This window comes from Ursus maritimus, unplaced genomic scaffold (genome assembly GCF_017311325.1).
Source record: "Ursus maritimus isolate PB19 unplaced genomic scaffold, ASM1731132v1 scaffold_20, whole genome shotgun sequence".
In the NCBI taxonomy this organism is placed as follows: domain Eukaryota; kingdom Metazoa; phylum Chordata; class Mammalia; order Carnivora; family Ursidae; genus Ursus; species Ursus maritimus.
Genome location: NW_024424453.1, coordinates 49,003,705 through 49,075,793, shown reverse-complemented (window position 1 = coordinate 49,075,793; position 72,089 = coordinate 49,003,705). Strand labels below are relative to the sequence as shown.

The following is a 72,089-nucleotide window of genomic DNA, read 5'->3' as shown; positions in this document are numbered from 1 at the left end:
GATCTACTGAAATGGGGGCTACATGTACCGGGCTCCACTGATTTATCTTATTTAGAGAAAAAGAAGTTCACTGAAGCTTCAGAATGAAAACATTTGTATGGCCAAATCTACTGACCAGTTCTAAGTGTTGTTGTTAAAGACTGAACATCAGCATCAACCATCAACATCTTGATCTATTGAACAATTCAAAACAAATCTATCCAAACACTATGACTCTTACTTCTTCTCAAAGTAAACACTTGAAACTTGCTTCAACATTCTGTTCGGTATTTTCCGGTCTCAGAGGTCAAATGGAATACAAGTTTTCCCTCACTATCTGAAAACAGAGCGTTCCTATGAAACCTTGCATAAATTGAAATGGTGTGAATGGAAAAAGGATTACCATTCTGTAGAAGCCAAAATCCTCTTCAAATTTCTTTCAGTTAGCAAAAAAACAGGTACTGATGTAGGTCTCTTGTAAAAGCAAACTAGCATAAAGCAAACTTTCAGATAGCAGGGAAAACCTGTGTTTTGATCTGGGTGAGGGTGTTCTGGTGAAGGATACAGTGTTCAGCAGATGAGATGCCTGAGGATATATACCTCCCCTGGAGGAGCATCTGTCAAGTAGCATTGAAAGTCAGAAGGTTTCACGGGAAAGCTGTCTTCTCTCATCCTCTGCTACTTAGGATGTAGGCTGCTAATGGGAATGGGGATAGGTTGAGAGGGAAGATATTTTGCAAGATAAGTAGAAGCATATATTATTAGTCCAGACTGTTTGGATCACCTGTGCCAGAAACATAGCACAAATTAACTTAAGCATAAAAAAAGCAATTTATTGATTAACCAATGTTCGTTCAGTCATGGCTGACTCTAGGAGTCAAACTACATCATCCATTCTGCTGAACCAAAAGATGGAGAGGGTTAGTCCCCCAGAATAAAAGCCAGAATTTCAGGGTAGATAACGGCAAGAAATTCTACCACAAGAGACCATAAAACTGACCTCCATAAATGTTGCCCTTAGAGACCACAATGCCTGATCTCATGGTGCCTTTTCAGCATAAGTACGAGAAATACACTGAGAAGCAAAACAGATACTCCCTCTGCCTTCATGGAATTTGCATTTTAAGGTCAATATACTTTATTATAACTCCATCCAGACTAGCCCCTGTCTTCATTAATTGCCACACAATAGCTTATGGGAGGAGTATCAAAGGCCAGAGCCTGAGACAAGTACTGGGTACATACGATTTACAGAGGGAATGTTCTTAGGAGAGAGGGGAGGGATAGAAACAGGGGGGCAGGGGGAGAAGCTAAGCAAGAAAGTGGTTTTAGGTGGAGTCAGCTTTAGCCTTGATCCTATGGGAAGCTCTGGAGCATGAATTGTACCACAGAGTTGGTCTCAGCTTGAGGCAAGAGGCCTGGCCTTATGTACATCCACTGGTATACTCATTGGCTGTGGGCTGCCCTGGGTGGGCTGGCAGTGTAATCTTCCAGGCCAGAGGGCTCCTAGTCTGGCAGAACAACCCTCTGGAGGGGATAGCTGTGAGCCATTAACCATCACACTCCCAGCTGCCTGGCGTGGATCCACTGGCCTGGTGAAGGCATCTGCATGATATCAACAGTGCTCACACAGGAAGGACGATCTAGCTATGTACTGGATAGCAGCTTTTATTTGATTAGTTAATTAATTATCCAATTAGTTAAATGATATGACCAAAGAGCAAAATAGTAGCAGTAGTAATAATAATAATCATGGGAGATGAATTAAACTTTCTCTACATCTTTCCTAGGACCTTGGTGATTCTTTTAGGGAAAATAATAATAAAAAATGAAGGCCACATGGTAAGCTGAGTCTTTCTCAACAATGCCCAGCGTAGTGGGGGAATTTAATGGAATGAGGTTGAATACTGTAAATTGTGTTTGGAAGCTGGAGAATGCATATCTACCAGGAAACCTATGCTTCCTAAAAATGAAAGCACTCATATGGTCAGGACTATTACAGTCTTTAATCATTTGTAACTGAAAGCTTGTAACAGAACAAAGTGGGAGTTGAAACCTCAGAACCTAATTTCTCGCTAATGGACAAAAAATTATGTCTATTGGAACATCCATTGCAGATGAACAATGAGCAGTTGATAAAAATTTTATTCTTCCTTCAATTTAAAATGATTCTGTTCATTAGGAGTTGTATCTTTACTAATTGCAAAAACTTTACAAGGCATTAGGAAGATGTCAAAAGTTCAACCATGTCCTAGAAAGGGAACTGAAAGCCCTGGGGGCCCAAAGTCAGCAGGTGTACTGCAGTCAGGGCTGAGGACTGGGAACCTGCACCCACTGTGAGAAATGACCAGTGAGGATTTTCTGTTGAGGAACAGAAGTGAACACACACCAGGCTCCCCACTACACAGACAAAGCTTCCTGTCAACAGTAACATGACTTTACTATTTCTATCATATTCATGAGCATAACTTTGCCATGCCAGGAGACTCCTGCCCAGGAAAGTAACTTGAAAGTTCATTATATGAACCTCCCAAAAGTCACATCAATGCTTCTACAGGAAGCATCAATAGACAGCTTACTTTCTAAAACTCTTTGAATCCCTCACCACAAAATTCCCACCTTGCTGTTTCCAGCAATTCTAAACCATTATATCATGATCTTTATCAAATCCTAATCAAGCATCTCACTGAGAGATTCACTTTAAATAAAATGAAGGGGAGGTAAACAGTAGGGGGAATGAACCACGAGAGACTATGGACTCTGGGAAACAAACTGAGGGCTTCGGAGGGGAGGAGGGTGGGGGATTGGGATAGGCCAGTGATGGGTACTAAGGAGGGTATGTATTTCATGGAGCACTGGGTGTTATATGCAAACAATGAATCACGGGATACTACATCAAAAACTAAGGATGTACTATATGGTGACTAACATAACATAATAACAAATTTTTTAAAAAATAAAAATAAAAAAAATAAAAAATAAATAAATAAAACGTCTATTCCTCAATAAGATCCAGCTTTGCCTTTGCCCCTTGAAGATACAGTCAAAGTTCTGTTGTGGTGGTGTTCTCGCTTATCACAGTGAGCAATTAATTCAGCATTGTCTTATCAATCTGTTGTGTTGGTGATATTTGGGGAGCTTATATTTGACAGAGTTTAATAGCTGTAGCTTTTCTCAGACATAAAACTTAGTGCTTGCTTCTCTCCCATCCTTAAACTCTTACTCTAGGGCCACTTCTTGAATCCCTGCTCTTAACATTGCGATGTTTTCCATCTTACTCTAAACCCCCTCAAGAAAACAACAGGAATAGAAATAAATTTTAAGGGGCGCCTGGGTGGCTTAGTTGTTAAGTGTCTGCCTTCGGCTCAGGGCGTGATCCCAGCGTTCTGGGATCGAGCCCCACATCAGGCTCCTCCTCTGGGAGCCTGCTTCTTCCTCTCCCGCTCCCCCTGCTTGTGTTCCCTCTCTCGCTGGCTGTCTCTCTCTCTCTGTCAAATAAATAAATAAAATCTTTAAAAAAATAAAATAAAGAAATAAAATTTAAGGATAGGTAGAAAAATTATATAAGTGAAACTTTATACATCTAGCATTAAAGCTTTAAAATCTGTAAGACAAAAATGATAGCTATACAAGGACAAATGGACAAATCCACAATCCTTATGACAAAATTAAAAATACCAGAAATTGACAGAGTAGACACAGGTAAGAATATAGAATATTTGAATAACAATTAACAATGTACATTAAATGTTCTAGCTTCAAAACAAATAATATATTCTCTCCCTTTGATTCATTTTCTATACTGAGCCTCCATGATCCATCTTTCCTGTTTTCCTCCCATTTTATTGCTGCCTCTTTCTCAGATCTTTGCTCATTCCTCTCATTCTCTCAGACTTAATGTGTGTGTCCCACAGCTTGGTGCTGGGCTCTTCTCCTCTCTACTTACACCCACTCCCTTGGAGAACTCATCTGGTCTCTTGGCTATAGATACCAACTTCCTATTTGCAGCTCCTAAATTTATATCCCCATTCCAACCTCTCTTCTGAGCCCTATATTCATGGATCCAATTATGTACTCAACACAACTCAACTTTAGCATTTTGGAAATTGAATTCCAGAATCTTCACCTCCCAATCTGACTCATCAACAGTCTTCCCCATCTCAGTGGATGGCAACTGCAGAAAGTCACAGAAACCAAAACCTTGGCATAATCCTAGACTCCAATCTTGATTCCCCATCACTAATCTGTCAGGAAATCCAGTTGGCTCTGCCTTCAAAATATATCCCAAATCCAATCACTTCTCCCCGCCTCTTCTGCTGGTATTCCAAATCACTATCATGTCCTACCTGAACAATAGCAATAACCTCCTAGCCGCCTCCCTGCCTCCACTCTTGGCTCCCTACAGTCAGTTCCTCACAAAGTTATCAGTGTGAGCACTTAAAAACTAAGTGAGATCACGACACTCCTCTGTGCCTCTGTCAGGGTTCTACACAGCCCTACAGAGCCCTGCAGGAAGTGCAAACACATGCATGCACACATAGTTACCTACCTCCTCTACCCTCACGTTCCATGTCATCTTTTCAATGAGGCCTATCCTGACCACCCAATTAAACTGCAGTCCCAATCCCACTTACCCTATTCTATTATTTTGGAAAACATTTGCCACTTTCCATAGCACATGTATCATTATTTTATAATTTGCTTATTCACTGTGAGTATTGCTTATCGTCTGTTTCCTCTCAGCAGGATTTTTTTGTGTTCATTGATGGGTCCTAAGAATCTAGAACAGTGCCTGGCACATAGTAGGCCCTCAATAAATATTTGTTGAATGAATATACATTTTTTCATGCTAAGATGGAACATTAGCAAATTTAATACTACATATTAGGTCACAAAGGGAATGTTGACAAATTTCAAAGACCAGAAACTATTAGGTCACATTTAATGACAAAAGTGCAATATAATGACAAGTTAATAACCAAATAATACTTATAAAAATCTTGGCACTTCAATATTTTAAAATATTTTTCAGTTTCTTCCTTTTCTTCCTCCCTTCTCTCTCCCTAGCCCAGGCTGCCCTGGAGCCCCCCCCCCCCCCCCCCAAGAAGCCTGTGATTTTCTGGTGATACTCCATGCATTATGCTACCAACATGCTCAATTCTGGGCTGCAAGACTGTGGTAAAAGAAGAGCCCCCAGTGTAAAGCTACCATTACCAGATCAACAACCACTTCCATGTTAAGTACAGGTCACAGTCTGTCTATGAGATCATCAGCTCAATGGAGGAGAAAACAGTGGGGGGCAATGCAGTACCACATTCTACACTGTGACAGTGAGTACTTTGTTGCTGATCTGAGATATGGCAAAGAGTCCAGGCCTGGAAACCTGAGTTTTTACATTGGCAATGAGAATTGGTCCATCTCTTTGTAAGTTGGTCATGTGATCCATGTGTCTCCAAGAGCAGTTGTGACCATGGGACTTGGATATCTAATGTTCATTACGTTCTCTTTCATTTTATTTTACTGAATACACTTTTTAAAATTGAAGTGTACCATACATTCAAAAAACATACAGATCATAAGTAAAGAGCTCCTCTATAGACTGAATTGTTTCTTTCCTCCTCATCCCCCAAATTCATATGTTGAAGCCCTAACCCCCAATGTAACTGTGTTTGAAGATATGGCCTCTAAGAAGATGATAAAGGTGAAATGAGGTCATAAGTGTGGGACCCTAATCCTATGAGGCTGGTGGTCTTATAAGAAGAGGAAGGGACATCAGAGTGCTTTCCCCTCTGCCCCTCTGCCATGTGAGGACGCAGGAAGAAAGCGGCCATCTCCAAGCCAGGAAGAGGGCTTGCAAATTGGCTGGCACCTTGACCTTGGATGTCCTGGCCTCTAGAACTATGAGAAAATAAGCTTCACTGTTGAAGCCACTGAGTCTGTGATACTTTGTTATGGCAACATAAGCTGACTAACACAAGCATTTTCACAAAGTGAGCACACACTCATGTAATCACCAAGGGGGTCAAGATAGAAAATTATCAGCATTCCAGAAGCCCTCATCATTTCCCCTTTCCCAACACCCCACTTCCCCAAAGTTAGCCATTATACTAACTTCTACTAACCATAGATCAGTTTTGCTTATTTTTTTGGACTTAAATAAACAGAATTATACAGGGTAAAAAAGCCATTTTCTAAATAATTCCTAGGCTAAGGGCCAAAAAAAAAAAAAAGAAAGAAAGAAAGAAAGAAAGAAAGAAAGCAAGCTAAACATATTAAAAATAAGAGCATGGTCTCTAAAAACCTGTGATACAATCTATTTATACTTAAGGGAAAATTTTTAACGTTGCATGAATTTATTGAAATAAAAAAAGACTGAAAATAAATAAACCCAATAATCTGTAAAAAGAGCAAGTGAATGGGGCGCCTGGGTGACTCGGTCAGTTTGGCATCTCCTTTGGGTCAGGTCATGATCCCAGACGGGAGCCTGCTTCTCCCTCTCCCTCTGCATGCCGCTCCCCTTGCTTGTGCTCTCTCTCTCTCTGTCAAATAAATAAAGAAATTCGAAGAAAGGAAGTAATAAACATAAAGACAAAAAAAAGAGAGATGAAATAGGAAACAAAAATTAATATAGACCATCAAACCTAAATACTTGTTTTTTAAGAAGACACTCTGCACTGGACGTCTTTCCTTTGTCCCTCGAGAGCCTTCACCTTCTCAACCCAATTCTGTGTTTTGAGATACTGATCTCTATGTACTATATCCCGGAGTCCCAGTTGGACTTGGCCACTGGGGAACACCAGCTGGATTTGGGAGAAAAAAGAGAATCAGATTAGAACATTTATTCCTTTATTACCTTTACCTCCCTTTCTGTGGGCTGTGTCTGCCTGTGTCTCATTGTCAAATCAGAGCTGCTCCTGAGGCGGTCTCTCTAGGGCTCTCTTCTTCCAGGTTTTGGTCACTGCTTCCTCCCCTCACCCATTTCTGTCTAGGAGTGATGATGCTACCCCACTGCTAACCCCTGGCATTTCCCTGTACCCCGACCACACTTTTCTACAGAGTTCCTTGATAAACTCCTCTCAAATTATCCAGTTTGAGAGTGTCAGCTATTTCCTGACTATAGCAACACCCTCCAATGTTTTAAATTACAAATTAATTAAAATTTTATAGTATTTTGGCAAGCCTCATAAAAAAAAAGAGAACACACACTCTTAGGATCAGCAAAGGAGAAATGATTGCAAACATGGAAGATTTGAAAAGTTTATTTCAATCAATTATGTGAATCAATTATATGAATAAACCAATTATGTGAAACTTTATATGAATAGATCTGGAAAACTACAGGAAATGGATTGTTTTCCAGGGCAATATAGATGATATATATAAAACTTGGTTTGAGAAAGAAAACAACCAGAAAAGAAAAGGCAGTTAAAGATCTACCCTAACCAAAGCACCTGGGGTAAATTATTAAAACAAGACAAGAGAATTTCCATGTTACATAAATTGTACTACAGCAGAGAAAAAGGTGAACATCTCCCCAACTCATTTATGATCAAGGCATAAATCTGACACTAAAGTTAGTAAATTAGAAGAAAGCAATTAGTCAATTCTACTTAAGAATATGGTGAAAAAATATCCCAATAAAATACTAGCAAATTGAGTCCAGCAATGAATTAAAAGAATAATTTATTATGGGTTATTCCTGAAATGGAAAGATGATTCAACATTAAGCTATCTATTACTATAATTTAGTACAGTAAGAGATTAAAGGGGAAACATGTCATCATCTCACTAGATGCTGAACAACCGTTTGATGAAATAGAGATTGTTCCACATTATATTACTGTCAGCCACACAGCAGAGGTTTTTACGAAAGGATGGGGTGAAAATGAAAAATAATAATCAGTTCCCTATCCTGGATTGTGAAAGAGTAAAGAGTTATGTGGAGGGAGGCACTCCCTGTAGCAACAACAGGTTGGGGACCGGGGGGGGGGGGGCAGTTTTAAGGGTGAGTAGGTGAGGACAACATTCCCAGGAGGAATGGTTGAGGCAGGAGACAAAACACAGCGTTTCAGGAAGCAGAGAACGGTGGTGACCGCGTCACGGACAAAGAGGAACACAATATGGCCAAGTGACAGATGAGGCAGTGGAATGGCCATCATCAAAACCCAGAACTCAGGCTCCTAGATGATACCAAGGGATTTCTGAGAGCAGACAGGATTCCAGATCCTTGCTTCTTTATGAACTCCTTCCTAACACAAATCTCTCCAAGAAGAAGCTTGCCATCTGCCATTCCTCCTTCTAATCATCTCACCTCTCACACATCCCAAAGCTTCCAAAGAGAATTGTGCTGGGACAAAAATACCTCCAGGGTATCCAAAAACTGGACAAGTAAAGAACACATCACTCCTGGGGGAGACTCTGGCCCTACCTTTTCTATATAGTGATGTGGTTGTAAAGGAGCCGGTATAACATATTTATTTAAATTTTAAATGCAGCGACTTCTGAGAAGAAGTAAGCCTGCTCTGGTGGTTGGGTTTGATCCTGAGGACTGGCATTGCCGATGAGACTGTACCCAGACATTTCCATAAGTCGAATAGGACTGAGTCTGTGACTACAGTATTTTGACAAATATATATTTAAGATTCACATATTAAATATATACACTTGATGAGGTTGGGGAATATAAGTGAGGTTCAGTGGGGTTGAGACTGGAGCCCATGACCAAGAAAGAATTCTTGAGGCATCTTTGGTGCAAAATGGTGGTTTATTAAAGCACGGGGACAGGACCCGTGGGCAGAAAGAGATGCTGCACCGGGGTTGTGAGGAATGGCCCATTATATACCCTCAAGTTGGAAGGGGGTTAGCGATAGCGTAAGTCTCTAAGGAATTTTGGAAGTAAGGTTTCCAGGACCTTGAGGGGGCTAGCTGTTGTTGGGAAAAGGTCATTTATTACTGTCTAATAAAACCTGAGTCATGAGACCCTTCAGAGGTATATCGGTGGGCCATATGCTTGGGGGATGATTGCCAACGCATATCTTGGGGGGACAGTTAGAGATAAAGGAAGTTTCCAAATGAATTTTTATATGTTAAAGTAGACTTACAGGATCTTGGTGGAGCGGAGAGGGTCAGGCTAGGACTGCGTTTTGCCCTTAGCAAAGTATTAACATCAAGGCCGCTGAGTTCCTAGAGGAATGTCACCGTGCCTGTCTCAAGGACTTGTCAATGGGCTGTAGGTAGTAAGGAAATTTAACTGTGTCTGCATACATTCCATGGGCCGGGAGGGGGGGGTTTGCAGGGTGTCAGCTTCTGCTTTGTCTTCAGCTTGCCTTCCCTTCCCTCATCACACTGGAGATTCTGTCCTTTGCAGGATTCTATCCTTTATTTAATCTTAAAATGAAAAGAAATAGATGTTAACTTAAAGGTGTGTGAAGTGTTCATAGTTATAATATATTCTTTAGGTCCAAGAGCTCAAAGAAAAGTGCAGTTGAAGTCTGGGGAGGTGGGCACTGGCTAAAGAAAATAGAGATTTTCACCATCTCTTGAGGGTGGGGAAGGACTCTGTGGGGAGGGCTCATTTCACCTGCTTGGGTCATGGCTGACCGGAAACCCTGCACCCTGCGGCTATGGGGATGGGAGAGGGAGGGTGAGCGGCGGACCTGAAGAATCTTCATGCTATTCTTTTGAAATCTCACTCTGCCTTTCACCTTTCCTTTCCTTTCTCGCTGTGTCTCTGCCCTCCACCCTTCTGTTTATTTCTGTTGAAATCCTCTTCCTCCCCCACCCCTCCCCCTCCTCGCCTTCCTATTTCCTCCTCTTTCTGTTGTTGTGTTGTTTCCTCCCCCTTCCTCCTGTGACTGAATCAGCATCAATCCTGGACTAATGAACATGCTCTACTGTTAATTCATGTTTTCATGTTTCCGACTCTTAATTCTTCTGGAAATGGTGCAAGATGTATTTTATTTCTCTCTCTTTCAAAAAGTGTAATTCAGAGACGCCTGGGTGGCTCAGTCGTTAAGCGTCTGCCTTCGGCCCAGGGCATGATCCCAGGGTCCTGGGATCGAGCCACATCGGGCTCCCTGCTCCTCTGGGAGCCTGCTTCTTCCTCTCCCACTCCCCCTGCTTGTGTTCCCTCTCTCGCTGGCTGTCTCTCTCTGTGTTAAATAAATAAATAAAATCTTTTTTTAAAAAACTGTAATTCAGCTACCATTTCCTTGTGAAAGATGTCTGCTTGCTTTGTTCTCTGTGGCTCAGAGCTCTTGACAAGCTAGAAAAGAGCTTGTCTGGAGTATATCACACTACACACTTTCCCTCTGGACGATGCTTTCCATTCTCTTAGAAACCTGGAACAGGGTGGTTCCTGTGACCGTCCTTCCAAGAGCACAGCAAACGTCAGGCCTCCCAGCCCTTCTTTCCACACACCAGTCCTTCTTTTTTCCACCTTGACTGTGGGTGTCATTAGGGACTTTTTGCTTTATTTCTCATTGGTTGCATTCCCTGATTTCTGCCCTCAGGGTTTCTTCTGTCCATCCATCACTTCCTGGGGTTTGTATTGCCATGGCCTCTCTGGCAGGCCGGCTTACACTGGTGGCCTGGAGGGTCCGAGAGGTTCCCCACCCTTGGAGACAGTTCCCTTCTCCCTGGCAGGGCTGCTCAATGAGTTGTTCCTTCTGTGAAAAGTCAAAGAGCCCCTTTAGTCATGTTTCCAGAAACTTACTGTGAAAAGGGGTGCAGAATGTCATTGTCTACACTTCTTTCACACCTTTAATAATCTGCATGGGGGCACCTGGGTGGCTCAGTTGGGTGAGCGTCTGCCTTCAACTCAGGTCATGATCTCAGGGTCCTGGGATCAAGCCCCACATCAGGCTCCCTGCTCAGGGGAGCCTGCTTCTCCCTCTCCCCACTCCCCCTGCTTGTTCTCTCTCTCTCTCTCAGATAAATAAATAAAATCTTTAAAAAACAAAACAAAACAAAAAAAACCCTACTGCATGGACTCCAACCAGGCTGGAAGCTGGTTTTCATCTCAGTTCTGCAAACACCAGTGAGATTCTGGGCCAGTTTCTTAATGTCACAGGACCCCATCTAGAAAGATAACTTCTACAGGACCAAATTTGTGATCCCATCAAGTCTTTTGGTTAGTTGGCATCACAGAAAAATACTGACCGTCTTGCTAATGAGCCCTTGTCAGCCTCACTCCTCCTCTCTGTAATTCCTGAACATAGCCCACTGTTGACACATGGTAGGCAGTGAATAAAATTTGATGTTTGAATGAATACATGACAGATTTAAACAGACACTCTGGAGCCTGCTTTGTCAGGGAAGTGGTAAATGACATGAAGATCATGGAGTTTTAAGGACTTGCAAGGACTGGGCCTCTCTCACCTCCTCTACAATTAAACAAGGCAGCCTTAGGGATGGTGTTCTTCCTCCCCACCCTGCCCTCTCCTCAGTCTTGTCTTCCCACTGGATGTGCTGCTTGGGAATGAATCCTCAGGGCCCAGGGGAAAAGTGTTTAGCAAGCACTGGACAAAACACAGTATGCTTAATAACAAGTTAGGCTGCCCCAAAATCGCATCTTGTCCTTAGCAATATCTGTAATTGACTTCTAAGTAAACCAGCAGCTAAACTCACCACTAGCTCCTGGAGAAGGATCTATTGTCAAGCTCAAGGACTGAACATTTGGCTTGAAGTCAGCGTCCTTCCATTCTAAAAGTGGCAACAAATACAAGAAAATTAAAAGCAGGGCCCATGTCTCTGAGAAAGAAAAGGGAAGTTGTAGTTATTGTAAATGTGTTGATTTTCAATTTAATGACACGATCATATTCTCCAGAAAACCTGTGATTAAAGCAACAGTATAGACTACAATGGATGGTGTAAAGGAATGATGACATTCTATGAATTTGCAGCAAGAGTCACTTCATTGCATTGAGATTAAATTTATTTTATGGGTGCACATCTCATCAGATTTTCTTTTTGTCTTAATTCTTTTAAATTAACATCTGTTTTAATAACAACAATATAAGCGAATTATCCTTGGAACAACACATAAGGGAAAACATGTTGGTTGCTTTTGCACAGGGGAACGAGGTGGAAGGGGGCAGGGAAAGAGGCAGACATTTTATTGTACTGTTTGAATTTTGAAATGTGTGAAAATACTTTCTATTATACAAAATGCTAATAAAATAACACAGGCACACAATTTAACAATTAGTAGTATAAAAGCTAGTTCTCTCCCCAACCTCCCCCTTCTCCCAAAATCCCCCTGTCCTTCTTCAGAAGCATCTGCTTTCAAGCCTTTTAGTGCTTTTTCTTGGACTAATCTCACACTTGTAAATAGGATGCTTTTGATCTCCATTTATGGCATTTCTTAGTTCTGTTCTCTTACAGAGCATGACCTCTGCTGTCTCTTCTTCAATATGGTTTTATCACCCTTTTTTGGTTGAACTAATAGCCAATGTCAGTATTGTTCACTGGTGAACCAAATAATTCTACGATTTGCTTCCTTTTCTTACAGTGTTCTGTTTTCCCCTAGTTTTATTTGCTTAATTTTTTGTGGTAGTTTTTTCAAGTGACACCCCCCCCCACCAGAAATTTTTTTATTCTCCCCATCCTGCAATTATCACTACTGGTTATCAACAGCAGCACCCAAGGTGACTCACTCCCTTACTAAGAACCTCCTTTGGGGCGCCTGGGTGGCACAGCGGTTAAGCGTCTGCCTTCAGCTCAGGGCGTGATCCCAGCGTTCTGGGATCGAGTCCCACATCAGGCTCCTCCGTTATGAGCCTGCTTCTTCCTCTCCCACTCCCCCTGCTTGTGTTCCCTCTCTCGCTGGCTGTCTCTGTCAAATAAATAAATAAAATCTTTAAAAAAAAAAAAAAGAACCTCCTTTGTTCCCACTCACTTTTCACCAAGACTGTGTTACCAACACAGTCCTACTTGGAAAAAGGTAAATTGAGTTCTGTTTCCTCCAGGGATATGCCCACCTCTCCTGGGGCTGCCAGAACACCCTGAATGTTCTTCCCTGAACTCCCTCTCCTGCCTCACAAGGTAAGTGGGGCTCAGGGTGTAAATTTGCCTGTTCACATAAGAATACAGCTGGCTTCACCAGTGAAATCCAAACAAGGATTTGTTTATGTGCCCAGTATCGCAGTGGATGTAGAGTGCCAGATATGTTCCCTAATGTCAAAGACACCACAATCAGGCTTATCTAGTAGCAAAGAGGTAAGACAGAACTAACAAGAAGTGCTATAAAAGCTAACTTTTTTCCCTTCCCACCTCTGACTGATATTTTTGTCACCTCTTAAATGTAGTAGTCTTTGTAAAGTTCTTTCCTTCTGTGTTTTTACCCTATAGCCCTGTATGCCAGATATAACATTAACATCTTCCTAATCCAGGTATTTTCATGATTTTTGGGAAATTCATTTTGTCTCCAAATCTTGCTCTCTGCATGACCTCTGACAAACTACTTAATCTCGTTGACCTCAATTTCTTCATATCTAAAATGGGAATAATAATGAACAGTATCTTAAACATTTGTTGTATTTAATGAGAAGATCAATGTGAAGAAGTTAGTCTCGTACCTGACACTTCATAAATAGTCAAATATTAGCTATCATCTTTAGGTTGGAATTACCATTTATTACCATGATCCTCATTTTATTTGGTCATAGAAGGGAATCTTAATGCATAACTTCACCATCCTCTAATACGCAGCATTATTATTAAGAACTCTGGTGCGATACTATAGTTAATAAACTATAGTTAATATTGTATATTTGAAAGTTACTAAGAGAGTAAATCTTAAAAGGTCTTGTCACAAGAAAAAAATTTTCTGTGTGTGGTGATGGATGTTAACTATGCTTCTTGTAGTGGCCATTTTGCAATATATACAAATATCGCATGTCGTACAGCTGAAACTAATATAGTGCTATATGCCGGCTATACCTCAGTGAAAAGAGAAGGTTGGTGTCGATCTAATTTCCATTCCTATGTAAATAGGTTGTTCTCTTTCTCCCCAGTCTTCTCTCCATCATCGATGTTTGGAAAATTCACAATGACATACACGACTTGGTTGCTTCTTCTCTCGAACCCATGGTGCTAGGCATTCGATTTAGCACTTTCAATCTGGGCATTATTTTTTTCCCAGTTCTGAGGATTTTTCTTGTACTATTTCTCTGAATTTTCTCTGCCCTATTTCTGGAACTTCTTACTGGGTGCTGTACTTCAAGGATTGGCCCTCTAATTTTCTTGTCGTTTCTCTCCCACTTCCCATATCTTTTTCTTTTTTATGATACATCCTAATATATTTTCCCATCTTTATCTTCCAAACAATCAATTGAATTCTTTCACTTCATCTATCATGTTGTAAACGCCCATCAGAGGGTTTCATATGCTCTGATAATTCTTGTTCCATAGACTTCTTTCTTGCTTAATAGATCCAGTAACTCCAAGTCTGTCTGAGAAGCTGAATGGTTGTTCTTTTATATTTTCTTCTGTTATTTGCATTGTCTCTGTTTTCTCTGAGTTCCTTTTTTTTTTTCTGATTTGTTCTGTTATTGCTGTTGTTTTTTGTTTTCTCCCACTCTATCGTGCATGTTCGTGGTTTTCTCTACTTGGGCTATTGGTTCAGATTTATCATTCAAGCTGGAGCTGAGGTCTTCAGGCATCACCAGGCATCTAATGAATCATCCCAACCAGACTCCCGGAGTCTAGACTGTTTGTAGGAGAATCTCAGAACACCCATCTATAATCTCTTATGGTGAAGCCAAGAAGGGTTTGGTCAGAAGAAACTGAGTGAACCAGCCTGAACTTTTTTAGACATAGGGACTCCCCTCTGCTTCAGACAAGACTTTCTGCAAAACATCCCCAAGAACTCCTTTATAACCCGGGTCAAGCCCATGTCATAACTTTGGGGAGAAATGTGATCCCAATTAGCCAGCTTCGCTTGAGTTTCTCAGCGTTCTCAAGCAGTTTTCCTTCCTAAATAGACATCGCAATTTACTCCAATTTTTTTATTTAAAAAAATAATTTTTCTCCAAACCCAAACAAAAACAGTAAAACAAGCAAGGGCATGTTTTCTAGGGAAAAAAAATGAAGCAACAACAACAAAAATAGGGGTGCCTTAGTGGCCCAGTTGGTTAGACATGAGACTCTTAGTTTCAGCTCAGGTCATGATCTCAGGGTCTTGAGAGTAAGAGGGTTTTAGGCTTTGGGCTCTGAGCTCAGCAGGGAGTCCGCTTCCCCTTTCTGTCTCTGCCTCTCCCCCAGGGCAGGAAGATGAAAACTGAAGCTCATAGGAAAGTGACATTTAGTAGACAGGGTCTTGACCTGATGCTCAAGGGACCCCAAAAAGAAAAGATGCAAGGCATCCTTTTGATGGGAAATGGGCACGAGCAAACGAATGTTGCGTAATTCTGTGGAAGAAATAAGTATACTAAGAAAGAAACTTTAAATATTAATAGTCAAAAAGGAGATAGAAATATTAAATTCCTTCCAAAATCTGAAAAATTTTCATAAGAAAATTATGAGCAAAATTCCCATTTTTAACAAGAAACCATTAAAATACAGCATGTCGGGATGCCTGCGTGGCTCAGTTGGTTAAACGTCTGCCTTCGGCTCAGGTCATGATCCCAGGGTCCTGGGATCAAGTCCCACATCAGGCTCCTTGCTCAGTGGGGAGCCTGCTTCTCCCTCTTCCCCTCCCCCTGCTGGAGCGCTCTCTCTCTCTCTCTGACAAATAAATAAATAAAATATTTTTAAAATAAATAAGTAAATAAATACAATACAATACAATACAATAAAATAACATGCAGCATGTTGTTGGAGGGAGATTCTCTTTCCAGCACATACTTTTTTGCAAGACTTCTGTGTGGGTAGCAGGAGTATCTGTTTAAATTGGCTGCCATTAACAGACACATGAAAAAATGTTCAAAATTATTAGCCATCAGGGAAATTCAAATCAAAACCACATTGAGATACCACCTTACGCCAATTAGAATGGCAAAAATGGACAAAACAAGAAACAACAAATGTTGGAGAGGATATGGAGAAAGGGGAACCCTCTTACACAGTTCATGGGAATGCAAGTTGGTACAGCCACTTTGGAAACAGTGTGGAGGTCCCTTAAAAAGTTAAAAATAGAGCTACCTTATGATCCAGCAATTGCACTACTGGGTATTTACCCCAAAGATACAGATGTAGTGAAGAGAAGGGCCATATGCACCCCAATGTTCATAGCAGCATTGTCCACAATAGCTAAATTGTGGAAGGAGCCGAGATGCCCTTCAACAGATGACTGGATTAAGAGGATGTGGTCCATATATACAATGGAATATTACTCAGCCATCAGAAAGAACGATTACACAACATTTGCAGCAACATGGACGGGACTGGAGGAGATTATGCTAAGTGAAATAAGTCAAGCAGAGAAAAACAATTATCATATGGTTTCACTCATTTATGGAACAAAAGAAATAGCAGGGAGATAGGTAGGAGAAGGAAGGGAAGAATGAAGGGGGGGGTAAACAGAAGGGGGAATGAACCACAAGAGACTATGGACTCTGGGAAACAAACTGAGGGCTTCAGAGGGAAGGGGGATGGGGGATTGGGATAGGCCTGTGATGGGTTTTAAAGAGGGCACATATTGCATGGAGCAATGGGTGTTATACATAAATAATGAATCATGGAACACTACATCAAAAACTAAGGATGTACTGTATGGTGACTAACATAACATAATAAAAATTATTAATAAGTAAGTAAATAAATAAATAAATAAATAAATAAATAAATCAATCGGCTGCCAGAGATCCCACCAACCAAGCAGGAACTGAAGGTCTGGGAGCTATGGAGGTATACTATCTGATATGTCCCTGTATCAGAAGGGAGAAATAGCTCACCTGAGCAGCCTCAGGGGCAGAATGAGCAAGAGAGGCCAGCCCTACAAAACACAGCCTCAGTGCAATGTCACAGCATAGAACCTCCCCCTTTCCCTGGGCCAGCTCAGACCACATCTGGATGCAGCAACCACTCCCCTTCATTGCACAGAGTGGCAGGTGTGGGGAAGTAGAAATCGAAAGGGAGGCGGGCACTCCCCGCAGGGCACTAATGTATCCTGCAATTCATTCCCTGCCCTTAGCCATTGCTCGTTCAGGTGAAGCAGGTGTGGCAGCTTTCCCATGAGTACTGGTAGTTATCTTGGCGCAGAGATATGCCCACACCTGCTCTTAGCGCTCACTCTGGTCCACCTGCTGGATCCAGTCTCCAGGTTAAGGGAATGGCATAGAGATAGGTGTCCCAGATGAAGGGGCATTTGCAGGAGGGTGCCATCTCTCTACATGGTTCCAGTGAGTCTGTACAGGCAAAACATGTCCTTGTGGGCTTCCTGGAACAACCAGCATTCTTCCAGGAACTGCAATGCTCATGCAACTTGTCCCTGAGTGTGGCTTTTCCTTGTAGTATGTGGCATCCCTCTGGACATGAGAAGGTCAGTTCTGGCCTGCAAAGTCCAAGGGTGGGTGCCCCACATCACAAGGGCCAAGACCAGAAGGAGTAGCACTGATGCTGTCATCAATCAGGCCATGTCTACCCTGAATCCCGCAACAAACAACCTAGGATTGTCGAATCCTCCAAAGATTTCAGCAGGTCCAGGCTCTTGGCACACAAACCTTATGTTTAATCCTTTACCTTTTCAAAAAAATTTATTTCAAAGACGAACAACCTAATTAAAAAAAATAGAGTGTGTACTCCCAGTTCACTAAAACTAACAAACAAAAAACAAAAACAAATGGCCAATAAAATATGAAAAGATACTAAAAAATTTTGTCAATGTTTGAATATGATTACATCATTCTGACTTTATTATAAGAATAAAGGGTGAAAATTAAAATTTTCTCCCGATCTCATATTTTCATTGGTTTTTCAAAAGCCCATAAATGCCTTTCCTTTGGTCCATCTTATTTTTTTCTCATATCAGAAGAGCAAGGTAGGCTTACAATTTCAAAATGAAAACTAATTCAAAGAAAGAAGAGCCAAAATATGTTCACTTCTTTAGTCAAGCCACCTCTCTTCTTGAATTCCTATTATCCACAGTCTGATTTATTTTGGTATTGAGTTCATCCTGATATTTGAGGCTGTCAATATAATTACTGATGCCATCTTACTGTGATGGTTTTAAAGGTGGAGATTTCTATATTTAAAAACAACATAACACATTACAGTTACAACTAAAATTTTTTTAAAGTATAGGCTAGCAGGCTACCTATCACATTTTCTGACTTTGCTCTGATATAATTTTTAAATTATGTTATAGAAAGAGATGCATTCAGCTCTGTCCTCTACAAAGAACAAGAGGAGGCATAGGAATTTAAAAATCGAAGACCACAAGGGACGCCTGGGCAGCTCAGTCGGCTGAGTGACCTACTCTTGATCTCAAGTCTTGATCTCAGGTTCTTGAGTTCAAGCCCCGTATTGGGCTCCAGGCTGGGTGTGAAGCCTACTTAGAGAAAAAAAAAAATAGAAGAACACAAGAGAAGCATTGAGGATGAAGTGTGGTTCATGCACCTCTGAGGTTTATCTCCTTTGCATCTTCATCAGGACTTTAGGGTGGGACCCCAAAGAATCAGAATTCCATCTCATCGACACCAAACTTAACCAGAATCTCTGGTTATAGGATATCCATACCCATCTGAGCTGTCTTAAGGCCTTTGTAGGTCCTGAGCATTCTTACTTTGAAAGCCCCACCTATATTCTTGTCAAATCCTTTAAAATGCAACCATGTCATAAATATTTATTGAGCATTGTCCTAGGCATTGTTCCAAAAACTTGGCCTATAGTAGTGAACAAAAATAAGATCCCTAAGACCCTTTATTCTACATAATTTATATACAACTATGGAGGAGTCAGGTTGAATTAAGTATAGTTGAATGGTTGGCATGTTATGTTAGGTAGATGCTTGTACACAGGTTAGGCTAGCCTCTGCTGATGTAACAAACAATCCCCTAAATCTCAGTGGCTTAACAGAACACAAGTATATTTCTGACTCACTACATGTCCAGTGTAGGTTAAAGGAGCTCTGCTGTCTTGGGAACACAGACTTCAGAAGGTATCATCATCTTGTAGCTAAACCAGTGAGAACATATGACGTCTTCGGTCTCTACAACCGGAAAGGAGTAACTTGGAGAGTCATGCACTGGCTCGTAAGTGTTTCATACTAGAAGAGACAAGAGCCACTTGCAGTCATAGCCAATGGCAGAACCAGCCACAAAGTCCTGTCTAACTGAAAGGAAACTAGGAAATGCAGGGGAGCCCAGAGTTATTCATGAGCAGTGAATGTCCCTGCCACAAAGCTTATCTAATATTTATTGATTTTATTTTGCAGTTTTCCTTTTATTTTTTTTTATTTTTTTAAAGATTTTATTTATCTATGTGACAGAGAGATAGCCAGTGAGAGAGGGAACGCAGCAGGGGAGTGGGAGAGGAAGAAGCAGGCTCCCAGCGGAGGAGCCCAATGTGGGACTCGATCCCGAAACGCCGGGATCACACCCTGAGCCGAAGGCAGACACTTAAGGACTGCGCTACCCAGTCGCCCCTGCAGTTTTCCTTTTATAATATAGAGCCAGTTAATGTTTTTTCAAGCCTCAGATATTTGCATGAAATGCTCATAGACCCTAACCTCTGTTGTTATAATAGTTTATATTTACTGAAAGTTTGTTGTATGTAGGCACTATTTTTGGTGCTTTGTAGACATGCATAAATGTACAGCTCATCTACTCTTCACAACAACCCAGTGACATAGGTACTAGTCCTGTCCCCATTCTACAGCTGGGGGATGGAGGCACAGAAAGGATGAGTCACCTGCCCAAAGGCACACAACTAGAAAATGCCAATGCCAAGTGTGTACCACCTAGTTTCACTGCCTTTAAAAACACGAAGGTGAAGATGGCCTGTGGGACATGCAGTATTTATCTTTTCTGCCTGTACCAAGGCTTATGGTAACAATGATGAAAGAAGAGAAAAGAGGAAGGGGATAAGCAAGATCCTTCCTGCCCAAGTCAGGCCCAGTAGTGAGTAACTCTCATTTTCCTTTGGGTATGTTTCTACCCAGCACAGTGCTATAAAGAAATGGGAGAAATAGGAGGTGGCCCATCCTTTGAAACCTGCTACAGTCCACATTCTGGTAAAATGGCATAAAGCACTTACTCAACCAGTGCAGCCTGAACGGAGTGAGTTTTGTTTTCAAATGAACATCTAATGTGATTAGAGAACAGAAGTTATTAAACAAACAGATGAAGCTCACTGAGGCAATGATTTTCATCATTGTGCCTGAAACAAACATAAATGTAGCCTATTCAGCCGAGATGTTGCGTTACCCCAAATGTAGCAATTCAAGATCTATAGCACATCCATGAGTCAGCACACCCATTCACCATGCGTGTTATTTCTGGGTTTGTACTCAGTGTGTCCACCAAGAAAGGCAAACAAGACTCAGAGTACACAAGCACGTGCTAACACACACACGCCCAATACCTAGAGCGAGAAACCACACTTGAGGGCTTGTACTGTGCCATTCCATTTATATAAAGTTCCCGAAGTGGCAGAACTTATTTATGATGACAGACGTCAGAATAGTGATTACTCCTGGGAGGAGGCACGAGGGAACGTTCTGAAACAATGGAAATGTTCTAAATCTTGAACTAAGATTTAGTTGAACTAAATCTTGAACATTAAAAATTCATCTAACTAAGCACTTAAGATTTGTACATGTATTTATATAAAGTATACCTCAGTAAACTTACCTCACTGGAAATCATTAGTCAGGTAATATATGATTCCACCATAACAGGGTCACAAACCAGGAGTTCCTTTTACCACACTTTTCGTTGGGTGATCTCGGTCAAATCTCTTAATCTCTCTACATTCCAATTTCCACATCTGTAAAAAGGGGCTAGTCACTGTGCCTACCTTCAGGTGTTCCTACCTATACCCCCTTAGCACTAGACTCAAAAAACTCTACGTTATATCCATTAATTCACATATTTGTGTGTATATATCTAAATCTGTATTTCAATGCTATAACCTTCATGGCCCATCAGTACGGGAGACAGAATCATTAGCATCCAACAACTGGTTCATAGTTCCTAAAGGCAGGAAGAACTTAATCTTCAAACAGCCTCAGAGATGAGTTGAGGGGCGAGGCGAGCAGTGGGTGGCCGGGGGGGGGGGATGTGAGGGGGGCTCAAGGAGGTACACACCTGGAACTCCAACCTTGGGAGTTGACCTTGTACAAGTTACAGAGACAAAAAGGCAAGAAGTGGGGAGTAAGGGGAACCCTGCTGCTCTGGAAGACTGTGCACCTAGCCAGGTCCAGGCCACTGTGCTCGGCTATGTAGGTTACACACTGCACAACGCCAGGGCTGTGGTCCACGTGAATGGTGTCCTCTGCAGTTGAGTTGGGCAGGATCACTGTGAGAAGCTGTCAGAGGGCTGAGGTCTCACAAGCTGAACGTCCCACCTTCTCCCAGGAGAACCTCTCAGGTAGGATCTCACCATGGCTGCCTCAGCCTTCACCTGGTGATTTCTCAAGTGAGCAAAAACCTTCACTGCAGTGGACTTTGTTCCATCACTATCAGAGTGCTCTGCTCCATTCAACTCCACCCAGTAAGGATCTGGGAACACCTAAACCCAGTGGAGCTCCTGGACAGCCACAGGGGTGGACGTATGAAACTCTGCAACTATACTTGGGGGTATTGGGGACCCCTGAGCTGAGTCATGTGAATCACACACACCCCCACTGTGTCTATAGTGGTGACAATAGTAAGACTGATAAAACATGTAACTGTAGCTTTAGGGTGACCAGAAAGGTCCAGGACATAGAACTGGGGTCTTATCATATCAGAATGCATCAATATCTGCATTTTTTTTTTAATTTGTAAAACCTCAGAAAAACCAAATCCTTTATGCAAATTTTTTTTTGCAAATTTCCCTATCCTCTGACTACCAGGTGAAGTTAAAAAATGGTGAACCAAAATAAAAGACAAAACAAAACTGTGTTCTCCTGGAAGGACAATCCTGAGTTTTATTATCCACTCCAGTGTAACAAGTGGGGGTCAGGAGGGCATGTTCACGGCTTACAGCCCTCCTGGGGGGACACTTAGATCTTTGGGCAGTGCAAGGTGGGGACCCCTAAGCTTTGCAGGGCTAAGAGGGGGGATGCTTTCTTCTTTCATTATAATCTGCTTTCTCCCGTATAGAAACATGTTAATTTTAGAAAACAGAGAAAATAAGGATTGCCTCATCACAGAGATGAATCAAGTGGGACAGCTCATCCATTTTCTCACTCTCTTATTTGTCCTTCTCCTTTTTATGCTTTTATCAAGCTCTTAGTGGATTTGCTACTGAAATTGATTATTAAGGCAATTTTTAAAAAATTGCTTGAGAGAGTGTTCAAATTTTCAGGAACTTCCATGTGGGTCCTACACCCACCATGGGAAAATGAGACTTACAGCTATTTGGGAATATACAGATTGAGGAAAGTGGGGCAAGCATTGAAAATTCTTGCTTGGCAAGTTCTGCTTTTGTATTTCTCAAAGTGCATGTATTAGAATAGATGCATGTATATAGTATATATTTTATTGTTACTATTATTAGGGAATAGTTCATGAAATAAGGGGGCCCCTTTGCCCCAATCCATAGCTCAGAGCATAGTGGATATCTTGGTTTTTGATTCGGATCAAGCTGAATCCCTGCCTAAATGTCCAGAGTCACAGTTGTGAAAGCCTCAGATAAGAATAGTTATTAGATTATTATAATCAGCCTCATGATGGGAGCAGATGAACCAGTCTATCAATGACATTGGGGTGGAAAAAGAACGAGCGTGGGTTATAACAGAATAAAAAGGACTTAAGAGATATAACAACCAAATGCAATATATGGATGTGGTTTAGATCCTGACTCAAATAAACCAATTATTATATGATACTTCTACCATTATTCTATTATGGGGAAGGGAACGGAAGCTTTTAATGCTCCTATCAGTTTACCAGTGAAATGATAATGTCTGATATTTGCTTTAAAATATTTGCATAAAAAAGTGTTGGCTGGAGTCATATGTAAGCAACAAAGTGTTAATTATTGAAACTAGATTATATGAGTTCACAGCACTAGTTTCTTCATTTTTATGTATAGTTAAAATTTCCGTAATAAAAAATGTTTAAAAAGAGGGGCGCCTGGGTGGCACAGCGGTTAAGCATCTGCCTTCGGCTCAGGGCGTGATCCTGGCGTTCTTGGATCGAGCCCCACATCAGGCTCCTCTGCTGGGAGCCTGCTTCTCCCTCTCCCACTCCCCCTGCTTGTGTTCCCTCTCTTGCTGGCTGTCTCTATCTCTGTCGAATAAATAAATAAAATCTTTAAAAAAAAAAAAAGAAGTAATGGAGGGTCATCTTGGTGGCTCAGTCAGTTAAGCGACTGACTCTTGATTTCAGCTCAGGTCATGATCTCAGGGTCATGAGATTAAGCCTTGTGTCAGGCTCCACGCTGGGCATGGAGCCTGCTTAAGCTTCTCTCTCTCCCTCTCCATCTGCCCTTCCCCCTCGCCGTCTCTCTCTCTCTCTCTCTCTATCAAAGAAGAAGAAGAAGAAGAAGAAGAAGAAGAAGAAGAAGAAGAAGCAGCAGCAGCAATGGAGAACAAAGAAACTGGTGAACATAACAATTGAATGAAAAAATAAGTAACTAAATCTCTTGTACAGGAGAATCCTAAATAATTTTTGTAGCTGCTCTGCCCTCAAGGAGGTGGAATGTAGCTTCCCACCCCCTAAGTATGGGATGCTCACAGCGACTTCCTTCGAAGAAGTACACAGTGGAAAAGAAGAAAAGAAGAGTAACTTTAGATAGAGGTAATGAACATGCTCCGGCCAGGTACTCAAGTTCAACATCATCAGTAGCAAGTCATGTTGACAGCAGGTACCCCAGATATGATGTGATGAGACGGGCACCTCACTTCTGTGGGCTTCCTCCCCCAAACCCATAATTCCTGTCCAACTGTGAGAACATCAGACAAACCAAACTGAAGGACATTCTACAAAACACTTGCATAGTATTTCTCAAACTTGTTGTCAATGTCATCAAAAATAAGGAAAATCTGAGAAACGATCACAGTTTAGAGGAGTCCAAAGAGGCGTGATGACTATATGTAATATGGCATCCTGGGTGGGATCCTGGGACAGTAAAAAGATGTTAGGGAAAAATTGTAAATCTGAAAAAGTATGGGCTTGAATTCATAGTAATGGATCAATATCAATTTATTAGTTGTGATCAATGTAGCATAGTATTAATAATAAGGAAAACAGAGTATGGGGAATACAGAAACTTAGTGATATTCTGACAACTTTTCTATAAAACTAAAACCATTTTAAAATAAAAAGCTTATTTTTAAAAAATGACTACTTCTGAGGAAGTGGAAGATACAAACATAAAGGTAATGTAATAGCAAAACTGACTCCACGTCACTTAAATCAAAATCACTGGGGATGGATGTCAGGGATAGTTAGTTTCCATAGTGCCTGAGAAAGAGACAGAGGCACAGAAGGACACAGAAAAAAAAAGAGATGCATATGCAGATGTTATGGACTGAATTGTGTCCCACAGAATTTGTATGTTGAGGCTCTATCCTAAATGTGGCTATATTTGGAGATAGGGCATTAGGGAGATAATTAAGGTTAAATGAGGTCCTAAGGGTGAGGCCCTAATCCTATGGAACTGATGTCTTTATAAGAAGAAGGGAGCAGATCTCTCTCGCTCTGTCTCTTTTTGTCTCTCTCCGTCCGTCCCTCCCTCCCCATGTGCACAGAGGAAAGGTCATGTGAGGACACAGTGAAAAGGTGACTGTCTACAAGCCAGGAAGAGTGAGATTTCACCAGAAACCAACCCTGATAGCCTGTTGACCTGGGACTTCTGGCCTCCAGAATTGTGAGAAAATAAACTCCTGGTGTTTAAGCCACCCAGTCTGCAGTGTTTTGTCATGGTGGTCTGAGCTGCCTAATACAATAAATGCCTGAGAACAAGAGTGGCAGACGGGAGACAGGAACATAGTGAGTGATTGCATTCTATAGACTGTGCATTGTTTGGGACTGAAATAAAGTTACTGATTACCTTCATCAAGCATACATTTAAATCTTCGTACATGTTAAAGAGTAACTAAAAGAAAAAAATAACATCTATTTTCCTCTACTTTCCACACTTCTGACACCAAATGTGTGAGAGTTTTCCCCACACTAATCTTCCCACTCTCCAGACACCAGTTGGGTATCCTAGAATCCAGTCATGACTTTAACTACCTGGAGTGAGTGCAGACCCCACAGGTTAAGGGTTTGGTCCTACAAGACTACCCCCACTTCAGAAGCCAGTGACAGGTCTCAGGCTATCTCCTGTACTTCTGACTACCTGGCTATAAATTGGAGGTTCCCACAACCCCCTCTTCAAGTTCAATGATTTATTATAACTGCTCACAGAACTCAGGGAAACACATTTATTGATTCATTTTAAAGGAGATAATAAAGGATATTGATGCAGAGATACAGAGAGTGAGGTCCAGAAGTGTTCCGTGTGTAGTGAACTTGGGAGAAGCCACCCTCCTGGGACATGGCTATGTTCACCCAGAAGCTCTCTGAACCCCATAATTTAGGGATTTTTATAAAGGTTTCATCACATAAGCATGATTGATTATTAACTTAATTTCCAAACCCTCTCACCTCCTAGAAGGATGGAGCTTGTGGCTCAAAGTTTCAAGTTTCTAGTAATGTTTGGTCTTTCTGGTTGACCAGCCCCCATCCAGGAGCCTGCCAAGAGTTATCTCATTAGAACAAAATATGCTTCCATCACCTAAGAAATGCCAAGCCTTTGGGAGCTCTGTCATGAACCAGGAGTAGAAACCAAATATATACTTCTTATTATGTCACAGTAACCAAAGAAAGAATAAAAAGAGGACGTATACAGTCAAAACTGGTGGATGGAAAACTAGCGAATAAAGAAAGCTCCATATATCCAATGGAAGGCAGGAAGGAAAGGGGAGAGGAAAGCAAAGACAGAGAAAAAAGCACAGTAAATAAAGGTCACTAAATAAGATGGTAGGAAAATGAATGAAAATATATCAGTAATCACAGATTCACCTTAAAAAATGAAGGTTTTTAAGAGGCACGTAAAATCTAGTGATTCAGCAAGTTTGAAGTAAAAGTATGGAAAAAATCTACCATGCGGATCAGTCTGGGTCCCAGGAGATTTCGAATCAGCTGGTTCAAAAAGACTTTAGGGACAACCCACAGAGGGAGGTAGAGGTCGATTCAGGAAATAAAACAGGGATGAGAAACAGAGAGAAGCTGTTTGGTACTCAGGGTACCTGGGTGGCTCAGTCCGTTAAATGCCTGCCTTCAGCTCAGGTCATGACCCCAGGGTCCTGGGATTGAGCCCCGAGTTGGGCTCCCTGCCCAGTGGGGAGCTTGCTTCTCCCTCTCCTTCTGCCCCTCCCCCCCAACTTGTTCTCTCTCTCTCTTAAATAAATAAATAAAAATTGCTTTTAAGAAGAAGAAGCTGTTGATACTCAGGCTAGACATGACAAGGGGAAGACAGTCTTGCCACACCTTAAAGGCAGAGCTCGGGAGGCGGGGTCTCCATAGTCCTACAGTCATGGCAAAACATGGCATCTTCCAGATAATGCAGTTTAGTGTGAGGAGGAAGAGGCAAGAAATACTTGACCTCTCTTCTCCACTTTTACGTCTCCTGCCTCCCCTTGGCAGCCTAACCATGGGCGGTTAGCAAGAGAGCCTGCGTGGTACAGTTTGTGGGTCAGAGGAGAGAAGAGAGAAGGTGGGCAAAGGGCATGGCAGTATTCATGCCCGATAAAAAGAACTTTAAGAAAAAGGCACTGTTAGGCAGGGAAAAGGGTTTTGCCTAATGATAAAACAAACAATTTGTCTAGAAGATGTAGCAAGCCTGTAGCTATATGAATCTAACAATATAGGCTTCTCAGTATATAAAGAAAATACTACAGGGGTTATACAAAGACAACAACAAATATACTATCATAGTGGAAGGTTAGCATCCCTCTCCCAGAAAGTGATGGATCCAATGCACAAGAATTTTCTAAGTCTACAGAAAATTTAAACAACACAAGAAGCTTCATATAAGGGATATGTAGAGCATTCTACTCCCAATAATTTAAAACAAACAGTGATCCTGAAAACCATACAAGTGTCTTTCAGCTGGTGGATGGATGAACAAACTGTAGTATACCCATATAATGGAAGACTAGTCAGCAATAAAAGGAAATGATTACTGATACATGTAACAACGCGGACAAACTTCAAACATTATGCTGACTAAAGGAAGCCAGACTCAAAAGGTCACATATCTACATGATTCCGTTTATATGACTGGAAGAGGCAAAATTAAAGGTTCAGAAAATGGATTAATGATGGCAGGAGCTGAGGGTGGGGGAGGGGTTGACTGCAAAAGTGCAGTGGAAGGTGCTAGAACCATTCTGGCTCTATCATGGTAGGTAGTTACTTGACTCTATGCTTCTGCTAAAACTCACAGAACTGTCCACCCAAACCAGGAACATTACGGCATACAGACAAACTTTTAAATTGAATTTTAAAAGCATAGTCTATTCAAGCTCAATCAAATAGCGACATCATTGACCAAGCGCGTGGTCACAGGAGGAATCTTAAGAACCATGAAAGATCAGTATTATACACACCAGATATTCTAACTACAGCAATAAAACCCTGAATCGGTTGTGAAATTTAGCTCCCAAACGTCATACTTGTGGAAACTAAGAAACTGCATTTTAAAAAAATCAATGGGTCAAAGAATATCATAATGGAAATCACAAAAGAGTTCAAGCTGAACAGTGACAGAAGTGTTAAATGCGAAAATGTGGGGCCCGTAGCCAAAAATGGCACTTGGAGTTAAGAGCGGAGTCAGAGAAGACAAGAGTTGTTGCTGTTGTTTTAATAATAAGGGAACCATTTTGCTCAAGAAGTTAGAAAATGGACAATGTCGATTTAAAAAGTGGAAAGAAGGAAATAATACACATGAGAACAAAACTCGCTGTAATTGCAAACAAGGCACGCTGCAGAGAGGACTGGTAATAAAATGACAATAGAATTGTGACTGCCAGCCAGACAAGAAAACAATGAAAAGAATGCAGAATCCAACCAGGCAGAAAAAAAGAGAAGTTGAAGCTGGTCACGTGGAAAAGGAAATTAGGCATATTCCAGGGAGGAGTGCAGAAGTTCCTCCCCTGAAATCAAGTGATTAAAAAATAGAGAGAGATTACAATGAAAATCAGTGCCCAGGGGAAGCACTTGTTTATAAATCTCAACCCAGCTGAACGGCTTGGTCGGCCCGCCATGCCCACGGACCCCAGCATAGACAGGGCCCCACCCCAAGAAAGGGCTTAGTATGTGCCCATCTGTGGCTCAGGTAGGATTGGCCTAGAACAGCTCTCAGGACACCAAAGAGCTTTTATTTTATGGGTTTTACCTACCAATATTTAATGTATTTGAATTCAAAAAATACTTTATTCACAGGGTGCCTGGGTGGCTCAGTCAGTTAAGCATCTGCCTTTGGCTCAAGTGATGATCTCAGGGTCCTGGGATGGAGTCCTGCATCAGGGTCCCTGCTCAGCGGGGAGCCTGCTTCTCCCTCTGCCTGCCTCTCTCTCTCTCTCTGACAAATAAATAAATAAAATCTTTTAAAAAAAAAAGAAAGAAAACATTTTTAAAAATTAAAAATAAATAAAAATACTTCATTCACTTAAAAATAACAATAATTAATCCAATACAACATCGTTTACAAACAATGCAAAATGTGAACAACCCAAATATCCACAAATATGGAAAATAATGAGTGAACGAACTGTGCTTTATTTGTTTAATAAAATACCATACAGCTTATTTCTAACCAACTACATGTAGCAATATAAATAAATCTCAGGAAAAAAAATTGAAGGGAAAAGGCAAGTGGCAAAAGAACGGAAGATACAATACCATTTATGTAATTTTTTTAAGGTAGTAAAAGAATTAATTGGTAGAAGCAAATCTTTGAAGGCCAGGCTGAATTTAGACTTGCTTCAGCAAGCAGTTGAACGAATGAATCATCACAAGATTTTGAGCAGGAAACACACACCTCTGCTATAAGATCAGTCTGGTAGTTTCTTAACCTGGGGTCCACAGACAGAATGCAGGGAGCTTGTGGCTTTGTATGGGAGAAAAAAAAAATCTTTGTTTTTAGGAAATGGAGCACTTCCCTCAATTAAGTAGTCAACAGAGCACAGAGCACAATGGTATTGGCAGGACACGGGACTTGTCAGAGAAATCATAGATATTTTCATATCACAGTATAGTTGTAGTAGATGTCTTTAAATACCCTTTAGCTCATCACACTTTGAAATTAGAGTAGGCTCTGGGATACCTGGGTGGCTCAGTCGGTTAAGCATCTGACTTCAGCTCAGGACATGATTTCAGCATCCTGGGATCGAGTCCCTCATGGGGCTCCCTACTCAGCGTGGAGCCTGCTTCTCCCTCTCCCTCTGCCTGCTGCTCCCCCTGCTTGTGCTCTCTCTCTTTCTGTCAAATAAATAAATAAAATCTTTAAAAAAAAAGAAAGAAAGAAAGATTAGAGTGGTTTTAGATCTGCTGCTGGATCTCATTGCTTAATAAGTTGATAAAGAAACACATATGTATTACATCCCAAATTTGATTTTTTTTTTTTTGAGAAATAGAGAGCAGGAGTGGAGGATAAGGGGCAGAGGCAGAGGGTGAGAGAGAATCTCAGGCAGGCTCCGTGCCCAGCGCGGAGCCCGACGTGGGTCTCGATCTCACAACACCGAGAGCATGGCCTGAGCGAAAATCAAGAGTCAGTTGCTTCACTGACTGAGCCACTCAGACGTCCTCCTAAATTTGATTTTTAAAACATTTCGATAATGCATTTCAACATAAAGGTTCCCTTTGTAATTCTGTGTTTCATTTTGTACATTTTAAAAAAAAGTTCTAGGAACATTCATAAGCTTCACCAGACTGGCAAAGGGGTCCATGGCACCAAACAAGTGTGGAAAGTAAGATGGCTAAGAGTGGGAGGGGAGGGCAGATGCATGAAGGCTGCTGCAGCTGTATGATCCTGGGACCGCAGGGCCGGGGTGAGGGTGTGAAGGACAGGGCGCATGCTCAGTCCTACAGCTCAGATCGACTCATTTCCTGCCCTGCCCTGGCACCTAGCACAGTGCCTGGAACAGAGAGGCCACCGACTGAAATTTGTTACATGAATGGAAGATGTAACTGGCGTGGGAAGCGAGTGTGAAGTAGGACACACTGGGCTGGTCCAGTGAGTGGGCTTCCGAGGCTAGAAAGAAGGAAGGATCAAGGGGTAGAAGCTGTTGCATCTAACCCAGCCGCGTTCCAGTGGGGTCTGGCCCTGGAGCAGGTATGAAGGATGGAGACTTGCAGTGAGCCCACTGAAAGGAAAGGATAGACCAGAAGCACACAATGGTCTTAGTTTTTAATTTCACTGATTTGTCCAAATTTGCCTTTTTTTCTTTTCACATGGGACTCTTGAGCCATTGCCACAAAGCACATTTGTCAGTCTTTCTGAATGTCTCCACAGAAGCAGGTTGGGACAAGGCTTTTTCCAGCCCGGAACTTCTATTGCGAAGGATGACTTGCCTGTATGACACCGCCCAGGCAAGCCCTGGGTCTGGGGCCAGCATCAGAAATAAAGAAAAGGCAATTGGATTTCATAAGTGTTAATTTTATGTGTCAACTTGACTGTATCATCACATGGCCAGATACCTGATTAAAGAGATAGTGGCAGAGTTAGGTGAACTCACTCTCTGCCTGACAGCCTTTGAGCTAGGACATTAGTCTTTTCCTGTCTTCAGACCTGGACTCAAACTGAAATTTACACCATCAGCTCTCCTGGTTCTCAGGCCTTCGACTCAGACTAGAATCACACCACTGGCTCTCCTGGGTTTCCAGCTTGTCAGCTGAGGATCCGGGGACTTCTCAACCTTCATAACCACATGATTGATGGAATGGAATTTATCACAGGCAGTCTGATTTCACCCAGTGCCTTCATATCACAGATTATAAAACTGAGGACCTTAGAAACCTAGAGATGCGTCCAGAGTCATGTATGTGCTGATAATTAGCAGAGTTGAGATTAGAAGCCAGGTTTGCTAAATACCACTCCCACACTCACTTGAATAACCTGGTTTTCCATCTGGTCTATATCCCAGTGAGCTATGAACTATCTTCAATTAGATATCCTCTGTTCAACTCAGACACTACAAGCCTCAACATACACTTGCAAAAATGTTGAGTCTTAAGTGGACAACTAGGGGAAAGTATTTGTCACACAAGATAGTCAAGGCGTTAATATCGTTAATTTGTAAAAGAGCGTCCATTCAACGCATGTTCATTGAGTGTTCACCAGGCACACTGTGCTAGACAGTGAGAGTACGATGGTGAATAAGAATAGCACGGTTTGTCCTTACACGGAGTTTACCATCTAGTGGGCACAAACAAGCTGATCTGGAATTACCATTGGGAAAGGCAGTCACACACAGCTTCTAGCTTCTTGCACAGGAGGGCAGTGTTCTCTTACAAAGAGATAGAGCACCCTTCCGACCTGTGCTGGGTATCGCTCTCTGCTCTGGAGTATCTTTTCCTGTCCCACGTTTGAACAGGTGTCATTCTTTGTTCGGCTTCAGCGTGGGTCAAAGGCCCTTGGGTGTGACCTCAGCTTTCTGTTTTTCAGACCCCGTGGGGGAGGACATGGGTCCTTGGCCTGAAAGGCAGAGGGGATGTGTGTGCAGACCATCTCCACATGTTGGCTGAGCGGGAAGACCCCCGAGTGTAAGAGACGGACCCTAGCTATTGGAGCAGATCTTGCTCTGTCTCTTCTCTGTGTGCGTGAAGTGCTGTTCCACCCAGTGCCTGTGTGAGTCATGTCTCTCCCAGCAATCCCAACACCTGCAAACTATGCAGGGGGTTGACATCCTGGGATTGCTGCTCCTGGTGGTTGGCAACAGGTGCCACTTACCTGACAATTACCGTAATAAAACACTAACTGAAGGAAAGGAATGCCAGCAGAGGAAGCACGTCACTGAGGACCTGACTCATGTTGGCTGTGTGACCTGGACTGTGGAGTATCAGGAGCTATCTATGAAGTTCTGAGCTGAGAATGAAAGTCTAAACACGGGCTAATTAGGGAAGGATGGAAGAAGGGGCAGACACCACAGGCCAAGGAAGTTCTGTGCAAAGGCCCTGTGGCATATTTGAAAAACTGAAAGAAGGCTGGTATGGCCTCAGGGCATAAGTGAGGAGCAGGATGTGGTTCAAATAAGCCTGGAGGGGCGCCTGGGTGGCACAGTCATTAAGCGTCTGCCTTCAGCTCAGGGCGTGATCCCAGCGTTGTGGGATCGAGCCCCACATCAGGCTCCTCTGCTAGGAGCCTGCTTCTTCCTCTCTCACTCCCCCTGCTTGTGTTCCCTCTCTCACTGGCTGTCTCTCTCTGTCAAATAAATAAATAAAATCTTTAAAAAAAATAAATAAGCCTGGAGAGGGAAGCCAGGGCCAGACAGTGCAGGGCCTTCTAGGTCACCTTGAGGATTTGAATCTGCATCCACTAAGGAATGGACAGCACAGAAGAGCTCGTTAAGGAGAGGTTGACATGGTGGGATTTGTGTTTTGAAGAGATGAGGCTGGCAGCAGTGGAAAAAATGGTTGTGAGAGGGAGAAAGTAGACACCAAGAGCTAAGTGAGACCATTGCCAACATCCAAGAGAAAGAGTGGTAGCTTAGGCCGATGGTTCTCAGTCAGGGGAATTTCCCCCCTCAGAAGACCCTTGGCAATCTCTGGGAACATTTTTCAGAGTCACACTGTGTGCGGGGATGTTACTGGCATTGAGCAGATTAAGGTCAGGAATGCCACTAAATAAACATACTACAAGACACACAAAGAACCCCCTGGCCTGAAATATAAATGTGCCTGGATTGACAAACCCTGGCTGAGACGGTGGTGGTGGTGGAGATGGGGGACCAAGCGAGAGACAGTTAGGAGGGTGAAGCCAGCAGTACTTAGTGACTGATCGATGATGAGGGATGAGGGAATGATTAGCAAAAAGAGCCCTCCGCTTTCTGGCTTGCTCACTTGGATGGGTGAGGGTGCCGTCCACTGAGACAAGAATCTTGGGAAAAGCTGATGGTTTGCTGGAGGAGGATGGGGAGCTCAGCGGGAGACCTATGAAACTGAGATGCCTCTAAGACATCCAAAAGAAATCAGACCATTCCCTAGGTCTACAGCTCAAGAGGAAAAGCCCGAGCAGGAGACACGCATTTAAGAGGCTTCTGTGAATAGAACGGAAGCCAGGGGCAGGGGTGAGATTACAGAGGAAGGGGGTACAGAGTGAGGAAGAAAGAGGGCCCAGGATGGAGTCTTGAGAAACTCTTGGAAGAGAAGCACAAGCCAGCAGAAAGCATGTAGGGGACATCCGGAGAGGTGGGAAGAAAACCAGGGCATGTCACCTCCCAGAAGCTTCAAGTGGGACGGTTTCCCCCATGCCTTCTCCAACACAGAGCACCACAGGTCTTTTTAAAGCTTTGCTAAACTGATCAGTCAAGAAAAATCTTGTTTAAGGGTGTTGAAGTTTTAGTTGGCAATCTTGGGGTAAGTAATGAGATTAAGCATCTTTGCCATGTTTACTGGCCATTTATACTTCTTGTGTCATTTGTCCATTTTCCTATTCTAGATATTCCTATTTTTCTTTTCTTTTTTTTTTTAATTATTTATTTATTTATTTGACAGAGATAGAGACAGCCAGCGAAAGAGGGAACACAAGCAGGGGGAGTGGGAGAGGAAGAAGCAGGCTCCCACCGGAGGAGCCTGATGTGGGGCTCAATCCCACAGCGCCGGGATCACGCCCTGAGCCGAAGGCAGACACTCAACCGCTATGCCACCCAGGCGCCCCTAGATATTCCTATTTTTCTAGATTGGTATGACCTCATTATATATTATGATTTTTCACTCTTTGCTATCATATTCTTAAATATTTCCCCACAATTTATCTTTTTTAAGATGTCTTTTTCCGTGCAGTTGTTTTACATTTTTTCCCTGCAAGATTGTTGTTGATTTTATCTTCCTGCTTTGATTTCATGCTGGAAGAGGCTGTTCCTTCCCAAGGATCATAAAAATATTCTCCTATATTTTCTTAGGATATTAAATCCTTTTTTACATTTAAACGTTTCATCTGTCTAAAATCTATTTTTGTGACTGATGAGTGATTGGGATTTTTTTCTCAATTCAGTTGTGAAATGTGTTCTTTCAATCTCCTCTTTATGTTAAACTAAGTCCCATATCCATTAATCTGATATTGGTCTATCTCTTTTGTTCTTTAGATCTCTTGGTATATTCCTGTGCCCAAACCAGGCTGTTTTAATTACTGTTGCCTTATAGTATGGTTTGATATCTGGTAAGGCACATGTGTGTATCATTTTATAATCAAGAAAATCCATAAAGGTTTGCATACATATATATGTGTATGTGTTTGCTCCTATGTGTAGAGGGTTGATGGGGAAGTGTGTGTGTGTGTGTGTGTGTGTGTGTGTGTGTGTTACACATGGAGGGTTAATGGAGAAGTGCCTTTGAAAGGCTAGGAGTAGTTTGGGACTGCAAAGGAGTTTGAGACAGTGCCTGGAGAAGAGTCCCCAGGGAAGTTTGGAAAAATAAAGGAGACCATAGGGCTCTCAAAGGAGGCTGGCGCTCACACTTATGAAGCCTCTAAATTGAGGGAAGCAAAGAGGAAAGCTGGCAACATGGACTGATCTCTGATATTTTTAGAACTAGCACCAACTGCATTTCAAGGCGCCCTAGGCCCAGGAACTTTCTCTCCGCTCCTGGGGAATCACTGATAAAGGTCATTCACTTCTTAGAACCAAAGTCACTGACCTCTGGTGTAGGTAGAGCAGCAGCAGCTGCTTGTGGGCTTATGACCCCCTGGGCGCAGAGGTCCCTTGGCTTTCTGTCAGATGCCTTACCTTTCATTGGCCCAAAGCTTTCAAAGAAAGTAAGTCTTGTAATTCAGCAAGTATTCACTGACTGTCTGACATCCCCATCTCAGACCCTGTACAAATCTAGCAAGGGCTCATTTCAAACTACCCAGAGTGAGTGACTGGTGCTTACACACACACACACACACACACACACACACACACACACACACGCACTCACACACTCCTAGCTTGGAGCCCTCGTCTCTGGGCTCAGAGGTCTCAAATCAGGGACATTCTTCTCTGAAGGCCCCCCAACTCATAGTGGGTTTGGCCCCATCTGCACGGGACAGAAGACTAGTGGCCTATGGAGTCTAGCTCTCCAGAAGAACAGGCAGGCCAGGACATAGCCCAGACCTGAGCTCTTTCAGGGGCCACAGGGAAGGGTGGTCCAACAGAACCTCACTTAGGCTTCTTGATGGATCGTTTCAAGAGTCCTTGAGGTCACTCAAAGGAGCCAATGCATTAAAAAGGGAGCCGATGCATTAAAAACAGACTCCTGGGGCCATTTGAGTCGCTGTATTTTAGTCCTATTTGGCCTCTTCCAGGAAGAGCTTGTCCTGAATCTTAGCCTAATGATACCCATATAAAATGGGGTAGGGGATGGCATTGCTGAGTAACTAGTGAGCAGATCCCTGGGCATGGCCAAGACAGTTGGTCTAAAATACATGAGAGGGAACATCTCTGTATTACTTTGCTCTCCTGGCCCAGATTCAGGGACCTGTGTGCCTGCTAGCCTCACACCCAACATTACAGGTGTTTACCGCCTCCACTCCAGGGAAAGATGGGGCACAGGGCCCACCTGTGCACATCCACAAAGTGCCCGGTTTCTACTCGGCCCTGCCCCCATTCCCCCTCCACCTAGGCTTGGGGCGAGGATGGAGGAAACCAAAAGAGAGATCAAAGGATCCTTGGCCTTGACATCGATGGAAGAAGGGTGACGGTCAGGCAGTGGACACCCTCCTGGCCTTTCCCCAGGAACCCCGGGCGGGATGGGGGTGGAGTGGGCTGGAAGAGGGAAGGTGAAGCAAAGGTGCTGGACTTGACCCGGCCGAGGGGGCGGTCCCCGGCCACGGCTGCCCCGCCCCCGCCCCGCCCCCGCCCCGGGGCCGCCCCGCCTCCCCGCCTCCCCTGCCTCCGCAGAGCCTCCTGCTAGCTGGCCGCCGGCTGCCACTGCGGCAGCGCCGCTCACCCTCCTTCCACCGTCCGCGCGCAGGTGAGGATCGGGGACCCAGCGCCCGAGCCGCTGAGGAAGGAGCAGGAAGCTTCCTGGGGCTGGGAGCTGGGAGGGAAGAAAACGAAATCGGGTTCCGGAGAGGACCGGAGGGAGGGACCGAAAGGCGCGCGCCCCAATCCTGGGCGGCGGGGAGGTGGTCCCTGCCAAGCCCGGAGAGGTGGACGCGTCCTCACCGAGCGCATCTGCGGCTCCGGATAGATGCGCTGGAGCTTGGATATCCCTGGCTGTGTGGAGACACAGTTCCAGAGCGGGGCCTCCCAGATCCTGGGGCGCTGGCTCCCGGGGGCCCGACATCCCCTTGCAATTGTTTCCAGCCAGCAGCTAAAAATACCCCTCCTAGGTCTTTCGGGGGCGACTCCGGGCTCGCGGGTGGCCAACACCCACGGAAACCTCCCTTGGTGCTGGGATTTGAAGAAGAGCCCTGCCTCAGCCCTGTGAATGTTACTAATAGGTGGAAGATTTCTAATGCCCTGGTTGCTGTGTACAGGTGAAAAAAACCTGCAAGAAATGATTGACTTATTTTTTTGAAAATTTTCAGTTTAAAATTTCAGCAAACCCGTTCTTTTCCTGGCATCTGGGGAGGTGAGGCCACAATTTAAGCCCAGCTTTGGATTTATATCCAAAGGGCTAGGTTTATCCGTCCCGCAAGAGGTTTGGATTTGGAAGAAGCGAAGTGGGTTTGAAAGCGGGTTTCACTTCTGATAGGCTTTTCTGCTGGGACAAGGGTTTGCTTAAGGTAGTCATTAGCTCTTTACCTGAAAACTGAGGACCAGGATGCAGCCGCGTGGCTGGGTCAGGAGACTGCTTACGTATCACCCCTCCCACCCCGGACAGATGTTCTTTAGTCGTGCCCCCAAATTAGGCTTACCACTGCAAGTTTCTGGACCTGAAGTCAGGGGCCAACGACACACTGTCATCCTGTGTTCTCTTGCCTACAGTTGGGAGGAAAGATGTTCACCGTGCTGACCCGCCAACCTTGTGAGCAAGCAGGTTAGTATCTCTCAGGCAGCCCCAAGTGTGGTATTCTCACGTCACAGTCTCGGCTTCAGCCCACAGTTCTTCATGCGTGGCCCCTGCGAATGATTTTAACGTCTTTGGTTTGAGACTCAATTGCTTACCAGGCTTTCTCCACCAGCATTCCTCAGGTAGAAGTAATGCTTTTGATCAAAGCTACACAAAACAAGGACTAACATGCATGTTTCGCTTAAATGGTTTTTCCGGTTTGCATAATCCATTAATTTGGCTGTTTGTGGTTTCCCTTACCAAGCTGCGTGTGAGGTTTGCTCGAGAATATTGTTGATTTTGTAATGAATTGTAAAGTATTTATATCTGTCCTCTACTTCCATCCCAGGGTTGTTGCTGGCACGGCGCCTGCAGCTACCCCCACTCCCCACCCCCACCCTAGGTCAGCAACGTTACCCTTGCTAGTGGAGGCACATGTGCAGAATTCTCTCTCTCTCTCTCTCTCTCTCTCTCTCTCACACACACACACACACACACACACACACACACACTGCCAAGCTTGCCCTGCCTGCCTCTGGCGCACGTTTTGCAGTTGCTCATGTGGAAGCCCAGAAGGGTCTAGCCTCTCCACTCCCAGGTAGACACCTTGTAATTACAGTGTTTGTTCACTCCTAATGACAGCACAGCTCTGGGCTGCATTCCCTAAATGAATGAGACCTGGTCTAGTCCATTTTGCTTTGCGATAGGCTTTTCTGCTGGGGCCAGGGTTTGCAGAAGGTAATCATAGCTATTTACCTGAAAAGTGCTAAAGAGCAGAGGACCAGGGAGGCCAGCCACACAGCTGTGGTCAGGAGACTGCTTACATCTCACCCCCCTTCCGTCCCTGGACAGATGGTCTTTAGTCATGCCCCAAAACTGGGCATTCTTGTCTTCTAAAAGGATATAATTTTAGGATTGGTAGGGGCAATTTCTACAAATCTTTTTTTGTCAAAGGGAACTGTACCTAAGGAGCTAGTTTACTTGGATTTTCAGGTTTTCCTCAAAGGGCTTTGAAAGGTTTGATGAATTTTGACAAATGCACACACCCATATACCCCATAATCCTAGGGAAATATAGAACATTTCTGTGACCCCAGAAAGTGCTGCTGTGTTCCTTCCCAGTGAGTTCCTGCCCCCAAGCCCCCGGGCAGTCACTGTTCTGTTTTCTGTCACCTGCCTGTTTTAGAACTTCACATGAATGAAATCATTTCAGGATAGAACGGTATTTGTTTGTTTCTGTTTTATTTTTTTTTTAAGATTTTATTTATTTATGTGACAGAGAGACAGCCAGCGAGAGAGGGAACACAGCAGGGGGAGTGGGAGAGGAAGAAGCAGGCTCATAGCGGAAGAGCCTGATGTGGGACTCGATCCCGGATCGCCAGGATCACGCCCTGAGCCGAAGGCAGACGCTTTAACGACTGCGCTACCCAGGCGCCCCTGTTTGTTTCTGTTTTAAAAATGTATTTGCTACTCTATTTATAAAATTTCCATTAACCCACACTGGTTTATTAAGACCCAAGTTCAAAATCATCTAGTTAAGCAATATTAGTTTAACTTTAATATATAGACATAGTCCATTATAGTAATTATATAGTTTTATACAATACAGGTATAATTATCTTTTTTCTGAGGCTGTGTATTTAGTTGAAGATTATTCATAGGCTTCATTATTATTATTGTTTTGCTTTTAAATGGGTATAGTTTTCATGTTGTGATTAAAATACAAAGGCCAGAGATGATATGACCCCTTTGGGAGGGAACACATGGCTTGGGCTCTGGCTATTCTTTGTGAAGACGTAAGTGAGACCCTGTGCCCTTAGTGTAGGCACAGGAAAAATGACTGAGATTGACTTCTTACTGGGAAACCAAATATTTTAGAAATTCGTACATGTGGGGCACCTGGGTGGCTCAGTCGTTAAGCATCCGCCTTCGGCCCAGGGGGTGATCCCAGGGTTCTGGGATCAAGCCCCGCACTGGGCTCCCTGCTCTGCTGGGAGCCTGCTTCTTCCTCTCCCACTCCCCCTGCTTGTGCTCCCTCTCTCGCTGGCTGTCTCTCTGTTAAATAAATAAATAAATAAATAAATAAAATCTTAAAAAAAAAAAGAAATTTGTACATGTTACTATTTGCATGACAGTACGCCACTGTGTACTGAACTTTATAATCATTGATTATATCTGAAGTATAGTATTAATTTCTTTGGTTTATCTGATATTATTTTTAAATGAAATATTGTATCACCTGCTTTAATAGAAAACCATATATTTTAAATCTACATAGAAATAAATGTTACTGTAAATCATCTCGGGGACAACCAGTAAAATGCATAACACATTTGGGAAGATACAAGGAAACTAAACTATGCACACCCTCTCTGCAAATGATGTTAGTCCACTCGTTTGGAGGAAAGATAAATGGTTATTGGAGCCCAATCACTGCTCCACCTTAAAAGTGTGGGTCTCACTAAAGCCAGAGGAAGCGATGTATGCACACAGTTATGTACCCAGTCTATGGATTCTACAAAGAAAGCCAGTGCCTTGTTCCTACTTTCCCCTCATGTGTCTTATGGGTCTTCCCATTTTAGGCCTCAAGGCCCTCTCCCGAACCCCAGCCATCATCGCCTTGGTGGTCTTGCTTTTGAGTGTTGTGGTACTTGTGGCCATCACACTCATCCAGTTTCACCACAAGGAGGTCCTCCTTCCAGGACTGAAGGTAAGTGTGAGGGGATTGGCACTGAAGGGATGGTCTATGACATAAGTTATTCTAAAACCATGAGTTAGAAGAAAACCCTTTTCCCCACCTACAGTGGGGGAAGACCCAAGGGAGAACCCAAGGGTCTTTGATTTAAGACCCAAGGGAGGAGCTCTGGACATACTGGTTTTGTGGTGTTTGACACTAGAGAATGTTAATGGTGACACCTTCTCTAAGGACTGTGTGGCTCTGCTTTGACTCCTGACTGTTGGAATCAAAGCTAGACTTTGTCGCCAAGAATTGCAGATGGCTACCAAAGATCTACCAGCCTGTGCATTCCCCCAAGACCACACAACGCTGATCATGAGAGGAGACCAGGAGACCCAGCCTCCTCTTCTGGCCCAACCTGGTAAACAAAACATCAAGGACTTGAAAGGTCTCCCTGAGCTGTATTTCTGCTACCTCTCCTGAGTCTAGAAGTGTGCCATGATCCCTCTAACTCTTCCGCTTGAAAAATTACTCAGGATCTTATGCTCAGTTTCATAGGCTACTCTTAGCCCTTGATAAGTCTGTCCCCACATGGTCTCTCAGATGGTGTCTGACAGTCTGAGAACCATATGTATCACCCCAGCCTTGGCTGTAAGGGTGAGGGGAAGTGATCCCATGAGGGACTTGTCAAATGAAAAGGAAAAGAATCCTTCAGTCATTTGGATAGAGTTTGGCAAACTTTTTCTGTAAAGAGCTAAATAGTACATACTTTAGGCTTTGAAGGTCATTTATAGTCTCAGTCACATATCTTTTTTTTTTTTTGTCTTCTTATGATTCTTTAGAAGTGTAAAAACCCTTCTTAGCTAGAGGGCTGAAGGAGCCAAGAAATTCAACTGTTATTTGAATCTCATTTAGCCTTTACCCTTGACCTCATGAGTCCTTTCTACATCTTCCTGCTCTTAGTGACTGTTCAAAAGCTATATTTGAAATAGAAGTTTTTAAAGTTTTTAAAAGATAAAAAAGAAACTAATATTGCCCCAGCTTTGTGGGTGAGTTTGACCTACCATTCTGAGGCTGCTCTTCTGAAAGATTAAAGTAAAATCTCCTTTAGATAATGGCATTTGGCTCTTTTATAGGACATTTTATTTAAGAATCTCAACATCCCTTCATGAATAACATGAAGAAAAAAGAAAAAAGAAAAAGAAACCTTATACAATTGTCCAGTGATGAGGGAAAACAAATTATCTGGTTGTCCAAAGACATTAGCCAAGGCCTAGAGAAGCCATTTTCCCAAGCTCCAGGCACTGCCTTCTTCTATTAACTATAGAAAATTAGGATTGCAACTGGGAGTAATACCATCTCCTTATACTTTGTAAACTGCTGCTCAGTTTAATGAACACTTTTCCCTGAATTATCTCATGTAACCCTTGTGGCTGCTATAGCAGGGGGACAAAGCAAGCATTGTCACCACCATCTTGCAAGTGAAAAATCATAGGTTTGGCCAGTGAATGGCATACCAGAACTGAAACCTTGTCCCTCCTGTTCCCAAGGCCAGGGTTTTCTTCACTCACCTCCCTCCTCTCTCCGATCCTAAGTTCAGAATGGGGGACTCAGGAGAAGGTACTGGCCTCTGATAGGAGAACTTGTCCTCCTTTGCACAGGAGAGAAGATGGGGAGAATGGATGCAGATGCAGGAGAGTTTGCTGAACTGGGGGATGGAAATATCCCCCAAATGGGGGGGAAGTTAATAGCCCTCTTAGATCCCAGGAACCACTCTTACACCCATATTTCAGAGGAACCAGCTCCAGTTGTATTCTGGGGTTATCGCTCTTCACGGCACAATGGAATGTGCCTACCCAGAGCCATGTTTCCCCTTCTAGAACAAGCTGTGGTGCCTGGGACTCTAGAAACCAGGGTCTGTGTGGGCCTCCTCCTTAGTACAGACCTCACCACTGGTCTGAGGAGTGACAAAGGGGGAGCTCTTCGCAGGGAGTATAGACAGAGCACAGATGTGGAGTCTGAGCCATCACACCTTCTAGAGTCAACATACAGGTGCATGAGGCTCTTTACCAAAGATTTGCCAAAGGTGGGATGAGGACAGATGGAAGTTGGGAGAGAGAGTAAAATTCTCCTCAGGCCCTACAAATTTATGGCTGGTTAAGGCAGTTGCCAGCTGCTGGCTTCCACTTGTTCTGGGAGGTAAGAGGTAAGTCTTCTGTTCATACTGAAGGGACATGGAAGAATTGACAGAAGACCAAAAGAGTAAACTGAGTAGAGAAAAGTAGAACCCAGGGCAGTATGGAGGCTACTTCTGAAGGAGGGGAACACATATGTTTCATACTCCTGGGTCAGATAAGTTCCCCTGGTCAAAGATGTGAGTAAAAGTAGGCCATCTGGGAATGACCCCAGGAAGCACAGGTGGGGGTGGAGAAGTGAGACAGGAGGGAAGGCAGCCAATGGAGGGCCTGCCACCCAGCAAGTTATCACTGTGGGCAGCAGGGGCTCAGTCCTGCAGAGCATCTCTGGGAGCCAGTATAGAGAACCCATCCCAGGGTTTTCCTCTACCAAAGGGCATCTAGAACACCTGTCTCACAAGTATCCCACTCAAGGACATACTTACGCACCAACTTCCACCAGTCATTGGTTGAGTGGCTGCTCCCTGGGAGACATTCACTCCCTAGCATTTCTGGCACATTGTATGCTCAGGTGGGCTCAGGCCACTGGAGAAGACCTTTAGGCAGGTGGAACGTGCATGGCTGGGTATCACCATGGTAAGGCCTGAGGGACGTGGGCAGGGAACCCGCAGCGACTATTCCACATAGATATGATATTGTTATCCTCATTCTGCAGATGAGAAAGTAGAGGAACAGAAAGGGCAGATAGCTTTGCACAGTTACACGGACTGGAAATAGCAGACATGGTGCAGAAGAAACAAAAGAGAGCAGAGAATATTGGCCTCAAACAAGGGTTTAGAAGGACCAGAAGACACACCCTCCCCCATTAGCACACAGTTCAAAGAGGGGATTTTTAATCTCCTCAAATCTTGCTTTCAGGCCCTGGTCACAGCTGTAGGGGACAGGAAGTTGTAGAACGTTGGAATACTGGCTCAGAAGACCCATTCTGCTTCATTGGGTAGATTAAATGTGAGAAAAGACATGTTCTGAACCAGGGGAGCCAAGAGCAGAATGGCCACTTGAAAGAACATTCCACATGCAGCTCTTTTCAGAATGAGGACAAGCCTCTTTTTTTGTTTTGTTTTGTTTTGCAGTGTGTGCTAAGGGTGGGAAGGGCAGTTGTGGAAGTGAAGCTGAATGAATACAAGGGCTTTTAAATTGTTCTGTTTATGTTTTAATATCTTGACGTTCATTTTGCCTTTGTGTGCACCTGACGGTTTTGAGGGGCCAGCTCCACAGTGGCCTGTCTGGGGGGCCCTGGAATGTTCCTTAAGACCCTAATCATGAGAGCTGGCTCTTAAATCCAGCCTTGGCTTACCTAACCTTGGTTTATTTAGGTTGAACAGCAGAACTATTAAAACTTAGTCAAGGGTCATAGTGTCCCCAGTCCCATTTTCATTGTTACTGGTCTGACCTGCTCTACCAGCTTAAAGAATAAACATGATGGCATCACTTTTGTTTTTCACTCAGGCCCCCACTTGCTTTATTATCATTAAGTCTAATATCTTCCTTTTGAGACTTTGCCCTCCCCACCCCCAATCACAACTGTCTTGAAGTCCTGTGGCTTCTCAGTGCAGTATGATCAGTATCCTGTTGCCTTTGCGCCTTACAGCCATATGACATCACTGTTGAACAGGGGCCTACATAATCCCTCTCAGGTCACATTAGATCCCCATGTTGGGTCACACTCCCATGCTTGGCCCTTACTCTCCAAAGCACAACCATGGGACCAGGCTGTGCTAAAACCATTCTTTTCTAATCCTTACTGGTTGTCAGTCATCGGCCTGGAGCTCTGGTGCCTTGTGGCCCTCCCTGGTTTACCCCTCAGAGAGTGAGAGTTAGATAACTGGTTTCCTCCTTTCCAGAAAGACTCAACTCCTTCATCATTTTGGTCCACCTCCTCTCCAGCCAGATCTGCATACTACTTAACTATGAGTTTGCTTTTGAGGGACTTTATCTGAACAAAGGAAGTCTGCTATAGAATTCCTTATTATGAAACAGTCAGCCCTGGTAGACCTGGTTTCCTTGGAACTCAGTGAAAGCATGGGGGCTCTGTGTATAGGGTTGATGGTCAGTTAGACCCAAGCTTGAGCCCAATTCTGGGACTGTGGGCAATTATTTACCTCTGTGAGCCTCAGTTTTCCCATCTGTCAGGTGAAAATTATGACAACACCTGCCTTCTGAATGCAACACTAAAGCACTTTGTGTAGTGCCTGACATAAGTACTCAACAAATGTTTATTACTACTATTCCTATTATTATGCTAATAGTGATGATGATGATGATGATGGTGATAATAGTAATAAATAAATCCAAGGAGGCTGATCTTATGATCTTTACTTTTGCTTTGTTAGAAACTCACACAGTCCTTAAGTTTTCTGTCTGGGGTTCATATGGAAGGCTGTTTCCTTTTGGTTAACCCACTGACTGTGTCTTCAGTTCCACCTTCTAGCCATGTTTTTTTTCCTGACACTGCATTAAACAGAGGGTTACTTACTGCTTTCCACCTAGCCGAACTGAATGAAATTCAGTCTCCACTCCACCCCCTCCATCAAACCACATTGAGTGCCACTGATCTAGGCAAATGAGCTCTGAAAACTGGCTAAAGACCAATTTTTCCATTTTTGAAAATGTCAGGGAATGATGGTGATTACTCAGAAGTAGCGCTGGGCTCAGGGCTGTCCCTGTCAGCACATCAGCTGGTGCCCAAGGGGCAGCCATTTCTCCAGGCTCATTGCAGACAGAATATCTCTGGCTGTTCCCAACCTGATGAAAACTGGATCCCAGCCGGAATGAGGATGAGAATGAGGACGGCCCTTCTTCCTCCTTTCTGATCTTGGCCCAGCAGCCCCAAGTTTCCTTCACAGGGAAAACCCACTGTTTGTGAAGAGTTGGGATCCAAAAGATGTGGGAGGGGTGGGGACCCTGTGGAGTGGTTGCTCTCGTGTGTGTGCTCCCTCCTCTACTCAGCACCAGGTGTGGTGGGGCTGGGGGAGGGGTGCCAAAGGTTTGGCAGCAGGTGGGAGGGGAGAAAGCAGACTGGTAGGGAGGTTCAGATCTCGAGTGCCTGGTTTCCTTCAACTCCACCTGTGCGTTAATCTCCTTGGTGAGCCTCTGCCCAGAGCAGGCTGTGAACAATGCCTGCCTTGTTCCCAGGGGGTGTCATGTCAAGATCCCTGTCGGCATTCATCAGATTGAAGGCCGAGATTAAGAGGCTGTCCAAGTTCAAATACCAATGGACACAGGATGTTCCATCTCAATATAATGGGGAAGCCCTGACTGAGGAGCTGGAGCAACATGTTTTTATTTGGTCCCATTTCAAATGAAACAAGCGCTTGTTAATCGTGGAAAGTTGGAACCCTCCCAGATGTCTAGAATCAGGGAATTGGTTAAATAAACTATGGTACATCTCACAGAAGATGTGGGGAATGTATTGAAAATGATGATATCAGTATTTTTACTGGCAGGGAGAGATGTGCATGATACACTTATTGATATCGAGAAAGACTATGTGCAGTATAATCCTGTATTGAATTGAAAACATATGTCTAACCACATATTCATATATGTAGCTGTATATACAGAAGACCATTAGAAAAGATATATAGCAAGGTATTAAAACAATGGTGGGATTTGAAGGCTGTTATTTACTTTTCTTTCCTCTTGTCCTTGCTTTGTAATTTTATTTGTTTATTTTGCTTTTTTGATTTTTCTATATAGCCTGTATTTATTGAGCAACCAGAGTGTCAGGCATATGGTCTCATATTTACTCCTCAAGGTTAAGTTTTCTGAAGTTAAGGAAACCCAGACAGCTTAGGCCTCATACCCAGGGTCGTAAAGCAAGCATCCATCTGAGTTGCCCTGCCTCCAGACACCAAATTCATCTTCCTCGCTGAGAAGAGCAGCCTAACCCAAGAGCAGTGGAACTGGGGAAGAGCTGTGACCCAGAAGCCTCTGCTGCCCTGGGCTGACTCCAGGCCCAAGCACATACTGACCTCAGTCAGCATTACTCATTCCAGTCCCCATAGTCTGCTAACGCATGCTCTTTCCTGCTCAGGCTTGGTCCAGGGCCCGGGATGGCAAGACCCTCAGGGGAAGCTCCCTGGTGCCTGCCTCTAGCTGGGGAGATGGTCCAGGACTCCTAGCCGGCAATCCTGGGCACAGCTAGCCCTGGCACTGCCCTAGCAACACCCTCCTGTCTGTCTCTTTGTGTTGCATATTACCAAAGTGGGACGATATGTCAACATTAGTTTGTATTGTGGGTTTTTTTCTCCTTAATTATGAATACTTTCCTTCTGAAGACTAATGCAAGTATTGATGTGTCTCTCCCTTGTGAGAACTTCCTATGTTTATTTCCAGGCTGACAGGGCTGGAAGTTTGGAGAGTAGAGGGCAGCAGGTGACTGACTATTCATTTCCCTCCTGAGACCCAGGTGGCTACTGTCCTCCACCTCAGAGGTCTGGGTGAGGAAAAAACCAGGATGGGCAAGATATTCGGAGTGCTAATTTTCAACCTCAGCTGCATACTGGGGTCACCAGGAAAGCTTTAGAAACTGCTGATGCCTGTGCCCACTGCCAGAGATTCTGATTTAATAGGTCTGGGATACGGCCTTGGAACTGGGAGTTTCAGAAACTCCCCAAATGATTCTAATGTGCGGCCAAAGCTGAGAACCAGGCCCCAGAACACCTGACCCACCTCATCCCATCCCCTTCCCCCACAGTCCAAGGAGACAAAGTTGGTTTGGAGCAAATCATTTTTTCCCCTTGGTCAGCCCATACCTAAATGATGCAGTGTGGATTAATTTCTTGAGAGTATTTGGGGTTCTCAGCCCATTGGAAAGGAGTCCTCAGAGAGGCCTGCCCATTTCTGACTTTCCCTTTCCCCTTTTGTTCAGTATGGGATCGTGCTTGATGCCGGGTCTTCCAGAACCACCGTCTACGTATATCAGTGGCCAGCGGAGAAGGAGAATAATACTGGAGTGGTCAGTCAAACCTTCAAGTGCAGTGTGAAAGGTAAGGCACAGAGTGTGTGCAGGAGGCCCATAGGGAAGCAAGGGAGAATCCTAAGGGCCTTCAGAGGCCTGGAGGGATCCCGAGAAGCTGCCCGGAGGCAGGGAATGAGCACTGGACTGGGCATCAGGAACATATGTGATCTTGTCCTAGTGCTGCTCCTCATCCATGCAGTGACCTCGGGCCACTCACTTCCCTTCTCTGGGCTTCAGTTTCCTCATGTCTGAAACATGGCGGTGAAGGTGTGAGCATTTACCCTGCCATGCTTGCATGAATGAAGGCTGGTGGAAGACACAAGTGTCCCAGGTCAGAACCAAGGATGGTTTATTGCTCACAGTAATAGCAGTAGGCGGAGCGTCAGCATTTTCTTGAGCTGGTTCTCTGAGCCTCACTTTGCACAAGATGATGTAAAGAGGGCTAGACAGTATCTGCTCACACAGTGGGTCGTATTACAGAAGACGAACCCCAAGATTAGGGAATCTGAAACATTTATAGTGCCTGCCTTTTGATCTGGGGGAGAACACTGTCTCTATCTTCTGAGCCTGCTTGTTATGCAAAATCCTTGAAAATGCAATCCAGAACAAAAGCAGTCAGGGCCTCTGCTCATAAGACATACAGAAACATGAGCGAGTCATGGAAAATTGTATTCCAGTAGGGGAATTGTATTCTAATTGGCTGTGTATGTTGAGGGGGGGTAGAAAGAAATGGACAAGGATGGACAATACATAAACAAACGGGCATGATTCTATTCCAGTAAAGCTTGATTTATGGACCTGAAATTTTGAAATTCATATAATTCTCAAGTGTCACAACATATTGTTTTAATTTTTCCTTGTTATTTAAAAATGTAAAAACTATCTTAGCTCACAGGCTGTACAAAAAAAAATGATAAACCGGATTTGGTCTATGAGATGCCAACCCATGAAACAGAACATTCTCGGTATCTCCACAACATAGACTGAATTTTATATTCATTGTTTCCCTGTTCTTCTTTCTAGTTTTGTCCTTATGCATTTAGTTTTTCCTGTTCTTGAAAATGGAATCAAACATGTGCTCATATAGATGGAATCAAACATTTATTCTTCTGTTATTTGCTTTGTTCACTAATATTGGGTGTTTAAAATTCATCTACACTGACAGAAGTAGCAGAAGCTCATTCATTTTTCCCTGTTGGACATTTGTATGTCCATGGTTATGGAAAGGATAGTTATGAATAAGGTTGAGTATATTCATATTTTTATTTATTTATGAAATTACAAATTATAAATATATTTAAATATTTTATATTTATATTTCATATACTTATGGTCATTTCTGTTTTTGTGAAGTGCCTGTTCATGTCTTTTGTTCACTTTTCTACTGAATGCCTGACTTTTTCTCATTGACTCACTGGAGTTCTTTATAAATATTGTAAATATGGGTGCTTTGTTAGTATTATTATGTTGTTCTCCTATCCCCGTACAGATTATGGTTCATCTTTCTTAGTCTCTTCATTGTGTCTTTTGATGAACAGTTCTTACTTTTTATGTATGAACAGTTATCAGTCTCCTCCTTTATGATTTGCTCTTTTGTATTCAAGAAATCTTTCTTAGCCTGAGGTCATAAAGATTTTCTTCAATCAAAGTTTTATAATTTTGCCTTTTACAATGAAGTCTTTAGTACTCATAACAAACCCCAGTTAGTGAGTGTGTGTATGTGTGCACCTTTTCAAAAGCCACCCTCTTTAGAGCATCATCATCTTTGACTTGACCCAGAGCTTCCTGACCAGTGCATCCTGAATGTGTTAACAGGTGTACCCTTGGCCCACAGGACAACAGGTTAGAGACTCTGGACTGGTCCCCCCAGCCCCAAGCATCTTCCTTCATTTACCTCAATGAGCTGCCCAAATATAATAACTTTTCTGGGGGGGGGTCATGGCATTGAAAAAGCTGGGGGGCAGAATTAGCCTTTCCTGTAGGGAGACTAACAGACTTCTTTGAATAACAGAGTAAGTCCTGATCATCTGCCCTTCCATGGAGGGCAGCTAGGAGCTCACCTACCCTGGTACATAGGTGTCCCAGGTTAGGTTGTCAAGAAGCTGATTTTGAGCTAGAGTTTAGGATGCAAGATAATTGTTAGATTCCACCACTGTGGAAGAAAGGATGAAGAAGGAGGATCGGTCAGAAAGAGAAGTCAAACAGCCACATGGGCCTGACCAAGCTTCAACCAATCAGAGTTATCCTGCATGGCCTGAATTGGCTAGACTGTGATACCTCTGTTGCCATCAACTGTTGAATGTTGCCATTCTGGGAAGAGCAAAACATTGGGCAAGACAGCTCTCTGCAGCTGAGGCAAACCATGAAGGAGCTGACAGCTGAGACACTAAGTCTTTATTTGAAGGGGCATCTGCTTGGCATCTCAGTGGGCCACACAACAGGGGACTTAGATGTTTACTAAGTACTGCTTGCATTGGTATTCACAAGCACAGGTGGCCGTAACCTTGTGTGAAGCACAGTCAGAGATTCCCATCTCTGTTGTCCTAACTTCTGAGTCATTTCCTTACCTTCAAGCATGAAAGAGGGCAGCAGGATGATCATTTAGAAAGGTGAGACCAGCCACTTCAAGAAAGTAGTGTAGGATAATGATTAAGACTTCACCTCACCCCTCCTGTGTGAGTTCTGGGAAGGTTCCAACCTCTTGGTGTCTGGACCTCTTCATCTATAAAATAAGCATAATAATAGTAATACCCATCCCGTAAGAATCATTTGAAGATTCAATGACATAATATATGTAAAAGGGGTGACAAATACATGGCATACAGTTAAGTACTCAATTAAGTGTGAGCTATTATTATTCATGGGGCAGCACACTTCAGAGCTCCTGGTGGATATTCTTGCCAAGAAGTTAGTCTGTTCCAGATCTGTCTTTAGACTCAGAGAACAATTCAGCCAAGTCAGTCCTGATGATCTTCTGACTGTAGGGGGAGATGTGACCTTCATGGAGGGACACAAGTAGTCTCTCAGGGGAAGGGGCCCTGGGCCACCCTGGGTGTGATTTAGGGGAGGGGTAGGGTCATGGAACCCACACCACATCCATAAATGGGTCTTCCCTTTGATCGCAGTAGCCTCAGGGAGCCATATATATACTCCAAATGACCAGAAGACCACAAACTAAAGCTCAAAATATAGAGTTAAAGTTTGGCAAGTGCCGTCCCCTTGAAGACACGTGGCTTCTCCAGGGATAATTTGGGCTTCTGGTTTCCCAGTTGCAAATTTCCTAGGACTCCCCTGCCTTGGCCAGTCTGAGGGAGTGATGAAACTTGCCCAGCAGTGTTTCCCAGATATGCAGGTTCTTGGAAATTTCTTTCTTGGCGGGGGTTGAGAGGCCTTGGTGAGTTTCATCAGTCCTCAGTTACTGCTGTTTTCCCGAGTTCACTGCATTCTGCCTTAGCTGCTGGTCCTCTTGCTGGTGTCCAGATCTCTGGCTTCATGTTGTAAAGTCATTCCCTGGAGGACACTGGGCCCCTACATGACCCTCATCTCTTTCACGGTGTGCGGTGTTCATGGCTGCTGCTGCCTCCTCCCACAAAGACCATTCATGTGTTTCCTTTAAACAGGTGGTTAAAGTTTTTTAAACTCCATTGGAGCTTAAGTGTAACCATCTCATCCATTGAAATACCTTAAAGAGTTGCACTGGGGACCAGGCCAGTATGGTATTGAAAGCATCCTTTGCTTGGGTACATATCTTCTGCTTCTGTTCCACCTCGAGTAAGTTTTGTATCATCTGTCCAACCATCTTTCTCCAGTTTGGAATAGCGATTTCAATGCTCCTTTCTTGAGGTTGTGAATCCCAGGATCCCATGAGCCTGTGAGCCCAATCTTGTCTTTCCTTTAGGAAGCTTATAGGACCTTATGCAAATAGGTCTCGGGTGACATGATCGGATATCCCCAAGTTTTGACATTCCAACAAGTCTCCTAACCAGTTCCTTTCCGGAGACCAGCTCTGGCTGATCAGATTGGACTACATGATCCCCTTAGTATAGAGTTGCACACTGGTTTGAAAATCTCATTGACTGATTCGTGTAATCATTTATTTAATAACTATGTATTAGGTATCAACTGTTTGCCAGTTGTTGACACTGGGGATTCTAAAGTAAAATATACAAAGTCTCTGCTGTTGTGGAACTTACATTCTAATCAAGAAGATAGATCATAAAAGAGTATTTAACATGTCAGGGAGAAGTACTGCAAAGAGAAATCAAGTGAGGTAGGTGGGCAGAGAATGATAATGCTCTGTTTGGAGGGGATAGTTAAGCAGAGGCAAAAGTGGAAAGAGAGTGTGAGCCATACACAGTTTTGAGGGAAGAACGTGCTGAGCAGAGGGCCTGGCAAGCAGACAGGCCAGGTGTGGAAGCTGCTCAGCATTTTCTAGGAAAGGCAAAGGGACCAGTGTGGCTGGAGCAGAATGAGGAAGAGGAAGAAAGGTGAGTAGTGAGGCCAGAGCTGTGGTCAAGGCCAGCTCACGGAGGGCCTTGAGAGCAGTGAGAAGTTTGACTTGTACTCAGATGCATTTCCTTCAGAGTACACCATTAGGAGATTCTGGTCAAGGAACTAACATGTATATGACATATTTTTAACAGAGAGCTTTGGATGTGGAACATGTAGTCAGAGGCTGAGATCAGAAGCAGGGAAATCAGGGCTATTAGAACAGTGCATGTAATGATGCCATAAAGTTATGACATTATGGTGGTCTGGCTGAGACTGTGCTTGTCAGTGTGGGGTGACTTGGCTCCCCAGGGAACATTTAACAATGTCTGGGGACATTTTTGATTGTCACCACTGGGGTTGGTGGTTCTGCTGGGATCTAGTGATAGAGACCAAGGATGCTGCTAAACATTGCACAATGCACAGGATGGCCCCACAACAAAGAATTATCCAGCCCCAAATGTCAATGGTACCAAGATTGAGAGACTCTGATCTAGAATGGTTCTGGGGAAGAGGAGAAAGAGTGCTCAGATTTGAGAGGTGTTTTGAAAGTAGAAACAACAAGATTTTATAAACGATTCACTGTGAGATGTCTAAGTTGGTGGTGCCTGAGCACCAGTTCTGACCTGAGCAACTGTGTGCATGATGGTACCACTTCCTGAGACGGGAACACTGGAGGTGGGTCTGTTGGGAGCATGGCAGGGATTAAGGAATTTGGTTTTGGACAGATTAAGTTGGAGATGCCCATAAATCATCTAACTCCGGGAACAGCAAACTTTTTCTGTAAAGACCTAGATGATAAATATTTGTTACTTGTTGGCCATATGGTCTCTGTTGTAACCATTCAGCTCTGTCACTTTAGCACAAAAGCAGCCACAGACAACGTGCAGACAAATGAGCATGAACATATATGTGTTTCAAGAAAATTTTATTCATGGGTGCTGTACATCAGGTCCATAAGGCCTAATGGGATATACCCTAAGGAAAAAAAAAAAGAACTTAAAAAAAAATCTTAAACTGTTTTCAATAACCATACAGTTGGTGGTAGTGCTGATATTGTCATACTAAGACCATTGTGAGTGGATTGTGAAATAAAGCAAGCGAGCTATTCAGTTGGAGTTGCTGGGAAGCAGGATTTTTTTAGCATAGGAAAGAGAAGGTCAAGATCAACTTAAGTAGGGGCGCCTGGGTGGCACAGCGGTTAAGCGTCTGCCTTCGGCTCAGGGCGTGATCCCGGCGTTCTGGGATCGAGCCCCACATCAGGCTCCTCCGCTATGAGCCTGCTTCTTCCTCTCCCGCTCTTCCTGCTTGTGTTCCCTCTCTCGCTGGCTGTCTCTATCTCTGTCAAATAAATAAATAAAATCTTTAAAAAAAAAAAAAGAAAGAAAGTTAAAAAAAAAAAAGATCAACTTAAGTAAAAACCTGTAGTTTTGGAGTAGAAGTACCAATAAGAATTCATGATGTATTTTCTCTTGAAATAAGTTCTTCCTAGGTCTATTCTCTGAAGAGTCTTGCTTCCAAATTTCAGACACTAAATACCATACTCAAAAAAAGAAGCCAGGACTCCTTGGAGAAGTGGCTGATTCCAGAGCTGGGGCAAGAAGTGTATAAGATCACACATCTAATATCAGAGAGCAAAGAAGCTCTCAAAGTTTTCTGGGATCATATCTAAAGGACTCAGGGGTCATGTTGAAGAGAACTCCACTGGCCAACAACCATCAATAAGAATAATAACTGCAATGAATCTAAATGCATCAAATATATCTTCAAATTCATATGTTCCTCAAGATACACAACAAACAATAAAATCCCTCACTGGATAAATTCGGAGGATATGGGACATGCAATCTCTATTTCTTAAGCTGATGAAGGGGAAAGATTCAAGCACTTATTCTTCCTTCCCTGTACAAACTGTACTGTAGGGTAACCAACAAACTTTCCTCTTATGAAAGCGTTTAGGTAATAAGTGAAGCAAGAAAGATGGAAATAAAACATCACCATTTCACAAACCCTACTGGGCTAACAGGTCTAAGCAATGATCTCTGATGCCTGCTCACAGCACAAAGAGAAGTAGCCAGATGCGTGTGCCTTGTATTGGAAGTGCACACTAATTCCTATAAATTATTCCTTCCGAAAAAGTCCAAACCTGAATTTGATTGAGCCTCTGCATTCAGTTATCAATTTATAGGAAAAGCCGAGGCTCAGCAGCACGTTACATGAACCATAGGGATGCAGTCAGCAAATTCTGGGCTGTAGGAAACTTTACAAGACAAATGAAATTGCAAAGAATTTTTTTTTTTAATCTCAAGGGAAAAATAGAAAGGGAGGACGGAACTTACGGATAAAAGAGACTTAAGAGACATACCAGCCAACTGCAATGGGTAGAATTTATTTGGACTCTAATTCAAACAAACTGGATAGAGAGACAGAGAGAGGGAGGGGGAGGAAAATATATGAATATGGAGGAAATGTGCACCTTCACTAAAATTTGGTTCTATTAAGGGATTATTTTTAATTTTTATGGGCATAATAATAATAGGGCAGCGGTTATGCTTCTTCGAAAAAATTCTTCCCTAACTCTACTTTTAGTTCCCTCTGTGACGGTTCATTTCAGCTTCATGGAGATTTCTGACCAAACTGAGGATCTCTGTCATGGGTTTGTTTGGGTTATATGTCTGTCTAGATATGTTACTTCTTCTTGAAATTTATAAATGTGGACGTTTGGGTATTATTTCATGTTTAATGTTTAGGATGACGTCTTGTTAAATTATATATAGTTATACCAAAATGTTTCCTAAAGATAAATCATGACAAGATTCCTTTTTTCCCTCTGTGTTTGAACACATGGGGCATAGATTTAAGTTTTTGTTTCATTTTTCCTGTTCCACCTTTCACTATGTCTCTAAATCTATTTGGTGGAAGTTCTGTCAAGAAATGAACTTCCCAGGGGCGCCTGGGTGGCACAGCGGTTAAGCGCCTGCCTTCGGCTCAGGGCGTGATCCCGTCGTTATGGGATCGAGCCCCACATCAGGCTCCTCCGCTATGAGCCTGCTTCTTCCTCTCCCGCTCCCCCTGCTTGTGTTCCCTCTCTCGCTGGCTGTCTCTATCTCTGTAAAATAAATAAATAAAATCTTTAAAAAAAAGAAAAAAGAAAAAAAAAAGAACTTCCCAGAGCGCCTGTCTGGCTCAGTTGGTGGAGTGTGCGACTCTTGATCTCAGGGTTGTAGGTTCAAGCCCCACATTGGGGGTAGAAACAAAATCTTTAAAAAATAAAACAAAATGAAAAAGAAGTAAACTTACCAAAGGCAAGTAGTGTAAAAGGAGACTAGAGAAGCAAAAAGCCAATAAGATTATTACTGAACAAAACAAAAAAAAAAAGAATTTTTGTCTTTTAGTGAAACAGACTGAAGTATTTAGAATGAAATGATACCATATCTGCAGTTTGCTCTGTGGGGAGAGAGAGCAGATGAAACAAGAGTTGATCATGTGGAAGCTGGGAGATGGGTGCAATGGGATTCATTATACTATTAACCCTGCTTTTATGTATGTTTGAAATTTCTATAATGAGACCTTTTTCTTAATCATATCCTGGCTCATTTTTTCACTTTTGTAATTCCTCCCTTCAATGTTTTGGGAGTTGACGCACCAGTGTGACCACATGGGACTTAACACATAACACATCCACCTGTTTTCATCCCATTTTCAACCCTACTCAAACCCATTAATTTCCAAAGCTGATCTGTTTTTTTATTTAGAAGTTGTACTGCTTTTGTTGGTTCCTGGGAATGCTAAGAAGTGCTGACTGCTTGCTCTTCAGGCTCTGGGATTTCCAGCTATGGGAAAAACCCCCAAGATGTCCCCAAAGCCTTTGAGGATTGCATGCAAAAAGTCAAGGGGCAGATTCCAGCCCATCTCCATAGATCCACCCACATTTACCTGGGGGCCACGGCTGGGATGCGCTTGCTGAGGTAAGGGCTGGAATGGCCCCAAAGAGCCCATCTGATCAAAATAGCCAAGACTGTGTTGAACCCTGCCAAGAATGTAACTCTATTTCTGGGAACAGATCTGAAAGAAAGAAGTCCATATTCTGCCATAAATTTAGGCTTCAAAAGCTGGGAAAATTTCAGGCTTTATTTTAATACCCAGAAAGAAATCATTCTAAAATGGATTCCCTCCCCCCTTGGTGATTTTCCTGAGAACTCTGGAAGAAAGGAAGGTAACTGAAATCTCATGGGTGTACCTCTAGTTCTTTAGACAAGTAAAAACTTTTTGGGTGCCTGGTCTTTTGATACCTGTGTGCAGCCGGCTCCACTGAGTGCAGCCCATATTTATGTGGCTTCTACCCACGTACACAATGCCACTGGAATCTTCTGGAAAATAGTGGAATTTCTGCACTTCACCCCAAAGTCTTTGGAGCTATTAGGAAACAAACAGCTCATTTCATTCAATTAAGCAGATCCTTCTAAATTGCAACCATGACTTTTATCCCAGTCGCACTCTTTTTGAGTGCCCTTTCTCTCTCTCTTTTTTTTTTTTCCTATTATTGTATTTCCTTGACTTGGAAAAAAAAGAAAAATGGTTTTTAAAACATCAAACTTAAATCTGATACCCAGGGTAGAGGCTACTCCAAACTTTGAAAATAAGCTTTTAGCCCCCAAAGATGACACTCATCCTGCTTCAAAGCCACTTTGTCTGTGGTGCCAGTAACATAAAATTATATGTGTGGGCATGAAGAAGATACAGAGGAACAAACAAACAGAGCCACTTAAACATGATCATTAAAAGAAATCAGGAAGTACCCTCAGTTGGATTGGGCCTTTTCCTTGTGGTTTTTCTCTCCTTGTTTCTATTCCTATGTCCTGGTTGACCAAGCAGAATGTGGGAGAAAGTTGGATTTCTTTGCTCCCTCTTGGAATCTGCAGTGTGTTTCAAAATTATTGTGTTTACCTGAAATAGAAATGATATAGAAATTCCTTCCTTCTGTCTTTTCTTTCTTACGGAAACAAAGCACCCAAATTCTTCTTAATTGCTTTTTCTCCCAGTCCTCCCAGTGAGGAATAATTAGAGGGCTCTGTGATTTATAGCCCATGACAAAAACCATGGAATAGGAGGTGCACCACTTGGGAACACAGTGAATGTCCCATTTGAATAAATTAAATATTAACTCCTCCTTATAAAACTTTCTGATGGTGATCCATTCCTCCTGAGGAACTAGCTGACATCTTAATTGCTAGAAAAGTCAAATATAAAAAGAAGCAATAATGAGAATCCTCTGGGATGGGAACTGATAAAACAAGGAAAATTCTCGAATTATTTTCCGAGCAGTGATAATCTGCTGCTGAATTAGTATGACCTTCAGATTGTAACATGGCTCTTTCTTCTTGAGCCAAGAGTGAGCCGGGGCCCCTTGCTTTCTTAACCCACGGATGAAAGGGAAAATAATCTCCCAAGTGAATCTTCTTCTATAAGGTAAAATGGCAGCAAATGAATATTATAATGTTATGTCATTGGGAAATATAGGAGTACTATGTTAACACTCTTCCATAGGTCAGCTCACTGATGGATTTCAATCCAATGATGGCCATGATGGCCATGATATCTCCTCATGATGAAGCCCTCCCCAAGAGCAAAGCAGGGACTGCTGAAAACTCAACCCTCTTCCTATCGCCCTTTCTCCTCAGATCCCCCTTCCTTCTAACCTGATAAGGACTCCTTTATGTGATGCCCCCAGGAGACTACTTATGCCACCCTTACGGCTTCACCGATCCCCTTTCTTGTGCTGATCTGAGAGCACTGGTGAATAAGCAGGAGGCTCTTTTGATTAGCTGGTTGCTAGAGAATGGGATGGGAACAGGTAAGGGAGAAGGGAGGAGACGACAAGGGGTATTTTTACTTGAAGCTATTTTTCTGATTGGCAGTTTGACAGGTAACAAGTATATCTGCCTTCACGGTTGCCTAGGAGGCTTCAACTTGCAAAAGGGTTGCCATTTTGCACACATCTGGAAAATCATCCCTGTCAGCAGAGGGCTGGGGAGGTTTACCTTTTCACCTAAGTGAGATTATTTCAAGACTCTCTTGTCCAGGCACTCAGCCTTTTGTGTTCTGTGCCTTGCATAGGTTACAAAATGAAACAGCAGCTAATGAAGTCATTGCAAGCATCCAAAACTACTTCAAGTCCCAGCCCTTTGATTTTAGGGGTGCTCAAATCATTTCTGGGCAAGAGGAAGGGATATATGGATGGATTACAGCCAACTATTTAATGGGAAATTTCCTGGAGGTGTGTGAAAACAAATGCATGGTTTTTAATCTTGCTATTTATCTCATCCCCTGTGGGTGGCCACTTAAAGTAGAGGTGCATGCTGACAGGGGCATCTGTCTGGTGTCATCCCTATCATATAAAGCATTAAGGAAACACCTATGGAACAATAGCTAAGAAAAGACACATATAGTTGGGGCAAAAACATTGCATCATAAGCAGGACCAAGTGCACAGAAGAGAGGGAGTATCATCATTTTACTAACCAATAAGAAATTGGAGGTGGGAGGATCTAAATCTAAAGCCACTGGGTCTTTTGAAGGGTAGCTGAACCCTTCCCAAAGCCCCACAGTGCTCTGAAATTTCTGGAGCCCTCAGGCTTCCCAACATATCCTGTGTCCCCAGGTCCCTTACACTGCAGTCCCCACATGCCCTGCCCCTTGTTCAAAGGAAAGCCAACTCCGAGAGATAATCACCATGTTACAGAGGGCATAAACCCTCTGTATCTTGCCCAAGACCTATTTTGTTCCCCCTCAAATATATTCTTAAATTTTAATTAATTGTCAACAATTAAAATGTTGGAAATTTCACATAAAAATCCACATATCTAGCTTGTCCTGACCCCCACACCCCCCAAAAATTGGAAGCACTGGTAACAATGGACTCACATTCTGCATGACAACAACTAACTGGAACAGAGTGTAGCTCATGTAGTCCCCCATTTGCCACAGTCCCCACTGTTCCCTGTTGTCTACACCTAATCTGCTTCACTCATTTATGTTGCCTGCCCAGCCTCTGAAAGCACTTGAGTTCATCACCCTTGAAATAAAGGAGAGATTTGACCCCCGAAGGTTCCCTGTGTCATACTTCTTAGCAATAAGAGATGGGTCATGGGTGGAGAGCCCTGGGCAAACAGAGATGGTGCCTCTCGACTTTTCTCTTGCTTCCTTTTTCCACTGTGCAGAAGAACCTGTGGCATATGTGGGTGCATCCAAATGGAGTGGAGACCACAGGCGCCCTGGATTTAGGGGGTGCCTCCACCCAAATATCCTTTGCCGCTGAAGAGAAGGTAGGGCTGAACACCAGCAGCATCATGAAAGTGTCCCTGTACGGCTATGTGTACACACTCTACACACATAGCTTCCAGTGCTACGGTCGGAACGAGGCTGAGAAGAGGTTTCTGGCAATACTCCTTCAGGTACCTAAGCCGGGGTGGGGTGGTAGGGAGGACAGCAGGTACTCCGTTGGGGAACTTGAGGGGAGGGGGCCTTGGTTTCTGGGGTCTGTCCTTGCCACTCCAATTAGAATGTGGATAGAAACGAGAGCACGTTCCAGTTTACTCATGGGGGGCCCAAGCGCTCTCTCTCTCTCTCTCTCTCTGTTGTATTGACCACTTCCGGTGAATTTGAGTCAGAAGTCTAGGGAAATTCCAGGACACCAGATGCTTTGTAAATGATTCAAGACCTAGGATCTCTTTATGGATACAAACTGTTTTAAACCAATAGCTAAATAAACCTGGGAATTTTGTGACTCCCCTGAGTGTAGACAAAATAATAAAAGTGGTCCCAGGAGAAATACTTGCTGACAGGGGAGAGGACCGAGCCTTCCCTGGGCTCAGCCTCCTTTTAGAGGGGCCTACATTAGGCAGATTTGATGCCCTTTACATGGTGGGATTTTGGAGTAACAGAATTCCATCACATTGGTCAGTAATTCACATGGTAACTGTTCCATGGCACTGATGGGTAGTTCAGGCATCAGCTGGAAGGCTGTCACTAAGGTCAACTCAGTGTTAGTGTGCTGTGTGTCAGCAAACACAGGCTCCCTGGATGAGACCCTAGACCCCAAACTCCAGTGTTTAGGGGACACCCATCTTAGCCATGCACGGCTGAGAAGGGAAAATGAAGATGAAGGAAAGGGACTTTGATCTCCTAGAGGGGCATGAGGCCAACCAGAGGCCACAGATCCTGACTTCTGGTGAGAACCAGGGGCAGGGGACAAGGGCTGGGTCGGCCTGTGAACATAGTAGACACGGCACCATAGGTTAACCCCACACACACACCTACTTCGGCAATTGAGGAAGGAAGTAGTATTCCCCCAGCCACTAGCCAGTGGGAAAAATAGTCTGGCTCACCAAAGTGCCATCAGCAAAAGGGACATCTTCAGACCCCTGCATTTACCGAGTAGTCATGCAGGTGTGAGAATTCATCCTCCAGATCTGGCCTGCTCCCCAGATCTCTTTGAGCCTCACAGGAAAGGTTGGAGCCTCAGGCAGGCATTGTTGGGAGAGGCTGAGCAATGCCTGGGAAGGACAGAGTGGGGGACCCTGCAGGCAGCCTTTGGAGCTCAAGAGACCCAATACCCACCCCAGACTCACACCACCCCCACTTGGCCAAACCAAACCCCACAGGGAACCCTCCACTAAGCACCACTCCTCCCCACATGCTCACTAACGTACATCAGCCAACATGCTTCTTTCCAGGACAGAAGTTCTCGAAACACCTCTTTTCTTCATCTCTTTTTATTTCTAGCAATGCTTAATGCCCCCACTCCAGCTCTAGTCCTGACAGGATGGAGGTCAGGGTCTCCTCTGAACTTGAAACAGGAGAAAGGAGCAGGTGAAATCACCCTTTTCACAGGGTGAGTGAAGGTCAGAGAAGCTAACCTCTTAAATTTGGCTGGCCCTGGGGAATGTTTGTGTGTGTGATTTTTATTTTTATAATGTTTATTAAAGAATGACTATCCAAGAATCTATGGTAGAGAAACAAATACTCCACCTGTCTGAGGTCTCATTTGGGTTTGAACATGTAGGTCTCAAGGTGTGAGCCCAGGCCTGGGGACAGAAGGGGGAGACCCCAGCCTCTACTGTGGCCAGTCAGCTCAGAGAACAGGGGCAAGCTCTCCAATTTGCCTGGTAATCTCTGGATGCCTGAGAGGGTGGCTCTGCCCTCAAAGCTTTCTGACTCAGGTAAGGGAAGGATCCAGGTGTGCCAAGGATCACCGACAAACGCACGTCCAGACCTGCCTGACCAGTACTTTCATGTGCCAAATACGTGTTGCCAAGCCCCGACTTAGAAGGTTCACAAAGGTGACTGCATCACGAACACTGGCTGAGTAAATTCCACCAGTCTAGGTCTGGTTTCCTCATCTGAGAACAATACCTGAATATAAGCCTTGCAAACTGTTTTCTTATGAACAAGCCTCCAGTTGCCCCAGGGCTGGAGTCTCAGCCTGTTGGATGCTAGGGACGTGCATTCACTGTCCTTATTCCTCTCTTTAAGAAAGTTCTTTCTTTTGTTTTTAAAGTAAGACACATTGAACAAAAAAATTTAGAAAAGTAGACATAAAAAATATAAATAATAAAACAAAACAAAAAAACCCTAGAATTAACCACCTTAAACATACTGTTGCATTTGCTTCCAGTTTTTTTTTTTCAGGTGCAAATATGTGTATTTACAAATTTGGCTTCATATGGTATATATAGTTTTATATCCAGCTTTTTCTTTAACCTAACAATATATCATGAGCAGTTTCCTGTGTTGTTCAATATCCTTTCAAATTATTATTTTTATGGACACATAATATTCCAAGTACCATTATTTAAAAAGAAAAACTGTATTGCTCATTTTGTTATAAAAGAAAGTACATTTTTATTGTAAAAATGTCAAACTATGCAAAAAAACGTATTAAAGTATAAATGAAAGAATCTCTTTCCAATCCTATTCATCAAATGTCTTCACTGTTCACAGCTTGATACATCATGCTCTTGACTTTCCAGATCAAAATCTAACTTTTTTTTTTAAGATTTTATTTATTTATTTGACAGAGACAGCCAGCGAGAGAGGCAACACAACCAGGGGGAGTGGGAGTTGAAGAAGCAGACTCCTAGCAGAGGAGCCTGATGTGGGGCTCGATCCCAGAACGCCTGGATCACGCCCTGAGCCGAAGGCAGACGCTTAACGACTGCGCCACCCAGGCGCCCCCTAACTTATTTTTTTTACCCTTTAGTACTTCACAATTTGTCAACTGTTCCTATCCTTTTTAAAAAAAAAAAAGATTTTATTTATTTATTTATTTGACAGAGACAGCCAGTGAGAGAGGGAACACAAGCAGGGGGAGTGGGAGAGGAAGAAGCAGGCTCCCAGCAGAGAAGCCTGATGTGGGGCTCGATCCCATAACGCCGGGATCACGCCCTGAGCCGAAGGCAGACGCTTAACGACTGCGCCACCCAGGCGCCCCAACTGTTCCTATCTTGATGGACACCAGGCTGTCCTATTTTTGCAGCAATAATAATCCAATAAAGCCTCTTGTGCATATAACCTTATGAATTAGTGATTTTGCTTCTGTAGGATAGAATCGAAAGATAGGTGTATTTTTTATATAATTGGGCAAATAGGCAGTCTTCCAACAAAATTAAAAACCATCTAGATTCCCATCAACGAAGTTGTGATGACTTTTTGCATTCTGATAATTTCAGGGATTCTAAGGCATTCCACTAGTAAGTCCTTGGATAAGGAGACTCTGTTTCTGGATTTCCTCTTCTATTCATCCATTTTTCAATTCTTGAACCAACTATTCTAGTTGCAGTAGTTTGTTTTTCTAGTCTCAGACATTTATTCTGAACTTCAAAATCATTTTAAGTAGTAATAGAAAGGAAATTTTTTTTCATTGAGATTATGATTGCTGTTGCATTGACTGAAAATTAATTTGGTAAAAAATTGGCTTATCGATGATATTATGAATTCCTGTACAGAATTATAAAATATCCTTCCAATTATTTAGTTCTTGGTTTGTATCCTTCAGTAAGACATAGTTTTCATTAGCGGTCCTGTACCTTCCTTTTAAAGTAGTTTCCTGGTGTGTTCTTTTAATAGTTCCCATCACTATTAAGGATAGTTCCTATCACTATTTTCCATTTTTGATGAGATTTACTCTAAGACCAAGTTATGCTGCAGTTTTCCAGTGGACTTTTGTGTTCTCAAGCCCAGTGGTTGACCTTTTAGGGCCAGTGCCGTGCAAACAGTAAGTTCAGGGGAGATTTGTTGAATGTTGAGGGCCTGAGCAACTTGGACCATCAGCAAATTACATTTGAAGAATGCCATCACAATTACTCAAACTCCAAAAAGAGCATAGAAATAATCTTTAGGGTCGCCTGGGTAGCCAGTCAGTTAGGCATCTGCTTTCGGCTCAGGTCATGATCCCAGGATGGGATCATGAACCCAAGTTGGGCTCTCTGCTCCGTGGCCTGCTTCTCCCTTTGTCGCACCCCCCCACCGTCATGCTCACCCACACACTCTCTTGCTCTCAAATAAATAAATAGAATCTTTTTTTTTAAAGAAATCATCTTTACTGAGCTTCCTCTATGTCCCAAGTCAGAAATAATTGGTATTATCTTGCTTCTTCTCCAGGCCAAGCCAGAAATAATTTATTTCATTTTAATTACTTAAAAAGTATATCAGATTTGGAGGGGGAAATTAAATAACCAGTTGATTCATTTCTTTTTTTTTCCTCCTTTAAACCAATATTTCAGCCATAGGGTGACCCTGTGTGACATGTTACAAATTAGACATAACAATTTTTTGAAAATCATGGATTTTTCTCATACCACTGAAGCAGAAAGGAGCCTGTTTGCTCCCTCCAAAGACTCAGTTATATTAAGATCTTCTGGAAGACACTCATTAGAGTTACATTGGATGAGTATTGGATTTCTGTAGGCTTATGTGTGGAGTCCTGTCACTGGCCTTTGTTAAATGATTGCATTACTTTGTTGTGTATCTCAATTTCCTACATCAGTAAATTGGAAAAGTTAGAATAAATATTGTCTGAGTCAAGACTTTATGGCAGGAGATACTTCGGTGCCTTTGAAATTGGACAGTGTTCAAATCCAATTCCTTAGAAAAGGGGGTCCATAAATAGAATCAAACACACTTTGGAATTTAGCATGAGAAGAATATTTTTCACCAGTAGATAAAATATTGGATAGTCATTTGAAAAAAGTAAAGTCAGGTTCTCTACTACAATCTTTACACCAAATAAATTACAAATGGATCAAAGATTTATATGTAACAAGGATATTTGCTGCAGCATTGTTTATAATGGCAGAATGATTGGAAACCATCTTAATATTCATATTCATATTCCTTATCTAAGGAATCTCCTGTATAAGTTATTTGTACAGTGGAGTGCTATGCAGCTACTAAAAAGAAGAGGCCATTCTCTGTGTACAATGGGAAAGATGTGAAAGGTATATTTTGAAGTAAGAAAAGCAAGGGACATAACTGTGCATAGAGTACTACCATGTATAGTTTTTAGAAAAAGGAAGAGGGAGGAGAAGAAAAGATATTTGCATAGGCATGCAAGAAGTATCTCCGGCAGGAAATTACAAAAACTGGCAATAGTGGTTGCTTCTAGAAGTAGTTGGGAGGGAACCTTAATTTTCATAATATATTTATTTGTAACCTTTTGGATTACTTTGTTAGGTGGCTAGGTAATGTTCTATTCAAAATGATCAGTTAATCTAAACATACCTTGTTTTCCCATCCAAATGGATTTCATAAAACCTGCTTCCCTGGACTGTCTTAAGGGGTGGGTCAGATAATGTGAGTGAGAGCCTGGCATCATGCCTGGTGCAGGATAACTGTTCACCCACCCCCACTGGAGTTCTCAAGACAACCTGGGAGTTGCCTTCAAGTGCACCCTACACAAAAATGGCACGTTTTCCATCCATGTCTCTCTTGGCACGGGAGGGTAGCAATAGTGAGGATTTGCAAGAGGGAAACACTTCTGCCCTCCACAAAAGAGTGGTTTCTGACACCTCCCTCTTGTACCTACAGAATTCTCCCATCAAAACCAATATCATCAACCCTTGTTACCCGCGGAATTATGTCACCACCCTCACTGGGGGCTACATATTTGACAGCCTGTGCACAGCAGACCTGAGGCCTGTAAATTATGACCCTGATGACATCATCACTTTTGAAGGAACTGGGGACCCATCAGTGTGTAGGGAAAAGGTGGCTTTCCTGTTTGACTTCAAAGCTTGCCATGACCAAGAAGCCTGTTCCTTTGATGGGGTTTATCAGCCAAAAGTTAAAGGGGCATTTGTGGTAAGAGCAAAAACCACCAAAAAATTCCCTTGTTCCCCCGTGAAGATGTAGCTCTCACCTTTCTGTTTCTCTTCTGTTGCCCTGTTTTCCCACTTCCTTGTTCCCCCCCTGAAAGCTCCATAATAGATCCTGTTCTGAGAACTGACTTCCTTCTCCGTGACCCCCTTCCAGGCCTTTGCAGGATTCTACTACACTGCCAGTGCTTTCAATCTTTCAGGGAGTTTTTCCCTGAATGCCTTCAACTCAAGCACCTGGGATTTCTGCTCAGAGAGCTGGAGTCAGGTCAGTATTTAAAGGAAAAGGGGCAGCATCCGTACAAAACAGTGAGCAGAGCCGAGTATATTCCATTTGTTTGCATGTGTGCCAGTGTTCCGAGTTTGTACTTTACGCCTTTCTCCTTTCCACACATCCACTAAATGGGGTAATAAGGGAGCCTACCTCATACCTGCATTGTGGATCAATGATCTGACCATAGGCACAATGGTTACAACAGCATGTGGTATACCCCATACTGCATAGGGGTATTTTCATTATGATATGATACAATTGGATTATTTTATGGTGATGGTATTATGAAATTCTAGGTGATGAGATTCTTTAAAATGTGTTCTGAAACATGCATTTTCAAACGTGCCTGCCTCATCTGTTTGGAACCTCCTCTTCAGCTCCCGCTGCTGCTCCCCAGGTTCGATGAGGTGTATGCCCGTTCCTACTGCTTCTCAGCCCACTATATCTACCACTTGCTCGTGAATGGATACAGATTCACCGAGGAGACCTGGCCCCAAATACATTTTAAAAAAGAAGTAAGTCAAGGCACAGGTTGTTTTCTACTCTTCCTCTCAAAAGCTTTATGTATATAGATGCGGAAGAAATGTAGATGTTAAGAGGGTTTTGGTGATTTCAGTTTGCTGAGGGGAAGCTGAAGAGACTTTAATCCCTTGTGAGCTTTCCAGAAAAGATGGTGGAGAATTGAGAGGAGGTGTCACTGGAGAACCTTCCACATGGGTGAGGGATCAGAGGCCAAGAGCTCACAGACCCTGAGCTCTGCGAGCACAGGACCTGCTTCATTATCTTCACATTCCTAGCATTCAGCACAGGAACGAGAACCTAGAAGGTGTTTACTAAATGTTTGTTGAGTGTATAAATAAATATTTTAAGGATCAGACTTTTTATCCAGAAAAGAAGCTTAAAATAGAGCAGTGATTCTTTAAGAGGCTAGTAACTACCTGCTCTCCATTTTACACAGATGTCAGGGTGACAGAGAGTATTAGGGATTTACAGCAGCACGAAGGAAGAACTTCTCTTGGAATGTGCCTGAGGTCCCTGTATTTTCTGTCGAGTGTCCAGGATGGCCTGAAGCTGGAATCCCAGCTATCACCAGGTGGCTGTTTGGCTTGTCACCCTCCAGACCTTGTTTCCAGGCAGGACTCAGCCTCGCTGATATGTTCACCCAGCACTGTGTTCCCCAGGTTCGGGGAGAATTTTCTCATTTCAGGAATAGCTGATATAAAGCCTGGAGTCAGTCTGTTTGATATTAGCTTTAGCAATAATTAGATTAAAACGATCAATAGCCAGCATTAGGCCTGTGACTGTCTACTTCTGCATAAATAAAATTGAGTCATCTACAAAAAGATGAGGCTTTCTGGAGACATATAAAGACTCTTGGTGGCATGCACTCTCTAAGCTTTGCTTCTAATGAATCTAATTAGCAGGAAAGTACATTATGAGAAAGCAATGTCCCCTTGGATACCAGTTTGGATGGATACAGAATTCCAGCTTTCAAATCCCTTTCCTTTATTCATAAAGATGTTTTTATACAGCCAAATTAGTATTCAAACATGAAGGCATAAAAAGACTTAGAAGATTTCCTACACAAAGACGTCAAAAATATTTTTGGAGGAAAAAATCAAATAAAAAGAGAAATAGGAAATGTTATAAAAATACAGGCAGGAAGAATAAATGATGTGGTGGCTTAAAATGTATATTTAAAAAAAGAAAAAAGAAAACTTACACCAAAGAAAAGTAAGAGTCCATCCATAACAACCCAAAATTCAAATATAGCTAATATCCAGTGTGAAGAGAGCAGGGCAAGGGTCGTAAGAGTGGCCTAAAATTCTCATCCTGTAAAGGCAGAATTTATTTACATATCATTTTTAAGGCAAGAAAGGAAAAAATATAGAAAGAGGAAAATAGCACTAATTGAAAATTTTAAACTAAGATATTAGAAAGAAGTAGTCCAAATACATCAATAATCACAATAATCATAAATGGACTAAACCTACCAGTTAGAAGACAGATATTGTCAGATTGGATTATTAAAAATCAAGCACATGTTGTTTGTAAGAGAAACCCTTAGGTGTTAAGCAAAAGGACATGGAAAGTTTGAAAATTAAAAAAAAAAATTTAGGGACACCTGGATGGATCAGTCAGTTAAGCATCTGCCTTTGGCTCAGGTCATGATCCAGGGTCTTAGAATCGAGCCCCACATCAGGCTCTCTGCTCGGTGGGAAACCTGCTTCTCCCTCTCCCGCTCCCCCTGCTTGTGCTCTCTTGCTCTCTGTCAAATAAATAAACAAAATCTTTAAAAAAAAATAAAATAAAAATACAATAAAAAATAAAAAAATTCGACTATCAGGCAAATACTACCCAAAAGAAAACAGTATAGCTAATTTCTAAAAATTTCAGTACAGCTATTTAATATCTGACCAAATAGTCTTTAAAATAAGGAGGATCATTCAAGATACAGAGGATTGCAACATAATGATATAGAGTTCCTTCTGAAAATTACAGATTTGAAACTTTTTTTGTATCTAATAAAACAGCCTAAAAACATGGAAACAAAAAAATGATGGAACTAACGTAAGAAATTGACAAAGTCTATTTCCTATTTAGACTGACCCCCAGTGCTTAGAAACTGATCCTGGATTCAGTAAACTGCTCGTTACCCTCTTTTTTTTAGCCACAGACACTTCTGTACCGGACAGTAGAAAAACTCCCACTGTTGTTAACTGTGTCATCATCCCAGTGACGAGGCTGTGAGGACGGTTTTCTCCAAAGTGCTAAGGGTTGGGCCCTCGAGGCTTTGTGGTCTCAGTGACCTGGATTCTAGCCCAGTCTCTGCAGTGTCTGAACTTGGGAAGGTCCTTTGACCTTAGGCCGCAGTTTCTGGTGGGTGTTTCATGAGGATGACAGTGTGTATGTGTGTAATTCCTGCCTTGAACCCTACCCTGAGAACTAAACCATCTTTCTACCATACAGGTGGGGAACAGCAGCATAGCCTGGTCTCTGGGCTACATGCTCAGCCTGACCAACCAGATCCCAGCTGAAAGCCGCCTGATCCGCCTGCCCATGGACCCACCTGCCTTTATGGGCATCCTTGCCTTCTTCACAGCAGTAGCCTTGCTGTGTCTGGCATTTCTTTTGTACCTGTATGCTTCATCCAGGAAGCAGAGGCGCTCCCAGCATGCCTTCGACCACACAGTGGATTCTGAGTGAGCCTTGTGAAGCAGCTCCTGGAGCCTGAGGGCTGCCCAGAACCAGCCTGCAGAGCACCGGACAATGCAAGCGAAATGTCCATCTTCAGGAAATGCAACTAAAGTCAAATACGTAGGTCATGTGCCTCTCCGAGACTGATTTATGCCAAAGCACCTCTTGGGGAGTACCCCAACCATTCTGGGTACGTTGCTCCTCCAAAGACCCTACCACCCACTCGCTGACCTATTGGGGAACTGAGGAGAGATAAGCCATCAATGTCAGGCTCTTTATTCCAAGTGCCCTAGAGGAACATCAAGTTGAGAATATGACATTTTGATGTTGAAGAGTTGACCTCCTCAGGGCTCAGTTTGCATTTTTTCTTCCTCAGAAACGCAGTATGCCTCCTGGCAAGTTTGGAAGCTGGCAGGCGCCCATTAAGCATTTAACACAGTTTTAGATATGTTGCATTATGGCTTTCTCCGATTGATTCTTAACTAAGACTTGGCAATCCCATAAACATTGAGCTCCCTCAGACTAGTAGAATACAGTATCTGGGGGAGAAGATTCCTTTACCCCAAGGACAGTGGCCATGGCCAGGCTCTGTCATAGGGCAGAACCTGAAGGACAGAGACATACAGAAAATCTCCCCGGAAACTGCAGTCCATTTCCAGAGTGGGATTCCCACTCAGCCTACTAGTCGGTAGATTGCAGCCTGTGCGTATGTCTTCATTCTCGCCTGCCCTTCACGTGGCGGGGTCCTCCTATAAAACATTTACTCCTGGTGAGGCCATCACATAACAGATCTTTTTGCCTTTGCTAGGCTTTTGCTTAGGGCTGTTTCTCCACTGACAGCGTGGTGTGTATGTTTCGCCCACTGTTCCCACAAGTGTACTTGATGCTGTCCTGAGATAGCCTTGCTTACCACTTTCCTCATAGGATGAGAAAGAGCTCCAGCAAGTCCAATGGTGACAAACTAAAAATCAGCATTATTTCAGATTGTTGTTGGTTACCTGAATATGGAATAAAGGACTCTTGTTTTGACTTGAAATGTGTGTGTTTGTTACCTTGCAAACAGTACTTTTTCTCCTAAGGACCCAAGGTAATATTTAAGAGAGGAAGTTCTTAAAATGAGGAAAAATTCCTTAGGAAATCTTTCCTAGTGAACTAAGAAAATTATGCATTAACATCACCTTTATTCCAGAGAAGTCAAAGCACTTCACTTTGATAAAACTTTGGCTCCTTGAGATAACTGAATCAAACATTTCTGTATCTTCTTTGACATTCAAAACTTCTGTGAGGCTACAACCTGCCACTCAGATCTTGATTCCCACCCAGAATGGCTACTCCCTTCCCAAAACGTACCTTTGCTCCCACAATTCTTCCTACCCTGCCTTTGGTCATCCTCCCAAACATCCATATAACGCATATTTCTGAGGGCCTAATTTAGCTCTGCTTCTTCCACAAAGCTTTCCTTACACACAACACACACACACACACACACACACACACACACACACACACACTATGATCTACTGGACCACTTTTTAAAAACTAGTTAGGAATACATATATACATACTAGTTAGGTAAATTCTTATATTATTTATCTTGTGTGTGCATATGGCTTATTTCTAAAATAGACAGTAGGCTACTTAAGGGCAAATCCCTTTTGAATCCCATTCATCACTCATTCATTCAACAAAATTCTAAGAAATACCTACTGTGGACCTAACACCTTGCCAGGTGTGATCTTGGATTTGGATAAGTGCTGTAAATATAATATACTCAACCTACTTGTTGATTGATGTTATTTTCATAAAGGACAGAAGGGTGGGCAATAAAGTATGGAGATATCAGATAAAAATAGCATCCAAATCACCAAGAGTTTGCATGAAAAAACGGATATGTCTGTGCAGGAAAGAGGGCCAAGATTCCATGAAGGCAAGTCATAGTCAGTGTTTCTAGCTGATTTGGGAATTTGGAATAAGCTGATGAAGTATTTTGGGTTCTCTAACATATACATCAAAGAATTCTTACCAAATGGACCATCATGAAATCTGCAGTCCAAGTAACATATCTAGTAAGACTATGGTAAGCCGGAGTCCAACATGGTCCCTGTCACCTTGCCTCCTAGTGTTACTCGGGGAAAGTATGTTGTTACATGGCAAAAGGGATTTGCAAGTGTAATCACTAATCAGTTGACCTTAAAAGGGAGAGATTATCCAGGTAGGCTTTTTCTCCTCACGTGAACTCTTTAAAGGCAGAGTGTTTGCTCCAGAAGTCAGAGAGATTCAAAGCATGAGAAGGATTTGCAGTGCTGTTGCTAACTTGAAGATGGAGGAGGCCAGGCAAGAGAGAATCCGAGAGCAGCATCTAGGAACTAACAGCAACCCTTGGCTGACAGCCTGCAACAAAACAGGGGCCTCAGTCCTACAACTGCAAGCAACTATGTTCTGCCAGCAACTTACATAAACTTGAAAGCATAGTTCCCCAGAACTTCCAGTTAAGAGCTCCACCAGATTAAGCACATCGATTTCTGCCTTTTGAGATCTAAGCAGAGAACCCAGTTGAGCCCACCCAGATATCTGACTTATAGAACTGGAACGTAATACATGGGTGTTGCTTGAGGCCACTAAGTTTATGGCAATTTGTTACACAGACAATAGAAAATTAATACTACAGAACCCAGGCCCCAAGACTCCAACCAAAACAAGCACTTACATTTGAAATATGAGTAAAAATAAAGGTGATTAGGTATCAAAAATTGTGTCTATTCCTTACAATGACCATGCAGGAAAGGCATGGGCTCAGAGATAAAATAACATGCCAGCATCACCCAGCTAGTAAGCGTTTTTGGAGGTGGAAACTGTGAGTTGAGATTCTGGTCTAGTTAAATCTAAAGTCCGTTATGTCTGCCACATTTCCTGTCACAGGAAAAGGCAGTATCACACGGCAGATAGGAGTTTGGCTTTAGAATGTTGTAGTCCAACATACTCATTCATATACAGACGATTGATTTATGACAGAGGTGTCATGTCAGAGCAGTGAAAAAGATGTGGGACAACTGGAGAGAAAAGGAAATTCGATCCCTTCCTCACACCACTTTCAAAAATTACTTTGACAAAGACCTAAGTGTGAAAGATAAACGTACAAAGTTTTAGAACAGAAAAGAGGAGAAAATTTTTAAGATCTTGAGTAAGGAAAAGGTTTCTTAAGCTTTACACAAAATGCATTAACCATAAGAGAATATTCGATTACATTAAAATTAAGAACTTCTGTTCCTCAAAAAACACCATTATAAGCCACAAAGTGGAAAGAGGTATTTGCAACATATATAACTGATAAAGGACTGGATTCCAAATTATATGTAGATTTCCTACAAATCAGTGAGAAAAAGGCAAATGATCCAATTTTCGTAAATGGGCAAAAGCTGTGAAAAGCCATTTTACAAAAAAGAGAAACCTAACTGTCTAATAAATATGGAAAGGTGCTCAATCTCATTCATAGATTGGGGCAATGCATATTAAAACTATGATGAATTAACATACCACACCCATTGTTTGACAAAATTAAAAACTCTGACAACACTAAATGTTAGTGAGTGTGAAACAACTGGAACTCTCATGC

The 72,089-nt window shown here is 43.0% G+C and overlaps 1 protein-coding gene across 1 annotated transcript; it reads left to right on the top strand.

Moving 5' to 3' along the window:
• The first annotated feature begins 36,195 nt into the window (after positions 1–36,195).
• On the top strand, positions 36,196–69,512 carry ENTPD3 (ectonucleoside triphosphate diphosphohydrolase 3). Its single transcript, XM_040636933.1, has 11 exons — positions 36,196–36,287; positions 37,247–37,298; positions 39,892–40,019; positions 47,055–47,172; positions 55,450–55,600; positions 57,750–57,909; positions 58,852–59,085; positions 64,718–64,990; positions 65,162–65,272; positions 65,656–65,793; positions 68,249–69,512. Exons 2-11 carry the CDS (start codon positions 37,259–37,261, stop codon positions 68,483–68,485), a joined length of 1,590 nt encoding a protein of 529 aa, XP_040492867.1. The 5' UTR covers positions 36,196–36,287; positions 37,247–37,258; the 3' UTR covers positions 68,486–69,512.
• Positions 69,513–72,089: the final 2,577 nt, after the last annotated feature.

Coding starts and splice junctions, on each gene's coding strand:
- ENTPD3 (XM_040636933.1), top strand. CDS start 37,259: ATGTTCACCGTGCTGACCCGCCAACCTTGTGAGCAAGCAG. Junction 37,299..39,891: donor CCAACCTTGTGAGCAAGCAG/GTTAGTATCTCT, acceptor TTCCCATTTTAG/GCCTCAAGGCCCTCTCCCGA. Junction 64,991..65,161: donor AAGTTAAAGGGGCATTTGTG/GTAAGAGCAAAA, acceptor ACCCCCTTCCAG/GCCTTTGCAGGATTCTACTA.